The sequence below is a fragment of the Gossypium hirsutum genome, chromosome A02 (genome assembly GCF_007990345.1).
Source record: "Gossypium hirsutum isolate 1008001.06 chromosome A02, Gossypium_hirsutum_v2.1, whole genome shotgun sequence".
NCBI classification, from domain to species: domain Eukaryota; kingdom Viridiplantae; phylum Streptophyta; class Magnoliopsida; order Malvales; family Malvaceae; genus Gossypium; species Gossypium hirsutum.
The window spans coordinates 9,751,568-9,823,479 of record NC_053425.1 but is presented as its reverse complement, the minus strand read 5'-3'; the positions used below and the strand labels follow the sequence as shown (position 1 = coordinate 9,823,479).

Sequence of the window (71,912 nt, the reverse complement as noted above, 5' to 3'; positions counted from 1 at the left end):
TTCTGAAGGTCTTACCATAGAAGAAAGTTTTGAGGTTCGGTCGCAAGGGCAAGTTGAGCTCTAGGTTTATTGGGTCGTAACGGATTCTGAAACGAATGGGACCTATTACTTATCAGTTAGAGCTACCTCCAGAGTTAGACGGTATTCACGATGTGTTTCACGTCTCGATGGTGATGTGCTACCACTCTAATCCCATGCATATTGTCCCTGTCGAGGAGATTGAGGTGCGGCTAGATCTGACCTTCGAGGAGGAGCTGGTTTAGATTTTGGATTACGACATTAAGGTTTTGAGAAGGAATCTATTCCTCTTGTGAAAGTGTTATGGCAAAATCATAGCACTGAGGAGGCTACGTGGGAGCCTAAGGATGCGATGCATCAGTAGTATCCTCATCTATCCTGATCAGGTAAAGTTCGAGGCCGAAAATTTCTTTTAAGGGGTAGAGTTGTAACTCCCTAATATTTTTCTTTTTGTTTCATTGGAGATGTGACACAAATGTGTATCTCCTTCAGTGGTTAAGTATTCTAGGTGTGTCTGAAAGGTCCCAAGTTCAAGCATTATCTTGGGAAAATTTTTTGTATTTTTCTAAATAAAGCATTAACCTTACTCAGTAGGCTTAAGTTTAATTATTGGTAAATAATTAACAGAATGGGCCTGCTGGTCTAGTGGTTAAGGGGAGTGCTAGTAAGCTGAGGGTTAGGAGTTCGAATCCCTGCGTGGGCAATATTTTTGTTCGGCTCCAGGATTAAGAGTTGTGTTGAGGTTGGTTTCTAGGTAGTGGAGTTTGATAGAGAGAATTAAGGGGGGAAGTTATCAGATTATTTTTCTTCTGTTTCCTTTTTGAAAAATTTTGGTTTTCCCTATTCTTCTCAAATTCCTGGTGCCATTTCACCTTTCTCCTTCATCTGATTCTGTTCTCTCTTTTCTTTTATTTTCTCTACGTGGAGGTTTTGTCAAAATCTTGCTCCCAATGCTGGCTTTCTAGTTCTGCAAAAAGTATTAATTAAGAGGTTTATTTTGTTTGTTAACTTTCCTCTGAAGTGTTTTGTTTATGCTAATTAGGGGAGGATTCAAGGGCTCGTACTCACTCCTCAAAGCGTTAGTTGTGTGGGAACTACTGTTCATCGTATAAATTTAAGGATCAGTTGCTTTTTGGGTAAAAACCCCGATTCGAGATATTCTAGATTGCATTATAATCGATTAAATTAGTGTTATTTGTTCAACTATAAGTTTTGGAGTGCTTGGGGATTGTTTAAGCATTAACCGAAACCAGGTGTGTACCTAGAAATACAAAAAACGAGGTTTCAAAGAAAGCCAAAAACCTTTCTGTCGAAGCCACATGGCCGTGTGATAAGCCGTGTGGTAAGCCGTGTGCCATAACATGGGTGTGTGATCAACAAGGCTAGGCCGTGCACATTAGACATGGCCGTGTGATGGCCAGGTAGACAGTATGCGATACACGAGATTGACTGAACTGGACTATGTGGGCCATACGGGCGTGTGGGATTCTGGGCCAGGCCATCTGATCCATATGACCAAAGCTAATTTGGGCCTTGTGGGCTACATAGGTGTGTGGGCCCACACGGGTAGGCCACGTGGACGTGTGAGCCCATTTTTCTAAAAAGTTCTTTAAGGTTGCACGGGTCGCCCAAGTCGACTGTGGATCTACTGTAGGGTCGGTACACATTACTTAGACCTCTCTATGTGTAATCTATCTGACTGATTTCTGTTTTGAGCATGTATGCTGATCTGAATGTATGGACTGTTAACTACATAATAGCATGTTATTTATTGTATGTTACATTGCATCAGGGTGGTTATTGTTATTTAGAGGAAGTATCTAAAAGGCTATCAAGCCTGTTATCTGGCAGCTCGGCTGAAAATTTCTGATTATGTGTTGTATTTCGGTACAGCATGGTGTGTAGGGGTGGGTGGGTTGATTTAATCCCCGCATAGTGTATAGGGCTGGACAGAGATGGTGTGTAGAGGCTAGTAGGTAGGATTCTGATTTGCTATATCTGTATTCTGTATCTGATATTGGCCAAGGCACTAACATAATTCTAAAATCGTACCCGAATAGGCTAAGGCCCAAATTGATTCTGTAATGGGCTCTGGCCCAGGCTGTAAATGCTTGTTTTCTAATGTACAACTATATGCTTGATATCTGTGGGGATTACATATTGATTTTGCGAAAACTCACCCTTTTTGTTTAATCTGTACAGGTAATCCCTAGACCTGACAGATCGGTACGACGGAGGACTCGGCGGTGGCCACACATAAATTTTAGACTATTTTTCGTAAATTTTTAGATTTTATTACTTATTTGGGGGTTGATGTAAATTTTGGACTTGGACTGTTTGGTTTTAAATTTGGGACTTTATACTATTTTTATGGATCTTCAAACTGCAACTCAACAAAACACGGGTTTTCTCTAAAAACTAAGGTTTTCGTAAATAAAAATGGCTTTTCCTAAATTAGATGGTTACAAAAGCTTTCGCTTAAAAGACAAGTTTTGAGGCAAATCACCTAGAGCACGTTCTTTCAAATTAAACAAAAGCTACATAACTGGAACTATTTTTAACTTGACAAGTTCGATTTCAAAATCCATTCTATGTGACTTTGCTAGATTCAGCTATAACGTCTAGGCCGGGTTTGGGGTGTTGCTTTTAGTGGTATTAGAGTCAAGTTGCAAAACTCAACTGTGAATTTTAGGTTTTAAAAAGTTTGGTTTCAAAGAAATAATTTAAAAATGGTTTAAAATAATTTGACTGAGTATGTGGTACACCAAGTCTCCGACGCCGATCTTATAAGTTGTTCTAAAACTGATAAATGCTATGATATTTTGAAACTACTATAGGTAGTATACTGTATTGAAAGCACTTTAGTTAGTGTATACTCAGACTGTAGCAAAACTGATAGGGACTGCGAGTTGCGAAAATCACTCTGAATTACTGAAACTGTTTACATAAAACATCTGCTAATAATGATTGAATTGTAAATTATTCATAAAACTGTTAATATAGATAAACTACGAATCCTACGATGAGAGCATGAGGTATTCGTAGACCGGGTACTAGAGGCCGAGGTAGAGGTCGTAGTGCGGCTCGAGCTGAGCTCTCGTCATTAGGCAACATGCCTGGATTTTTCTTGATCTATACACGATCGTGTCCCATGGGCACACGGGTGTGTGTGTTTAGGAATTGGAGATTTAGTGTTTTAGCATCACACTGCCTGGTCACATAGCTTTGTGACTAATTTGGGATTTAGGGATCCCACACAGGCGTATGTTTTGGACGCACGGTCGTGCCTGGTGGGCACACTAGCATGTGAGACCCTCACACGGTCGTGTCTGTCATGTTTTCTATTTTAGCACAGTTGGATAGTAAGTTACGTGGCTTGTTCACATGATCGTGTCCCTGTTTCACACGAGCATGTGTCTTACCACACAGCCGTGTGCCTCCCTCCACATGGGCATTTTGACCCCCACATGGCCTAGCTTTTCCCACACGGCCGTGTGATTCTAAGTCACTTATTGGGTTCTGTATATGTTTTTAATCTAAGAACGTGCATGTGTGTTTCGGCCATGGCTGAACTTTAGCGAGGATGGTTAACCTTTCTGATCTGGGTTTCGGCTTATGTGTTATTTGCCACTAAGGTGTGAGATGTTTGACTCTAAGTCCGGTCTGCTGGATGTGTGCATATCTTCTTTTGTCTGATTGTCTGTGGACTTGTTCATTATTTTTGTAGGTTTAAATGCATACATGCACATACATTAGGTATTTTGGGTTTGGTTGTGAAAAGAAAGAAGATTGTTTTTGTTCTGATCTAGTAGTTTAATCGATGTAAAATCATGATTGTAACTTATGTACTTTGATATAAGTGGAGGCTTATGCTCTAAGGATGATTGAACTCATAGTTGTTATGTTGGGTAAATGACTTGTGTATGGCATGGCCTTACTAGAAACAATGGAATTTATAGTTTGATTAAAGAGTTAATGATATCCTCTCATTAGCATTATGTCGATTGATAAATATGAAACGTGGCCACAAGTTGCTTATTCTCGGGCGAGCAATTTATCATAGTCATTTGTTGACGATGATCATATTAATCATTCAGAAGACACAATTGTGACAAAAAAATAAAATAAGTTTGTATTGAGTGAACAAATTTAATTAAAATGAATCAAGGATATCATATGAGGGTAACACACACATGACGAGGTCATTGGACAAAACTTTTGGATGTATTGCTTTCATAAAGAGTATATAATAAGAAGTTTTTAATCATGGTACTTGTTGTGGGCTGACTCCATGATTAAGTAATTGCGAATTTTCTAAACGATACTTCTGGACATAATTGCAATCACTAGAGCCTAATTATATATGTCTGATTCGTCAACAAAAGCTCAATCGAACTAGATTTGAATCAGAAGACAATTCTACTACTTTGAGAATAATTTAATTGAATTGATTTAGTCGATGTGGAATTAAATTAGACAATCATGAGAATTATTCAACTAGAGAATTTGATTAAAGAATTTTCTTTAAAAAATTAATTTGGAAAATCTAAGTGATTTTTGGGAAAATTAATTTTGATTAAGTAAAAATAAATTAATCAAATTAACTAAAATTAATATTATATTTTTGGAACTCAATTTTCAAGTTAGACAACTGGCTCAATGGGTAATTGAACTTAAAATTAAACCTAAGATCGAAAATTGAGCCCGAGAACCCAAAACCGAGACCTAAAAACTATTCGAACTAGGCTTAGCATGTGAAACTATGTTGACAGTCCAACGGATGGCAAGATTGGATCAGTCGAGTCGTCATTGTCTTGGATCGATCGGCAACAGCCGAACCGGCTCGGGGTGTCATAAGGGTGTCACACTTGTGATTGTACCATTGAACACGACGATGCTGACGACAACGACGATGACATTCTGGTAGCTGGCGGGTGCTCCTTCTACGATTGAGCAGTGGAGGAATCACAGTCTTACAGTGACTCTATCGGATAATTTGATTTTAAATTAATTATTCCAAAAATAATATTATTTTAATAAATTTTATAGTAAATTAAATTTAATACTTATCTTGATAGTATTTTATTAATTTAATATTAAAGAGATTATCTTAATATTAAATTTAATCTAATATTTATCTTGATAAGTATTAAATTAATTTAATATTAAAGTGATTAAGTTTAATTATAGTTGAACTCTCTAAACTCTCCCTATATAAAGAGAGCCATGAGTTATTACTTTTCACACACTTGAATTCAATAGAAACTTATAGAGAGAAAATTTTCTGAAGAAATTATTGAAAAAAATTTCTAAAGATATTTTTCTTATTTGAATCTTGACGCCAAAGTTCAGAGAAAGTGCAAAATTGCCTTGATGGTAATATTTGTGAAAAAACTTCTAATTCGAAGCGAGCCCACACTCAGCAGGCATGAGCTTGAGGATAGCGGAGATGACTACTTGGTCGAAGCATTCATCCTAGATGAATCGAAAATGTACAATTTTGATTAAGTGTTTATTACTTTAGATATTACAACAAAGTTATAGTTTTGAAAAAAAATTAAAATTCTGTTTTTTTCTTAAACTTATTTTCTGTTGCATTTTCCAAACTCGATTTTCCAACACTTTTACCATTGTAGCTTACCATTCAATCACTTTTCTAGAGTCATTTTACTCATTCCCAATCATTTTAGCTTAATCGACTCTTATAGGGTGTGATCGGGGGACGGAGAGGTGTGTTGGCTGGATAGGTGGGTCTTTTTACTTGATTGAATTTCATACGCATCTGTTTGAGTGATTTGGGTGCAAGATTATATGACTGTATTTTGTTTGACTGTGTGTGACTTGGTGTGTTTGAGTTGTTATGTTTTGTTGGGACGTTGGTTCCAAGTATGCTTTCTGATTCTGTGAGTGTCTGTAAGTCGGTTGTGCTCTAGAATTGAGTTCTATAGTTCTATTTTAAGTCTCGTTTTAAACTCACACTGAGCTCGTTTAGCTCATCCCCTTGTGTTTTCCCTTACAAGTATGCTCGATTTCATTAGCTAGAGTCAGTATGCAGAAGTCCCGGACAGTCTCTGTTGAAAATAATTTATCGGTTATCTTTTCAGCTTTCGTTTGGTTTACCATTTTGATCTGTAGGATTTTATAAAAACTATGGTACAAGTTCTGTTTGAAAATTACTGTTCATACATTTTATTTCGTTTATACATTAAGCTTAATTGTAATTCTTTTGTTTGAAAGCCAAAGTTAAATTGTTTTCGGTTTGTCAAACTTAAAATGTGATAGTGGGAATTGAGACAATATGTTTTATAAAATTTTTCTACGATCACTTCGGTGATCAATGTAACCCCGGGATTCAATCTAAACTTCTAGGCCAGTTTAGGGTGTTACAAATTTTGTGGGTACAAACGTGAATTTCAAAGTGGATATGTCTGAAACTTTATCCAATTTTTTTACGGCCATGAAAATGGATTATTCTAGTTCTAACTGGCTAGCTCAGGAGGAACTAAGGGTTAAACAAGATTTGGAGAATATATTTCATCACGAAGAACTTCTTTGGAAACAGAAGGCAAGATGTGACTGGTTAAAATTAAGAGATCGAAACATTAAGTTTTTCCATACCCATACTCTGCAAAGAAGGAAGAATAATTGTATTACAACTATTCGTAACACGGAAAGGAGAATGGATTTATGATCAGGGATTCATTGAAGCTAAGGCTAATAAATTTTTTCAGAACTTATATAGGGAGGATCCTGGGCCTATGAAGGGTTTACCTCCAAGTAATTTTCCTTGGTTTGATCCTGTTGACATTAACTTTTTGGGTAAGTCAATCACTAACGATGAAATTAAAGCTGCCATTTTTGACATGGTACCTCTTAAAGCTCCAGGTAGTGATGATTTTCATGCTCTGTTCTTCCAAAATCAGTGGGATACTATTGGGGAAACTGTCTGTGAATGGGTCAAAATGGTTTATTAATGGAGGTATTATTGATCCTGATTTGAACAATACCTTGATAGTTATCATACCTAAGGTTTCGAACTCAGAAAGTTTCGCCCAGTGTCATCCTATAAGTTTGTGTTCCGTTCTCTACAAACTGGTAATGAAGGTAATTGCTAATTGTTTCAAATATATTTTTCTAAAATTATTGCGCAGGAACAAGTCGATTTTATTGTAGGTAATAAGCTCATAGTCGGTATGTTGTGTACATGACTTATATATGGCATGGCTTTACTAGAAATAATGGAATTTATAGCTTGATTAAAGAGTTAACGATATTCTCTCATTAGCATTATGTGGATTGATAAATATGAAACGTGGCCACGAGTTGTTTGTTCTCGAGCGAGCAATTTATCACAGTCATTTGTTGCGATGATCATATTAATAATTAAGAAGACACAATGGTGACAATGAGATACAATAAGATTGTATTTAGTGAACAGATTTAACTAAAATGAATCATGGATATCATATGAGAGTAACACACACATGACGAAGTCATTGAACAAAGCAGTCGGATGAATTGCTTTCGTAAAGAGTAAATAATAAGAAGTTTTCAATCATGGTACTTCTTATGGGCTAACTCCATGATTAAGTACTTGCGAATTATCGGAACGATGCTTCTAGACATAATTGCAAACACTAGAGCCTAATTGTATATGTCTGATTGGTCCTTTCACTAGCTCAACAAAATCTCGATCAGATTAGATTTGAATTAAAAGAAAATTTTACGACTTTGGGAATAATTTAATTGAGTTGATTTAGTCGATTTGGAATTAAATTAGGTGGTCATGAGAATTGTTGGACTAGAGAATTTGATTAAAGAATTTTCTTGAAAAAATAATTTGGAAAATCTAAGTGATTTTTTTGGAAAAATTAATTTTGATAAAGTAAAATTAAATTAATCAAATCAATTAAAATTAATATAATATTTTTGGAAGTTAATTTTCAAGTCAGACAATTGGCCTAATGGGTAATTGAACTTGAAAATTGGACTTGAGGTCGTAAATTGGGCCCGAGAGCCCAAAACCGAGACCAAGACCCAAAAACTGGTTGAACCAGGCCCGGTATGTGAAACCGGGTTGACGGTCCAATCGATGACTAGACTAGACTGGTTGGGTCGTCATTGACCCGGATCGAACTAGCAGCAGCCGAACCGGCTCAAGGTGCCGTAAGGGTGTCAAACTCTAATAGAGAATTTGATTTTAGATTAATTATTCCAAAAATAATATTATTTTTAATAGTTTAATATTAAATTAAATTTAATACTTATCTTAATAGTATTTTATTAATTTAATATTAAAATGATTATCTTAATATTAAATTTAATTTAATGTTTATCTACATGATAAACATTCTATTATTTTAATAAGATTTAATATTAAATTTAATCTAATATTTATCTAGATAAATATTATATTAATTTAATATTAAAGTTATTAAGTTTAATTATAGTTGAACTTTCTAAACTCTCTCTATATAAGAAGAGTTTTGGGTCATTATTTATACACACTTGAATTCAAGATAAAGTTGTAGATATAAAATTTTCTGAAGAGATTATTTCAGAAAATTTCTAGAGATATTTTTCTAATTTACAACTTTACCTAAAATTTTAGAGAAATTGCAAAATTACCCCAGACTATTCAGTCGAAGAGCTCATCCTAGACGAATTGAAAAGGTACAATTTTGATTAAGTGTTTATCAAGATCTTATTTTGAAAAAAAATTAAAACTCTAGTTTTTCCCTAAATTTATTTTTCGCTGCACTTTCCAAACCCGTTTTTCCAAACTCGTTTCACTTCCATGTGTTGTAAAATTCTTTATTATATAATTCGCATAAGGTAAGTAATCCTCCTTTGTAATGTATGAACGGTTTATGTATGGTTAATGGTCATTCAATGTCATCAATCTGAGTTCAATTTGTCTGTGATATGAAGTGAGCGTCATCATTCATGCCTAAGCCACTACCATCTACTTTTGATATGAGAAATATGATATGATCTGCGGTGATGAAGAAGAGGAGATATGTTTACGTAACCTCTGATAGGGTAGCCATTTTGCAAACCAAACTGGCAGATCACGATTAAACATGTTAATATGAATGAAAACGATATGAGGAACTAAGGGGGAGTATGTATGTGAATGAGACTGTACGATATGTTTCTGATTCTGAATTTTGGGTACATGGCTAGCATGAAGATGGGTTGTCTGAGTTGTGTTAAGTTAGCATACAATATACGCCCATGTGTTAAGTAAGTTGGCATACTAAGTCTGTCTGTGTTCTGTATACGCCATTGGGCATACTATGACTATCGTGTGTAAGTCCCTCTGAAAGGTTCAGTTGTATTTTAAGTAAGGATATGTATAATGTCTCTTTGGAACTCACTAACTTTGTATGAACTTACTATGTTATCTTTTTCTTCTCAGGCTTGCTAATTGAAAAGACTGTTTATTAGAAGGACTACGCCAGAGTGCTGCTGCTATTACTGTTTGCTAGAAGGACTACGCCAGAGTGATGCTGCTATTAAGAATTGCTATTTTTAAAATACTTTATTTTTACGAGATTTTATTTAAATATCAATGCTTGAAATTGAATTATTATATTTTGTTCAATGAAATTTACTTGCTAAAAACTTAAACACCAAATTGTTTGTACATTATTTTAAACTACTAATGATGACATTCAAACTTTAGTAAGCAACAACCATTCTATGTTTTATATCTATAAATTTGTAAAATTTTATAAATCTTCCACCAAATATTTTAAAGTTAGTCTGATTTTAAGTGTGACACATCATACTCGGATCCAATTACCAGGTCGGATTTGACGTGTTACAAATCCTTTAAAGTATTTGAATCAAATGTTCACTTTGATTTTTTATGGGATTACAAACCCATTTAGATTATCTATGGAAGTAAGTCGTCTTTCTCGCAATGTAAACATTCTTACAGTGTCACTTACCATCAATTTGAACTTAAACAATCAATGAGCTAATATTTACTTGTCACAATTTCGCTATGCATGCAAAACATGAAATACAAAAACACAAAAGATATAATAGTGAAATGTGAGATTAACTTTATTTATTTATTCATAGTTCAGATACATAGAAAACAATTACATGTTTACTACAATATGGCCATACTTCTCAAAAAAAAGATGTTAAGTGAATATGATATTGAATGACATGTAGTTTTTGTATTTAGTTGTAAGCTTGGTTTGAATTGATTAAAGAATTGGCTTATCAATGGTATATGTATGTTATATGTGTGAAGATATGATGGAAATGGATTGTAAATGTGGTCATGAATTGGTTAAACATGAAATTAATAAGTATATACAATTGTATTAGATCATGGTATTAATGTTTGTGTTATACTATATTGGATTATAAAAGTACCACTGAGCTTTATCGCTCAACATACAATTTGTTTTCTCTATGCACAGGTATAGGTGATCCTCGAAAAATGAGAAGTAGTTTCAACATCTAAGAAACAATCCCCGAATTAGAAAAGTTTGTAAAGTTCTTTTTTTATTAGTATATGGCATGTACTTAGGGATTAAGTCGGCTTTGTATCATAAATGGTCGGTTTTGGAAATTGGTTGATTAGTTTTATCTTGAAGTACCACTTTGGCATATTTTAGCCTGAATGCAATTAGTAAGTTATTGAATTGGTAGTATTTGGAATGTTTAGGTGTTATTTCAGGTACCCCAAACTTGTACCAAGTTGATCCTTTTAGAAATAGTGAGACATGTCGTGACGAGATCAAATAGAGAGTTACATCATGATGGCATATACTCAATGTTACGACAAGCCTAGTCAATGTGTTGTGTCGCGACAAGGAACCTCGAAGTCGCGATGTCGACTTGATACTTTGAAATCTTTGCAATTTGGTTCTAATTCAACCTTGGGTTAGCATTAAAGCATTCATAAGCTCATATAAGATCCGAAAATGATTGTGTATCACATCATGTTCTTATAATACTCGTAAATGAATGTTTAATGGTATAAACTAAAAGTAATTGATTATAGTTGCTCTAGAAATGAATGTGGCATCCTGTAACTCACACCTGACGATTGGGTCGAGTATTGGGGTGTTACACGTTCTCCCAATATTATCCTATTTTATCTCATGGTAACTATTACATCTTTTTTATGAAAATTCACTATCAAATAATAATTCAGTCATTTATCATAAAGAAAAATAACCTGTGGCTACGTTTACTTTTCATCTATAATGTAATGCTAATGAGAGGATTATCATTTACCCATTAATTAGGCTATGAATTCCACTATTGTGAATGATACTACATACTGCGGAAGTCATATTGTAACATCCTCAAAACCCTCTTTGTAGTAAATAATATGAGATAAAATCTTAGCGGAAAGAAAGTTATAAGATCAATGAAAACGAAAGTTGCAAGATATCAAAAGAAAGTTAAGTTAGGAAGCAAGACATAATGTATTAAATTAAGGAATGGACTAAATTGTAAATATGTGAAAAGTTTTATGGCATAAGTATAAATATTGAAAATTTGAAGTGAAAGGCTAATAGTGCAAACATCTTAAAGGTATAAGGATCTATAAATTAAGGAAAATGGATTAATAAGGACCAAATTGAATAAGCAAAAAAATATAAGGGATTAAATTGTAATTTTACCAAATTAAGTGATGATTTAAGGATGAAATTTTAAAAGATCATAAAGGGAAAAATGGTCAATTAGAAAGAGGAGGAACTCTAGAAGGCAATGATGATTTTGGAGATATTTTATAATTATTTAATTAGATAAATATTACTTTATTAATATTTTAATGATATATTCTACTAATATTTTATTATAAATAGCTAGTATAAAAGGAGAGGAAGATGAAGAAAATAAAAAGAGGATCCTCCCATTTTTCCAACATGAGTGAGGGGGAGAGAAGAAGAAAACTTTGTTGTCTTTACAATTTGATTTTTCCTCAAAAAATCCACTATTTTCACCTAGAATTTTAAGGAATTTTCATAATCACCAAGTGAGAAAAGTGATAAGGAGATTATGGAGAACAAGAATTCAAGAAAATTGAAGTTGGAGGAGAGAGAAAATAAAGTTAACGTTTAAAATCAATAGGACAAGGTAAGAACATCAAGATTTCAATATATTTTTAAGTTTGATATTATTGAAAAAAGCATGAAAATGATGTTAAAATATAGTTTTCTTATATAAGGTTTTATATTCTTGGTATGTTAGTGAAAGAAAATAAAAGAAAGTGATGAGAAATATTGTAGAGAAATGAAAGGAGGGTGTTATATTGGTTATCAACATTTTGCACTAAAACAGTTTTTGACAGCAGCAGTAGTCTAATTTTGAAAATTCACCAAAAATTGTAGAAATTAAATTAGAGGTTAATTAAAGTATGAAATTAAATCCTATTGAGTCTAGTTTTACATAGAAGAAACAGTGTAAGCAAAATAATTTCATATTATGAGATATATGAACTTTTGTGAGACAAGGTCAGATTGATTTTAGATTCTCTTGTTCTGACTTTGGAAAATCATAAAAAAATGTAAAAAAATAATTAGGGGTTTAAATTTATCTATTTAAATTCTTAATGAGTATATTTTTAAGAGAAATAAACGGAAACATCATCCAAACCCCGTACTAAGAGATAATTAATTTTTAGCAAAGAAAGGTCGAAGTTGTCAAACAATAGAACAGGGATAAATTTGAAGATTTTACTATACTTATTGGTTAAATTATAAATTCTGAATTTTTATGGTAAAAATATATTTGAGTCTAGTTTTAAAAACATCAAGCAGATCTTAATTTTGAATTCTGTAGCTCAAGATATAAATAATTTAGGGATTATGACTCAAGTGGACAACTTTGATATAAACACATAAGTAAATAATGGAATTATAGATAATGTTACATTTAAGCATGTTATATACTAAAAGCTAGTTATCCTAACAAATATATACATAAAGAATGTGGAATGGAGAGGAGGAGGAGGAAAAATATATGAATATATATATATTAGATGAATTTGAAATGTTTCAAAATGGTTGTAGGTGATGGTATGATTAATACATATGAGTATATTTAAACAATTTGAAAAAATAATAAGTAAATAATTGTTAATTTATGTGAATTCTTTGTTAAAATTTTATGAAGAATTAAATTGATTGACACAATTTAAAAATAAATATGAAATATTCATAAAGTGGGTAAACTAATTTTGCAAGTGCAAGTCCTCCAATTGTCTTATTTGTAAAATTTTAATATTTGTGTTAATTTTATAAACTTTGTTATCTTTAATTGAATATCATGTTTTTTATGAAGACTTGAGATTAGAAACAGATGTAAATGTATGATATGTAAAATAAAGTGGTGGTTATGACATCTGAATACGGTTTAGGTAATGATATAAAATAAATAAAAATAAATCGTGGAACTTGTAGGAAAATAGAGACAACATCACGATGACAAGTTCGCCATGTCATGACATGGAAACCCCCAACGTCGTGACGACAATTCAAAAATTTTTATGAACTTTACAATTTGGCCTTTAATCAATTGTGGATGTTTTAATGAGCTCATTTAACTCATAATTAGTTCTATCGTAAATTTAATTATTTCTAAAATTAGTTAAAGATCTACATTAATTAAATAATATGATAAATTGATCTGAAATTTTTAGTAGTTGCTTCGGCAACGAATGTGACATCTTGATGCCTTGACTCAGTGATCAAGTAGGGTATGGGGGTGTTACACATATACCTAATGCACCAGCTTTCAGTTTCTTATCTATTTGCATTACATCAAAGTATACGATTCACACACATATATAGTCCATCATCTATTTAGGATTAAGGTATGCCACACTATAAACGTCACAAGTGAATAAATCCATAAACGGGTCTAGGATCTATCCTACTTGGGTCTTTTCCAATATACTATCAGTCCAATCAGTCACATCTATGTCTCTATCTTTTGGGAGTCCTCCGCTCCGATGCCCAAGATAAAATATCTCCTCAATTGAACTTGATAGACGACATATTAGTCTCTCAATCGTTTTGCTCATTTCCAATTGGACTAATGACATGTTTAGGTTCATCTACTAATACAAGTTGTTCTTTCGTATTACGATCCAACCATGTAATACCGCTTAATATTAGTTAAACCTTAGATAATCAGTGAGTCAATATTTGCTTTTATTTTGCTTTGCGTGCAAAAACTTAAGAACAATATACAAAAAGGTATTTAATGTAATTAATGGATATTATTATTAAACCAATTTGTTCAAAAAATACAAGTTTACAAAACAAATATACTACACTTAGGGCACCAAATCCAATAGTTACAATATTTTATATGAATCACTATATAATAAAAGTTTATATTAAAATCTTTGAAGGATTTAGAATAACAGAAGCATATAGAATTTTTTGGGAAATCGTTCAATATGTTTGCGTAAACATTTATATGAATTGAAATAATTTGAAGATATACAATATATTTAACTCAGAAAATATTAGTTGAAGGAAAATTATAAAATGATCCAAAATACATATTTGTATTTTTATAGAAGGATCATGATTAAAGTTTGTTATGATTATTATTGAAACTCCTGAAGAGATCAAAATATATTTCCCCAAAATTTTTCCTTACTCGTGACTTTCGAAAGAATGGTGATATAAATATTTAGTAAATTCGTTTAAGTAATTATTTGAAAAGCTAGTATTCAAGACCAAATACATAAAATATGAGATATCATGTGATGTAGTCATGAGAAGGAGTAAATAAGTGTTATACTATTTTTTCTTTAACCAAGGTTTTGTCTCATTAGATTTTTCTGATAAAGTTGTTAATGAGAAAACATATTATGCGTATTATAGATAAGTGTATTCTTTTTCCCTCACTAAGAGTTTTTTTTTTCAAAGAGTTTTTATATTAATAAGATTTTAACGATGGATATTATGTACCAATGGATATCAAATGGAGAGTGTTATAAATATTTTATTATTAAATGGATGTCCTTCAAAATTAAGATAAATTTGATTTACTAAAGTAATTGATGTAATAAACATCGGATTTTTCTTGTTGCAAAGGTTTTCAAATTAAATTTACTAAAACAAGTCCTCCAAATTTAATTTCCAAAAAATTCTTGCCTCTCAAATCAATATTTATATTTATATTAATGATGTAATACAAAATTTAAATAAATAAACTTAAATTTAAAATTGAATCAAATAAATTAATTATATATTAAAAAATCGACACAACTACTAATACAAGAAAACAATGAAATCACGTTGTGGCATGAAAATTAATATAAACGAACATAATAAAATTTATATGGAATAATGTAATAATTTTATATAAATTTAGTAAATATTCTTTCGCATTTTATAGGCCCATTAAGGAGGTAGGTGCTGCTTATAAGTTTTGAAGCTACTCCATACTTAGGATGAAGATCGAATATTTGACCATTAGTTAAGATAAAAAAAAACTATTATCATCTCACCTAACTCTTATAATTTAAATTTTAATATTTTAAAAATAAAAAATAAATAAAAGATACAGATTATCAAAAATGTTATATCTAACCTATCTTAAAATAGGAAGAAAATAACTCGCACCAAAATTCAATTAATGTAATAATGGTGGAAGTAAAAATTTCATTCATGAAGCAAGATGTTATTAATGTTTCCAATTCATATAAATGATTCTTCAATTTTATCCAAAATTGTAATTTAAGGATATTGCATAGTTTACAAGTACTTTTAAAATTCAAATTCTGTGTTTACATTCAATTAAGGTTTTTTCTTTTTTATATTTTTAATGTCTGTTTTAAGGTTCGTGATTGTAACTTCTAATAATATTGTATCTAAAATTTAAATTGAAAATGTAATGTTTCTTATTATTATACCCAACTATTTATTGGTAGGATAACTTTAATAATATAATAATTTACCTTTTGATATTAAAATTATAATTTAACAACTCAAATAAATAAAATTTAAAAAGTATAATATTTCTATAATTTTAAGTTTAACTTTTTAAAAAATGATACTATGCAATGACAGAGTAAAGGGGTTGGTATTATTCATCTTCTAAAATATTTTTTTTCATTTAAATTATTTATAACTTATTAAAATTTTAAATTAGTAATAATAAAATTATCCTTTCACTCAAAAATAATAAAAAATTAATTAAATTTTTAAAAATTATAAAAATATAAACTATGAAAATAATAAAATTATATTTTTAATATTAGAAAAATACACAATTTAATCTCAACCTAAAATTTTTTGGGCTTCACCACTTATTCTATAGGCTTTTAATCTATAAATTACTATATTTTTTAATATTTCAATTCCCACTTAAATAATAAGAAAACTCTTGTTGTAAATATATTTGGCATTTGAAGACATATTTCTCCATTTTCTTAATTAAAACAAAGAAGAAAAAGAAACAACTTTGTCTTCCAAATTTCTCTTCTATTGTTTCTCTGGTTTTATTTTTAAGAAAAACCGCATTGCTTTAAAACTCGCTGGCACCAACCAATTCAATTTCTTCAAATTAGGGTTCAAAAAAACACCCACTTCCATTTCCATATAAATGTCATAGCAATGATTTTTTAATTCAGTAATATTATTTCGTTTCAATTTATTATTCTTATTTATATATTCTTTTGGGATCCCAAGTTCCCAACACTTTTGTTTTTTGTGCTCTTTATCTTGTCGATGTTTTGAAATGGCTGCGCCGAGGAATGTGTTGAGGGACGAGGAAAGTGCCGCGGCGGCGTTGTTGAACAACAGCAGCAAGGAAGATGACGATTCCCCAACTGGGAAGAGGTTAAAATCGGAAAGGTTTCCTGTTTCGAGGTGGGAATTGGCTGCCTTTTTTGGGGTTTTCTTGATTTTTTCTACCGGTTTGTTCTGCATCTACCTTACTATGCCCGCCACCGAGTACGGGAAACTCAAGATCCCGCGTTCCATCTCCGATCTGCGCTTGCTGAAGTAGGTCCTCTCTTGTTTTTTAATCATCAAAACTGACGTCTTCTCTCTTTGGTGAATGTTTGATGCTTTAGTTCGGAAATAAGCTTAATTTTGTGTTGAATCAATTGGATTTGATAAATATTGTAGATTTTCGAAATGCCCATTTTAGGTTTCTTGTGGTTTTTTGTGATTTTGAGCTAGAAAGAAGTAATAGGATTATTTTAGCTTATAATTCCATCTTTAATCGGGTTGTTTGAAAGTGAAATGTGCCTCTTTTTGTGTTAGATTGGAGGAGTTAAGCTGCTAAAACAATGAAAATTGTTATGGACGAGAATTCTATCATTTCTATTTTGTCCTGAATGAATCTTTTCAATTTGTTTTGTCCTTACTCTAACCCATATACCTTAATTTGAATTAAGGGCTTAAAATGCAATCTATGATTATTAATAATGATTGTAGTTCATCTGTGGATCATGTGAGGGAATACAATTATGCAAATTGTAGGGACCATGTTGCAGGCATGCTTAGTAGAGCCAGCAATGTATTAGATATTTCTCGTATAGAGATCGTGTAATACTGAGTGGTCATATTTTGAGAGGATCAGATAACAATTGGAGTATAATTCCCTCTTTAAATGTAAAATCACGGCATTGATATTTGATTTAGCTGTTTTGGTTGCTGAGTTCTGCTTTGACTTTTTCTTTTGCGAAATGTCATCATTGGGTTTCATTAATTTCTCCCTTCATATATTTGCAATACATTGTTGCCCTAATTGCCATTCTTAATTTATTGTTGTCATTTCCTTTAGTTTACTTATGTATTCACTACTTTGTTGTTGCTCGGCATTGCTGCTTTGTTGTCAACAATTTCTTTCTTTGTGTTCATATTTTAGCTGCAACACTCATTTTACTGAAGTCTGTGTTTTTTTTTTCTTTTTTCAGAGATAATATTGCAACATATGCAAGTGATTATCCAACACAATTCATTTTGGGTTACTGCTCGACTTATATCTTCATGCAAACCTTTATGATTCCTGGAACAATTTTCATGTCTTTGCTAGCTGGAGCTCTCTTTGGTGTAAAAGGCGTTTTCTTGGTTGTCTTTAATGCCACAGCTGGAGCATGCTCTTGCTTTTTTCTGTCAAAGCTGATAGGCAGGCCTTTGGTTAGTTGGTTGTGGCCTGATAAATTAAGATTTTTTCAAGCTGAGGTATTTCTTTGTTACCATCTTTGCAAATTTCCTTTCTGTTTTCTCTTAATTTAGCATCTTTCATTTGTTGTCCTATTATCTTCTTCGTACTTGAATTCATCTGCATTTTTTTTGTGGAGTCAGATTGCTAAGCGAAGGGACAAGTTGCTGAATTACATGCTCTTTCTGAGAATTACTCCAACTCTACCCAACCTATTTATTAATTTGGCTTCACCTATAGTTGACATACCGTTTCATGTGTTCTTCTTAGCTACTTTTGTTGGCCTAATACCAGCCTCTTATATAACTGTCAAAGTAAGTATCCTGCCATGTACCTCAATTAATTCCTTGCATTCTTTTTATGATTCGATTTTCATTTTTCTATTCCTTTTTTATTACTATTAGTATTGTCATCTGAAAATATTTGTTGAAAGAAAAGAGATACTTGTGTGTTATCCAATTTATTGCTACACCCTGTTATTCATAGGCATAAATGATGTCAGATAGTCCACATCTTTATTTAAAACAAACTTTGATAACGGAGATAGAACAATATATTTGTGTCTCACATGTCTCATCAAACAGTTTTTGATAATGGTAATAGAACAATATATTTGTGATCGGTCACATGTCTTTTCACATTGCCAAAAAGAAGAAAGTTACATGTTTCTAACCATTTGACTTTGTTCTGAAGCTCAGATCAATGACGATATTGTTTTAAACATTTTTGCATTACCCTAGCTAGCTATATATTGGAGGACTTCATGAAAGTTTTAATTTAATGTTTTAAAATAATTGATTTGCATTTGCATTCTTAACAATTTGGAACGAGAAAAGCTTCTACAAGATCGCTGAACGTATATTCTCGCCATATTCTGTCTAAATCGGATTCTTACCTTAGCCAAATACATGGAGTTACTGAACTATAGAGACTGTTAACAGTTTGAAATAGGTACTTGTTGATGAAGCCCCACGATTACTATTGTTAATAGGTTTCTTCACTAAAGATATGGCGGATAGGGTTCAATGGATTTTATTTGGATATATTTATTGGTGTCCACTTAATTGATCATTTGCTGTAATTGAATTAAGTCTCTTTGTACTGGAGATAATTAAAAAATAATAGAGTTTATGTTGAGATTCAATTTGATGCAATTCATTGGTGTCACGTAATAGTGAAATGATAGGAAAAGATGGAACTCGTGTATTCAGATCCTTACCTCTGAACAATTTGATATTTAAAAATGTGCAAGTAGCTGGTAAGTTTTTAATATAGAAAGGTCAAAGAACATTATGTTCATTTGACAGCCCTTTTTTTGGTTTATTTTGTACCTGGCTTATTTATATCAATGATATGGTATTTCTTGATGGTATTGCATACAAGTAAGCTTCAATTCAAGTATCTGATTTAGGACCATCATCGTATCTTCTTTCAGGCTGGTCTTGCACTTGGGGATCTTAGGTCTGTCAAGGACCTCTACGATTTCAAGACTGTGTCTGTGCTTTTCCTTATCGGGTTGGTCTCTATATTTCCTACCCTTCTTAAGAAAAAGAAGATATATGAATAAGGTTATGTTGGTGAAGTCTGTAGCATCGTCCTGACTGTCAATGGGGGATTAAGAATACAAATTTTTACAAATTTCAAAATTTAGGATCCAAGAAAGGATAGAGCATAGTAGAAGATCCTCATTTCTGCAGCTGATTATTGAAGATCTACCATTGACACAAAATATGAAAAGCAGACGGCAGGAAATTCCTTTTTTCTTATATTTCATGAATGTTTACTTAAAGTCATCTCCCATTTAGATTATTTAAAACATTTGGGAGTAAACTTTTTCTTTTTCTTCCTAGAAATGCTTTGTACGCCATTGACAGTTTTACTTTTACAGACAGCGCTACATGATAATGTTGCTGTAGAATTATGTAAAAACTGTACTGATATATATAGTGTACCCAGTGATAAAAGTGTCTTTTTAGATATTGCTTCCTTCTGCTGCTGATGTTTTATTTTACATAAAAAAAAAATCAGATTGGAAGTTAAATATGTGATGCTTTTCATTTTCTGGGTTAATTCAATTATTGAAATCTCTTTCTTTGCAAAAATAAATAAATAAAATAGATAATCGATAAGGGATAAAGGAAAAGGAAAGGGTTGCTTAGAGGTCAAATTTAGTTCTTGTCCTTGTTTACAACATTTAATTATTTTTTATGTTAATCCTAGTACTAACTAGGAAGTTGTAGGTCCACTGGCATCTGATCTGGTATGAAAATGTAACTTAAGGTGGAAGAAAGTTCACCTTTTACCTTTAAAAAAGCTTTCTCAGAAACTCAGTTGTTGCTCCTTTTTCTTTCTTTTTTACTTTAAATATTTCAAAAAAGTGATGCTAGTATTATAATGGTTTTTTTCTTAAACAAGTCTTTAGATAGTTAAAGCATACTGATGAATATAGTATTGGGTAAGAAAACAAAACTGCACACCATCAACTTCAATTCTACCAAAAATACCATGACATCAGCTGCTGTGTCATTTTAAGGATAAGAGAAAAGGAAAATTTTAAGGTTAAGCAATCACCATTGCTAAATAAAGTACATTAGCTTGATAATATGTGTACATAAATATAAATATAAAGATCCAATTATCATTGTGTCTATACAAACTCAACTCAAGCAAAGAAGGGTTAAATTTGGATAGACAAATTTAAATGTAAGAAATGATGCTAACTAGAAGAAGGACAAGAGTTAGAGTCAGAGGAGATTGATGTTAAGTCTTTCACTCCTAGTCCAAAGGCGTCTGCTATATTCTTGTTGAGGTTGCTTCTCATGCTTCTGCTTCTTCCTAACCCATCACCTTTTCTCATCATTGCTGCAAACTCCCCATAATCTATTCTTCCATCCTACAATTTATATATACATGTATCATAACAACAGTTATTAATAATATTTTAAATGTTCCAAATTATAATGTCAAAGCCATGCTTACATTATCTTGGTCTATTTCTTTGATCATGTCCTCCAGATGAACATCACCTAAACCAAACTCTTTGCAAGCTTGTTGAAGTTCATCTACCGTGATATAACCACTACCATCTTTGTCAAAAAAGGTGAAAGCAGCTACTATATTTTCCTCTCTCTCCAGCTTATTCATGTGCAGTGTTGCTGCAATGAATTCACCATAGTCGATTGTTCCATTGTTGTCGATATCGGCCTGTCAAGGGTAACAACAGTTGTGGTTGTCATCAATCACTCAATCATGTTGTAACATAAAGCATATCAGTAACAAGTCAAGAAAGGAAGTGGTATTTACTGCTTCCATTAAAGATTTGATTTCAGATTCCATTAATTCAGACCCCACTTTCTTCAAACCGTCTTTGAGTTCTTGATACGTTATTGTCCCGCTGCTGTCCGTGTCGATCATTTTGAACAACTCTTTCAGACCACCTATTTCTTCCTCGGAGAGTCGTTCTGCTATGACCTGCAAAAGAATGTTTTTTTTTTTTTGTGTGTCTCCCCCCATTGTAAAAGAACGTGAAACATAGGTAAAAAGGGGCAGCGTTTTCAAGCATGCCTATGTAAACACATCAAAAACAGGAGAATGACATACACGCAACGCCATCTTTTTAAGTTTGTTCATCGCCGAGAACTGCTTCAAGCGTGATAGCACGGCGGAATCTAGAGGTTTGTCTGGGGCAACTCTATCATCAACAATCCATGGGTGACCTGATGCATAAATCAACCCACTGTTATGACTTCCACACATAAAAAAAGAAAGAAAGAAAGGTAGGCATTGTCATTCCCTTGCTATTGCAAAGAAATCATGATTTGGATTGACATTAATATTTAAAATGACTTACATAAGACTTGATAAGCAGAAATTCTTGACTTAGGGTGCCTTTCAAGCATCTTTCGTATTAGATCTTTTGCACTTTCGGAGATGCTAGGCCATGGTTCGGATGTGAAGTCGAGTTTCCCATGTAAAATCTGTCTGAATATTCCTGATTCAGTTTCTACGAATCAAGAAGAAAAGTAAAAAAAAACAACTTAGGATATGAGAATATAAGAATTAGGACCAAGTGTTGAAGGATGTATGATATGATAAAATACCTGCCCAAAATGGTGGAACACCACTCAACAAAATGTAAAGGATAACACCTGCACTCCATATATCTATTTCTGGTCCATAATGCTTGCACAAAACCTCTGGTGCAACATAAAAGGGACTCCCAACAACATCAGCATAACGTTGTCCTATACGATAGAAAACGTAAACCGGCATTAACTCTGAGAGGAAACGCCGTGAAAAACAGAGGGAAAATCACAGTAAGTGCCACAGGTGTGAAGTTTCCCATCATTTGAAGAAGCCTAATGATTCTTCCTAGCACAAGAAATTTGAAAATGCCATCATACAAGCAAGAAAAATTTGGTACCGAGGCACAACCTGATGTTCCAGCGATGCTGATCTTGACATCAGTATGGAGTTTTACAGAATATAATTGGTATAATCATATGTGTCCTCCTCCGCTCATTTTACGGTCGAAGCCTAAACCTATTCGGGTCGGGGTATTCAGGTAAAGCCTCTCCATTCGTTTTTAGGCTCTGAGTCTAAACCTATTCAGATTAAGATATTCAGGTAAACCACTCCAACAATCTTAAAAATTGAGATCATAAGGGAAACTTATCCCATAATATCTTAAAAACATTCAACATGATCAAACATAAATTTCTGAAGAACTTTGAGAGAATCAACCCAAACTTTTTTTTTTCTTTTTAAAGAAAACCCAATTAAAAGGAAAGCACCAATCGAGGAAACAACCAAAATCATAAGGTCAAAATCAATGGCCATTGTTTCCAAAATCAAGAGTAGCATATAAAGAAAAGAAACCCCAGGACCCAACCTGGTTTATAGAAGATAGACAAGCCAAAATCTGTAGCCTTGAGGACGGCATCGTCACCAGGAGAATCAAACAAGAAATTCTCAGGTTTGAGATCTCTATGCATAACCCCAAGAGAATGACAAGCCTCCACAACACCCACGATTGTTTTAATAAGCTTAGCAGCCTCTCTTTCACTGTAATGACCTTTAGCCACAATCCTATCAAAAAGTTCTCCGCCTAAACAAATCTCCATAACCAAGTGAACAAACACGGAATCTTCGTAAGTCCCCTCGATCCGCACCACGCTCGGGTGCTCCGACAAATGGTGCATGATCTTGATCTCCCTCCAAACATCGTCGTAATCTTCACGGCATAAAAGTTTACGCTTTGGGATCGACTTACAAGCGAAAACGGTGCCAGTAGCTTTGTGAATACATTCATAGGTGGTGCCAAATTGGCCTTGCCCCAGCTTCTTCCCCACCACGTAATGGTCCCTTAGTCTTGGGGTTTCGTATGGCAAAACCCATCCTTTGGTTGCTGCTGTCGTCGGTATTGATGATGATTGATTATTCATTGTCACAAATATATCTCAAATAATGGGATCTGTTCTATTTTCTCTTTGGAATACAACAAATGTAATAGTTTATTCTATATATTCATTGGGTGGTGACTCAACGTCATCAAGAATGCATGAAAAGGAAAACGAAGCTCTAAACTTGATGCTTTTGGACTTTTTCTGTTTGTATAATTAGTAACTATTTGATGGCGAGTTTTTTTGGGTTATTATCTTATTTTTAGTAGCTGATTTGATAGAAAAAAAAAATCAAAAAAAGATATTTATTAGCTCATTCGTTCATTCATATATGCACTGGGAATGTGATAAGTTTTTTGCTGGTTTAATGTGCATGCTCCATTTCAATTCTATTTCTTCCATTTTTAACCACTTATTCATCCATTCTGTTTCACATGCAATACGTAAAAATAGCATAAATCATATTATATATCATTATTACGGCTTCAGATTTTTTCATATATGTATGTATAATATTATGCAAATATAATTGCTCTATCCCTCTGCAAAAATGTGCCACCTAAATTTTTGTCTTTATAATAAAAATGTAGGAAAATGTTCGTCTCTCAAAGGATTTGGGATAGGGGGAAACCAAAAAAAAATTAAATTGTATATTTTTATTATAATAAAAATATAATTTTATTATTTAAATTGTTTATTTCTTATAATTTTTAAAGAATTAAATTAATTTTTTTATATTTTTAAAGGGATAAAGTGTAATTTTATCATTACTATTTAAAATTTTATAAATTATAAAAGAGTTAAAAATTTTTTCTATTTTAGAACACTACAAGAAAATAAGGCTTTAGCGGCGCTTTTAGAGGCGTTTTATCAAAAAACGCCGCAAAAATTGTAAAACGCAGAGCAATAGCGGCGTTTTACCAAAAACGCCGCTAAAAACAGAGCAATAGCGGCGTTTTTAGTTAAAACGACGCTAAAAATTATAGAAATAGCGGCGTTTTACAGAAAACGCCGCCAAAAAACATAGCAATAGTGGCGTTTTACCAAAAACGCCGCTAAAAGCCAGAGCATTAGTGGCGCTTTTGGTAAAACGCCACTAAAAACCAAAGAATTAGCGGCGCTTTTGGTAAAACGCCGCTAAAAGTCATTTAACCCCTAAAACCCTAAACCCCAAAAAACATAAACACTAATCTATAACCCCTAAAACACTAAACCCCCTAAACACTAAACACTAAACACTAAACTATAACCTTTAAAACCCTAATTAAACCCCAAAAAACATCATATGGATGTTGATGTGTATATATACATAGGATATTAATGTAAAGGTTATGTTCATAATAAATTATGGAAGCAATATTACTTAATATTGATTAAATTTATTTTTGGGTTGAGGGTTTAATATTTAAGGTTTAAGATCTATGGTTTAGGGTTTTATGGTTTAAGTTTAATGGCCATGGGTATATAGTATATTAATCTCAAGTGAATCACATTCAATAATTAAATTAATCCTAAACCCTATAATTAATTATTGTTATCGATAATAGATATCTTGATTTTGATAAAAAAAATATTTTTTATATATTAATAATGTGTTATATTATTTAATGGATTGAAGGGATATTTTGTGGAAAACGTTTTAAATTATAAGTTTACCTTTAAATTTTATTAATAGTTTTAAATGATAGTTTAGGGTTTATGGTACTGTATGGTTTAAGGGTTGGAGATTATAAGGTTTAGAGGATAGGGGTTAGGTGTTAGGGGTTTAGGGTTTAGAGATCGATTATATTTTATGATTCATGGTTTAGGGGATAGGGTTAGGGGTTTAAGGTTTAGAGTAATTAGTGTTTTGTAATTTATATATTAAATAATTTCTTATATAATTGTAAAAGAGATAATCTTAATTTTAATATATTAAAATTATGATTATAGTTTAAATTATGTAAGAGATAATAGATAAATTTTATACAATCAATTAATGCTTTTATATTTAAAAATATTTAATCTAAACCATTTAAAATATTTAAATATTAGATTTTAAAAAAATTGGATTTAGCGGCGCTAGGGAATAAACGCCGCTAAAGGGTTTTCTATTATACAAGACGACACCGTTTTCTTTAGATTTTTAGTGGCGTTTTAGGTTAAAACGCCACAATAGGGTTGATTTAGCAGCGCAAGGTTATAAACGCCACTAAGGGTTATTTTGTTTAGATCAAAACGGTGTAGTTTTTATGGATTTTTAGTGGCGTTTTTGGTTCAAACGCCACAATAGGTTTGATTTAGTGGCGCTAAGGTATAAACGCCACTAATGGTTAATTTGTTTATATCAAAACGATGTAGTTTTATTCGATCATTAGTGGCGTTTTAGGGTAAAACGCCGGAATAGTTTCGCCTTTAGCGACGCTTGGTGATAAAACGCCACTAAATGTTATTCTGTTCATATGAAAACGTCGTCGTTTTTTTGGATTTTTAGTGGCGTTTTAGGGTGAAACGCCGCAATTGATTTGCCTTTAGCGGTGCTACGGAAAAACGCCACTAAAGTTTATTCTGTCTATATCAAAACGGTGTCGTTTTGTTTGTTTTTTTAGTGGCGTTTATGTTAAAATGCCGCAATTGGTTTGCCTTTAGCGGCGCTAGGTGAAAACGCCGCAAATGTTAATTTATTTTGTGCTAAACGATGTCGTTTTGCTCTCTTCTTTTTTACCCACACCGAGTTCCCCCTTCTCCCTGGTTTATTTCCTCCATTTTCCCTTCTTCAAATCCCTAAAATAATCACCCCCTTCTCCCTAGTTTATTCCCCCCATTTTCCCTAATTCAAAACCCTAAAATAATTACCCTTTTCTCCCCAATTTGAAATCTAAAATCCCCAGTAAATGTTCAGTTAAAGGAAGCGGTAGTAAGAAAGGGGAAGGAGCACATTTGAAGCTAGGAACGGCTTGAAAGAAATTTGGTAAGTTCTCTTTTGGACTGTTTTTGTTATTTTCATGGCTTGAAATTAGACTGGTTGGATTCTGGTAAGTTGTAGGGGAGGAAGGGAATGGGGTTTTGGGGTTTAAGCTTTGGGGAAGGGAGGTGGCATTTGATGGTGGTGGAGCGCGGGGAAGGGGGCAAATGTCGGCGGGTAGAGGAGGGGAGTAGGTGGGAAGGGGCAGCCAAAGACTGCATATTTTGTTCTTCACAGGTTGGTTGCCTTAATGATGGATTTTGGGAGGGGATAAGGGAACACTGCAATTCTAATTTCTATTTGTGAAATTGGGCTTTTATGAGCCATGCTTTGCCCGTTATTTTTTGTCTTGATCATTATGTTGTTAACATGGTCATTAACGATGTTCACATACTCAAGCTATTGCTCGTCTTTATATGAGTTAGTTGTTCCTTCTCATTTTCATTTTTGATCAGCAGGCCAAAAAGTGCATCAATCTCTAATAACGTCCATGCATCAGAACTAAACTCTCTAAGGTAAGTTTCTTTACATACATATATATATTGTCTGAATGGTTTATTAGTTCTGCTCTGTATGTTGCAATTGGTTAACTCAATGAAATGTTTGCTAGGTTTTATATTGATCAGTTGATATCTCTAATCATGTTATTAGATTGATACTATTCCGGCTCGACAATTGTTGTGTTGAATGTGGTAACAATGTCAACTCATTAATCCAAGGAACATTTTTGTTATTTCCTCAAACGTTTTTAGCTGTTTCGATGGATAGATTGAATAGCATGTAATGAATTTGTTACTCATTGTATAAAGGCTTATTCCTTTTTAATAATAGCATTGGCACAGGAGGAGTTGTAGTTAGGTGGTTAGAATAAGGAGTAATCATAAAATGGTAACACAAAATGATTCTCCTGCAATACGGAAGGGAGCTATGTGCATTTTGTTAGTTGCTTGTTTAGAATGATCTGCAATTTGATGTTGTTGAGTGTACCAATGCAATTTGATGTTGTTGAGTGTACAATCGAAACAAGTACATTTTAAAATAAGGGGTCAGTTTTTATTTTTTTCCAAAATAAACTACTAATATTTTTAGTCTATTATTTCATTAAAAAATAATTTGCTAAATTTTATAAGGTTGTGCTAAATTTCATTCCGTGTTATGGGTTATTATTGCTGAATTTTGAGTGTTGAATGCCATATGCTTTGATCTTTAGGTGCATTATCTATTGACAAAAGTTGCAATAAAGCTGATTGTTGAAACACAGGTAGACAGTTCTTGTTGAAGTCTTATTTTTTTAATGTCTATTATAGCCGTTGAGTTATAAAATCTAGTTTTTTCTTGTTACAGGATTGAATTTATCTTGGGCTCGAGCCAAATTGATCTCGGACTCTGATCTGTTACTATCTTCGGCCTTCTCGTGCTCACGTTTTGTCGGATTCATATTTTCTGAAGTTTGGATTTTTTCTAACTCCCTTTGTTACAGGTTCGGGTTTTCTCGAACTCTAGTTAGAAGTTTTGACTATTTAATTCAATTTTTATTATTTATTTTAGTTTTGATTCTAAAATTTTATTCTTATTAATAAAAATAATTATTATTCAAAGATATACAATTAGTTATTTTTATTTATTTAATAACATATTACTAGTTCATGTAATATAAAACAATTAAGGTATTTTATAATATGATATTTGTTTACTTATAAATTTTAATAGTTTCAATTATTAAAAAAGTGTAATTAAATATTATCAGATTTAAAATGTTTTATTTTTTTATTTTTTTGCTTTAATGTATTTCAATATTTATCAATTTTAAAATGATTTGCTTATATTTCATTTATCAACGTTTTAAATATATTTCAATATTTCAATATTTATCAATTAATATAATTTCATTTATCATTTAATTTTTAAATAAATTTAAAATTTTCTATTATATTGATCCAAAATTTGAAATATTTTATTTTATTCCGCTTTAATTTAATTGCAGTGCGATAGCAGCTTGAATTAAATTAAATTGTATTTAAAGTTCTATTTTAAATATTTTATTTTATTTCACTTTAATTTAATCACGACATATATATTTTGGATAAATTTATTTAAATTTTAAATTACATATTTTTGGATTAATTTATTTTGGATTAATCAGGACACAATTTTTTTAAATTACGACACATATTTTGCAATTTAATCACGACACAATTTTTTAAATTACATATTTTGGATTAATTAAAATAATTTTTTAAAGGGATATAATATTTATCTTAATATTTATTATATATCATATAATAACTTACATAACTTACAAAACTTACATAATACATAAATATATATCATAAATATATATCATATCATAACTTACACAACTAACATAATACATAAATATATTTCATAAATATGTATCATATCATAACTTACACAACTTACATAATACTCCAAATATATATCATAAATATATATCTTATCATAACTTACACAACTTACATAATACATAAATATATATCATATCATAACTTACATGTCTTACATAAATGTATATCATAACATAACTTACATAACTTACAAAGCTTACTTAACTTACGTAATATATAAATATACACTTGAAAATCCCCCTGCCTGAATTAGTTTGCACCTATTAGATAATTTATACTTGATATATATTATCTATTTTAGTAAACGCAATTTATTGTTAACTTTAGATTTCAAGAACTACGAAATGGATAGGAGTTGGATGAAATTTTCAAGGGTAAGCAATGCCTATCGAAATGGAGTACAAACTTTTCTAAATTTTGCATTTCAAAATGCAAGCCAAGAGAATATGATTCTTTGCCCGTGTAAGAAGTGTGGCAACATTAATTGGCATTTTCGTGAAGTTGTCTACGAACATCTAATTGTTGACGGCTTTATTCGGGGGTATAAAAAATGGATTTTCCATGGAGAGTGTACATCTAGTGGAACTTCTTCAACTATTAATCCGACTTATTCTAATAATACTTACCATCAGTATGTTAGACAAGATGACATGGAAGGTATGTTGCGGGATGCATTTAATATGCACAATCATGGTGAACAATCGTTTCCACCTAACTTTATTGCATCCGACGATTGTAATATTGGTGGAAATGTTTTTTGCGAAACGGGAACAAGTGCACCTGATGAGGAGCCAAATGAAGAAGCGGCGAAGTTCTACAATTTACTTAACGAAATGAACAAAGAACTTTACGAGGGATCAAAATATTCAAAATTGTCCTTCTGTATTCGTGTCTTTCACTTAAAATGTTTGGGAGGGTGGACCAAAAACTCTTTTACAATGTTGCTAGAGTTTCTGAGAGAAATGTTTCCGTTTGCAAAAATCCCCCAGTCTTGTCAAGATATGAAGAGACTAATAAAAGATTTGGGCCTTGGGTACGATAAAATTCATAGTTGCCCAAATGACTGCATGTTGTATTGGGGTGATCAGAAGAACCAACAGTCTTGTCATGTTTGCGGTAAGTCTCGTTGGATGAACGGGAATACAGAAGATGTGAATGGGGATGGAGGTACGGCACATTTAAGAAAGAAGCCAGTCAAGGTTATGCGATATTTTCCCATAATACCAAGACTTCAAAGGCTTTTCATGTCGCCAAAGACGGCAGATTCTATGAGGTGGCATAATGATCAACGAACCGATGATGGATTATTAAGGCATCCTGCTGATTCTTTAGCTTGGAAATCGTTTGACAGTAAATTTCCAAGCTTTTCAAGTGATCCTCGGAATGTGAGGCTTGGGCTAGCAGCTGATGGCTTTAATCCTTTTAAAATTATGAGTACTTTGTACAGTACTTGGCCTGTAGTGCTTGTTCCTTACAATTTGCCTCCATGGATTTGCATGAAGCACTTTTCATTTATTTTATCAATGATTATCCCTGGAGAGAAAGGTCCCGGAAATGATATTGACATCTATTTGCAGCCACTTATTGAAGAGTTAAAACAGTTATGGTCGGGTGTTGAGACATATGATGTATTAAGAAAGGAGAACTTTAATTTACGTGCAACTTTATTGTGGACAATTAATGATTTCCCAGCTTATGCTAATTTATCAGGTTGGAGTACTAAAGGACGTTATGCCTGTCCTTGTTGTGCTACGCAAACTTGTTCGAAGTGGTTGTATAATGGGAAGAAGTTCTCTTACATGGGCCATCGTCGGTGGTTAGATGGAAATCATAAATTTAGATTTCAGAGGACTTTATTTGACGGTACTGAAGAGTACAGAGGAGCTCCTGAGCAGACCGGTGGATCTGAAATCTTGTTTATGTTAAAAGATATCAACTTTAGTTACGGGAAGATGAATCAACCACCTATCACGCAAACAAGGAGAAGATCGATGGATGAATCTGATGATGAATCTGACGAAGAGGATGATCCTAATGAGGCGGACTTGTGGAAAAAAAGGAGTATTTTTTTTGAGTTGCCTTATTGGGAGCACAACATTTTACGCCACAATCTTGATGTCATGCATATTGAGAAGAATGTCTGCGAGAATATAATTGGGACAATTTTAAATGTCGATGGAAAATCAAAAGACAATCTTCAGATTCGACTTGATTTAGTTGACATGAGAATTCGGCGTGATCTTCATCCTCAAGTACTTCCGAATGGGAAGTATCGGTTGCCGCCTTCTATTTTTTCAATGTCAAAGAAAGAGAAAGAGGTGTTTTGCATGGTGTTGAAGGATATAAAGGTCCCAGATGCGTATGCGTCAAATATATATCGATGTGTGAGTCTTAAAGATCGAAGATTATATTCATTAAAATCACATGATTACCACATCTTGATGCAAGATTTACTCCCAGTTACTTTACGGTCCTGCATGTCAAAAAATGTGACGTCTTGTATAATTGAACTATCCAATATAATGAAAGCTATTTGTGGCAAAGTTTTGGATGTTGAAGAACTTAAGAAAGTACAGGATCGAGCTGCTTTGACTTTATGCAATTTGGAGAAGATTTTTCCACCTTCCTTCTTCACTATTATGGTGCACTTGGTAATCCATCTCCCTCACGAAGCAATACTTGGTGGACCGGTTTTTTATCGATGGATGTATCCTATAGAAAGGTGCTAATTTATTTCTCAAGTATTTATTCATTCGACTCCATACATTTAGTTACAACTTTTAATAAATATTGTATATCGTGTTTAGGTTCCTAAGCAAATTGAAATCTTATTGTCGCAATAAGCGTTATCCAGAAGGATCAATTGCTGAAGGCTACTTGGCAGAGGAGTGCTTGACCTTCTGTTCTAGATATTTAGAAAATGTTGAAACACGATTGAATAGACCAACCAGAAATGCTAGGGTCAATGATCATAACTTGGCCAAAACTTATTTATTCCAAAGTTACGGAGAATCAATCGGCAAAGTTGAAATTGCAGAATTAGATGATATATCGTGGATACAAGCACATCGATACATACTTTTTCACCATGATTTAGTTGAACCGTTACGCAAGTAAGTTCTAAAATTTCATCACATATTCGTCGTTTTGATTTGTTTATCTTCTAACAAATTAAACTTGTTTTTAACATAGTGAGTACAAACAAATTTTGAGATCTCGTGCATGCTCTCGAAGATTACAACATCGAGAGATTAATAAGTTATTCACAGAATCTTTTCATGAATGGTTAAGCCAAACAGTATGTAACTAAAGTTAATAAGTTACATATATTCACAAAATTTAGTTAATCAAATAAGAATGTTTTTACATAATACATTTATAATTATTCAATTTACTTTCGATCCAATAGGTTTGGGGTGGGAAGGACGTCAATGACGAAGTTAAATGGCTTTTCCAAGGTCCGAACAGAGTAATAAAAAGATATAGTGCCTTCCTTATCAATGGATACAGATTTCATACAAAGTATCACGAGAGAATGAGGAGAACTCAAAATTGTGGAGTTGTTGTTAATTCTTCAATTACAAGTTATGCTAATGCTAGGGACAGTAATCCGGTTGAGGGTAATGTGGAGTATTATGGACTTCTTACCGACATTATTGAGTTGGATTACTATGGCAGATGGAAAGTTGTCTTATTTCGGTGTGATTGGGCTGATGTTAATACTGCTCGAGGAATTAAAAAAGATCAATTTAGTTTTACAATGGTGAATTTCTCTCGCTTGATTCACACTGGACAACAATTAATGGACGAGCCATATGTATTTTCCTCTCAAGTGAAACAAGTTTTTTTTTCGAAAGATCCAACTGATGAGGGTTGGTATGTTGTACTCCGGAACACCCCTAGAGACTTGTTTGACATGGGTAATGGAAATAGAGATGACATTGTCGAAAGATCAGAAACATTACCTTTTCCAGAACAAAACTTAGATGAAAATATCCCTAGTACTAGTACACAACATCAATGGGTTCGACATGATGTGGATGAAGATATTTACGAATAATGATGTAGTAAGATTTTATGATTTTTTAATTATATGTAATATTATAATTTTAATCTTGGTCAAGTTATATAATTTAACTATTTTATATGTACTATTATTGTTGTAATTTGTTACTAAAACTTTAACTATTTTATGTGTATTGCAGGAAAAATGCGTAGAAGAAGATTACGAGATTTAAGTATTGTCCAGAATATTCCAAATTCAGAAGAAGGAAATAGTGAACAGCAGACAGTTGTTGGATCTTCGAATGTGCCGGAGACACTTGACGAGCCTGAAGAATTTCAAAGTAATGTTAAGTTCATTTTACATGTATTGACTTTTATTATTGATTTATTTGTCAATTTTAATACAATAATAGTATATCATTTTTCAGCTGAAAGTGGTGGGACACGCAGAGTTCGAGGACGTACGCTGCTTAGAGATCTATACGACTTAGATCCTGTCGAGCATGTCAAAGTAAGTAGAAATACTCATGGTCAGCCTGTTGGATCTGAAGCTCGACTTTTAGCAGGCTATTTGGGCATTTTAGCACGAAATGTCAATATGTGGCCCATCAACTATGAATCATGGCATCACATGCCTGATAGCAACAAAAATCAGGCTCTCACTAATATTAAGGTAAATAAATGTTAATGTAATTTATAATACTTTGGTTTAAGTTTTATTTATTTTTACATTATAAACTTGTGCTTTTTTAGGAGAGATTTGCTTTTGAGGTCTCCGATGATTATATCAAGAAGGCATTGGGTAAAAAATGGAGAGACAATAAAAGCACTTTAAAAAAACAATATTTTAAGAAAGACATAAGCCTCGAGGAAAAATTAAGAAATGTCCCGCCGGGAATGCTGAGGTACCTGTGGGAAGATGCGATTCGATTCTGGAATTCAAAGAAAGGAGAGGTATTGCGTATTTCCAAACTCTTATATATAGTGTTTACTATATACGTAATAATAATTTCATTATGTAGGACTGTGAGTGTGTTGGAACAAGCAGCAGGCAAAAACAAAAATGCACGCACACGGCAGGGTCGAGAAGTTTTGCTTCTGTAGCTGAGGCCGAGGTATTATGAATTTATTAGTTCTTTCAAATATTAATAACTTTCTACTATTAAATAATATTTTTACTACTATATTGTAGGAAGTCAAATCTGGACAAAAAGTTGGACGCCTTCAGCTTTTTGAGATTACGCATAGGAAGAAAGATAGATCTCCTATGACATCCGAAGTTGGAGAAATTATGGTATATTTACTTAATATTTGATTTATTCTAAATATTTATAATCTTTAATTATAATTATTTAATTCAATTCATCGTTAGTAGTTTTAAATAATGTTAAGTTATGTTGCATTCATTTTTATTATATATTTCGTTTCTAACTGTTTACTTGCTTTTTTAGGAGAAACTAAAGGAGAAGAAGGTGGAATATGAAGCAATTGCTTCGACTGATAGTTCTGTTAATCTTGAGAACATTGATAACAGAATTATCACTGAAGTTTTGGGTCCTGAAAGGTACGGTCGGGTTCGATTTCAAGGATCTGGTGTTACCCCGACCCAATATTTTGGATCCGGCTCCCAGCAATACATGCCTTCCGGAAGTCAAGCTCAAGCTGAAGTTCAGAGGTTAAGAGACCAGATAGCTCAAATGCAAGCGAACACGGTTGAACAAATTTCCGAGGTTCAACGAAAATATGAAGAACTCCAGCAACAACTTAGAGCGGAGGCAGCAGAGAGGGAGGCAGCAGCAGCAGCGAGGGAGGCAGCGGCAGCAACAAGGGAGGCAGAGGCACGAGCGAGGGAGGCAGAGGCAGCAGTGATGGCAGCAGAGCAGAGCAAAAAGTACGATGACCTCCAGCTACAGCTTCAGCAGATGATGTAGATGTTTCAGCAATCGCAAAAGCCGCCATCTTAGACATTAGTTTTCTCATTGTAAGAATGTTTTTAACTTTGTCACGTTTAACATTATTGTAAGAATATTTTAAATTATACTTTATTTATTAATTATATCATATATCTTTCGTTAAATTTGAAGTATCATTTAGAATTAATATTTTTGGTTGTATTTTTATGCTAAATTTGCTATTTTTGGCTGCATTTTATATTATATTTGTTGTATTTGGTTGGATTTTAATGCAGGAAGGGCTGGATATTGGTGAAAAAAATATATAGCAAATCTGTCAAAACTAACGGCGTTTTCTAACAAACGCAGCTAAAAGCCATGACTTTTAGCGGCGCTTTTCCAACAAACGCTGCTAAAAGTCATGGCTTTTAGCGGCGCTTTTCAAACAAACGCCGCTAAAAGCCATGACTTTTAGCGGCATTTTTTTAAATAAACGCCACGAAATTTTGTGGCGGTACCTATAGCGGCGTTTTAAAAAGCGCCGCAAAAAGTTTTAGCGGCGCTCTATTTTGCTGTAGTGGAAAGATGGAGCCCCTGTTAGCCTCTGACTTCTCCCTTAATAAGAGAGGAGATGATAGTAGTACAAATGAGGTCGATTCACCTAATCAGGTGAAGAATCAGAAGGTGTAAGTAAGTGAGGAGGGAGAGGAGGAGGCTATGAGCCGAAGACAAGGTGCAAAAGACTTAGGGCGTTAAGGTTGCTGAAGGAGCGAGGGATTTTATCCCTTGTTCATCTTTCTTTGGGATATTTATAGAAAAGTCTTCTATCTAGTAGCGCCACATTAATGATAATTCTCGGAAATGGTCAATGTGTGGTTGGTTAGGTGATAAGTTGGTCATTTGTGGATTGTCGCCAAACGTAATATTGTTTTGATATTCTCTTTACTATGGTAATAATACTATGGTAATAAAAGGTTGTTATACTTTAATAGTTCTCGATGACCCCTCGTAAAAATAAGAGGATTCCCACTAAAAACATGGTGAGGAAACGGGTGGTCTATCTTTTCAAGTAGCTACTAATGATACCACGTATCTCGGGCTCTCAGTTGGATAGGAGTATACCAGGTGTGATTCTCGTTTGGTAACTAATCGTTTTGGAAATTTGAGGATACAGCTGATGGTGCAACCCTAACATGGCAGCACCAGCAGCAGTACTGTTGTTGATGAATCTTCTCCCATCATCTCCATAACCATTATTGCAGTTGAACAAACAGTGGTAAAGAGAAAGGTGCAGATATTGATGAAGGAGCTGAAATGGTAGAGTCACTGCTAGAGAACTTGGCTGGGAAGTTGCCATTTTCCTGCGGCAGCTACGATGAAGCAGCCAGCCACTGGATAATTTCACCATCACATTCATGGTTTCATCATATATGAGGTAATAAATGTTTTGCAAATTTTATAAAATGAAGTGGATGGGAGCATTAGTGGCTAGCTAGTACAATAATAAAGTTGAAATTTCTTTGTCCATATGATTTTAATTTTTTTTTTAATTTGTATGTGTTGTTGGGTGAAAGGGATGCATGTGGCTGTGATTTGACTTTTGGGGTGAGATGTTAAAAGCTTGAGGAAAATGAACAACAGTGACTGTCCTTTTCTTTTAAATTCCATTGTTCTTATCTTTTCCATCACTTGCTGAGCTACGGTTGATGGCTGATGACGACCACTATAAAGACATATATATAAATCACTAATGTTTGTTATTATTTAAAGGAGAACATTTGGTTAGTAAATAAGACATGATATATTATTATTGATTAAAATAAAAGATAATAGATGAATTATAAATAAATGGACAAACTACACTATTAGTTATTAAATTATGGGTAAGTTTTCGTTTTAGTTATTTAACAAAAAAAGTTATAATTTGGTCACAAAATTATTCGAAAGTTTTCATTTAAGTCACTAAACTATTCAAAAGTTTTTATTAAGTCATTGAGCTATTAAATTTTTCTTTTAAAAAAAAGTACTACCATTGAACTCCAAGCAACAATTTGACAATTGGTACGGGGATTAGAACCTATCAATAAGTAGTACAACATGCATTAGATCTAAATCGATTTGACAGTTAGTCTCGGAGATCAGAGAAAAAAATTATTTAACTTTTGGTTCGCAAATTTGTGACATCCAAATCCAAACTTGTTTCTTAAAAAAAATTGAATTGTAGAAAAAAAGAAAAGAGAGCTTTCGACTAGTGCAGGCAATACAGACAGAGAAACCAAATATAGGATTGACTTTAACAGCCCAGTGACTTAAATGAAAACTTTTGAATACTTTAGTGACCAAATTATAACTTTTTTTGGTTAAGTGACCAAATAAAAAATCTACCAATAATTTAATGACTAATGGTATAGTTTATCCTAAATAAATCTATACTATTATTTAACTATGTGACTAAGCTGGTGTGAGGAGTTAACTCGACACCAACCAACTTAATCAAAGAAATTACTAAAATAACTTTATATATTTTAAATAATTTATATTATTATAAGAGTATTGTTTTATCTTTTTCTTATTTAAAAAAGTAATAAAAAATTACAAATATTAAAATTTGAACTTATACCTATAATATTTATTATATTTACTACTTTTTCCAAATCAGTTCAATTAATTTCTATTAGATCATGGCACGCAAATAAAAAATAAAATAAAAATTATCTTTTAAGATATTTTGATATTTTGATATTCGAATATTTTAGATCTTAACTAGTTTGTATTTCTTGCAAGAGTAAAATAAGTATATTATTAAATTGTTATTTTTAAAAATAAATTGATTTTAAAAAGTTGCAAGGTATATTGTACACTACAGGAGAACAGACTTTTAGCGACGTTGTTTTTGGCCTTTAGCGGCGTTTTCACAAGAGCCTCAAAAAACGCCTCTATAGCAAGCGCCACAAGAATTTGTGGCGTTTATTTAAAAAAACGCCGCTAAAGACCATGACTTTTAGCGGCACTTTTTTTACAAACGCCGCTAAAAACCATGACCTTTAGTGGCACTTTTCTAAAAACGCCGCTAAAGACCAGGACCTTTAGTGGCGCTTTTCTCACAAACGCCACTAGAAATCATGAACTTTAAAAAAAATATTTTATTTTAATTAAATAATATTTATTTTTATGTTAAATATTATATTATGTTTAATTTTTGAAATTTGAACTTTAAACTATATATTTTTAAGGATAAATAAAAAATATTAATTAAATTAAATTTTCCATTAAAATTTAAACTTCAAAACTAAATATAAAAATTAATGAATTTAAATTTAATACATAAACATTGATTCAATATGTAATTTAATACATAAAAAAACACACACAGTACGCAGAGACACACAAAGTATTACAATTTCTAAAACAAAATTCATCCTGGTGAGAATATAATGTCAAATCATCATCACCTCTCATTGCAATGCCTGCATATATAACTTAGTGAAGTACTTTGATCTTGATCTTGATCTTGGTGTAAGATTAAAGTAAAAATGTAAATGAATAAAATAAGTGAACTACTTATTTGGGCCTCAACCTAGAAAATGATCGTTCAACAATATTTTGAGAAATAAAACAAGAAAAACAGGTAAAATATTTTATCCCTCGTTGAAAACAGGTAGCAGTTCAGGCTAGATCTGTTCCCTGACATCAAACGAGCATCCTTATACAACAATTGGATATGTAGTATCAATTTTAAGCCAAAAAACTATGAACTGACCCTCCAGTAGTTGCAGTAGCAGGTTGACCAATCGCATCATTCTTCTTGATATCCGCCAAGACAGTATCAATTTCATCATTCTCAAAAGCGAAATAAACAGGATACTGCAGCACGAGATCCTCACAATAAAGTTACAACTATAGCATAAAAAGGATATTAAAAAAAAAATCAAGAGTTGAGAAGTAGCAAAGTTTTCTCTTTTCTTGTAATTTTCCTACCTTAAATGAGAAGTAACAAAGGTTTCATTTGGAGTCACAAGAACAACATTAACTTGGATTTAATTCTAAAATTCATTTTCACATAGAGCACAAAAAGTGAACACAGAGAACTAAAGGACAGATGTTAGCCCTAGCTGATAACACTACTGGAACATAAGATGATAATGTCCTTCAGGAAACCAACGAGTATGAGACTTAAGCATATATCACAGTATGATTAATTTTTAGAAAAAGCTTACCAATGATGCTAAAATAGCAATAGAAAAAAGTTCGCTCATATGAAAAAGCATTGATGTTGGAGTTACATATATCAAGCATGTTTTATGAAGAAATTTCAAAGTTTATGTCATTTTCCAATTAAACAATTAGTTGATATGAAAACTAGTCAACAACAGGTATCTGCTTAAGATGGAAGCATGGAGCAAGAAACAGGAATCCAAGTCTTTTAGACTGGCAGGATTTTGGAATGATGTTAAAGTAATTGGATAGTGTTAAAAACAATAAGCAAACAAGGTCAAAATCAACTTCAATTATGATGAAAATGCTGGTATAGGTTAATAACAATGCATTAAAATTGTTAAGCTAAGGAAAAACATTACACTTGATTCAGTCTCAATCAACGGGGACAAAATAACACTCGAACCGACAAAATCTAATCCTTGTAAACAGTCATTAAATCCTACCCCCTGCTGAGCTATGACACAATGATGTACTTTCACACTGGATTTTGGGGCACACAGCACAGTGCTTGTGCATAATCCAATAGGTATTAATATTTATTTCTCTTATGAAATAATAATCCTGCCTCAAGCACTACCAAAAAGAAAAGAGAAGGAAAGGATAAGCTGAAGGCTCTCTTATATCAGCCAATAATCAAGTAAACATAAAATGTAACCTGTTGCTTGTTAAAAAACCAAAAATGCTCGACTCAAGGCCATGACCAAGTCTTCCAGATGCAACTGCTCCCCAACTTAAAGCCTCACCTCCATCTGGTGAAGTACATAGAAAAGGAAATACAAACATTACATCCAAGCATACATATCAAAAGCATATCCAAAATAGTACTGTAAGAAAATAGAATCTATATCTTGTGAAGCATTTTTAGTTTCATACCAGTAACAGCAACTGTGTGCTCTGAACCCAAAGCAGCCAATTTAATTGTAAGCCCGCTCAAGCATTCCACTTTGGTTGGCTTATGAACTGCTTTCGCAGCCTCTGTATGCACAATATGCCGTTCATCCCAAACAAGTGAGAATATGCTGATTACACAATAAAGCTAATAATAAGAAAACAAAGCATTGACAAATAGGCAACTTAATAATTTAACTTAAATATTATAAGCATTCAAATAAAAAGGAGCTCATTTAGCTATTACTTTTTCCAAGGCCAAGTTGTCCGCTTGAGTTCTTGAGTTCATTGGGGAGGGGGGGTTCGCAGAAGAGGGAACAAATGAAACAGTAATATTATGTTCGTGTCTATTCCTGGAAGAAAAATGTGAATCCATCTCATCGTATTATTTCAGAAATTCTAATAAAAAGAGACTTGTCACTTTTATAAAAATATAGCCTTTATTTTAAATACCAACGGTTTGAAATTATTTTCCAATTTATAAAAATGAGCATATTTGAGAATAAATTCCAAAGAATAGGTATTTAAAAGAAAGGCTACATTTTTCTGAAAAGACCATGAGACATTTCCTAGAAGAGTGATAAGGCACAAAAGCCCTATCTTCAAGGAAACAGTAGGTACAATAGTGTAAATGCAAAAATAGAACCTTCACATACTGTTTTAATTGCACATAAAGAGAGTGGTGCCACCCCGCCATAAGCAACTGATGCATCTGAAATAACCCATTCTTCACTTTTCTCCTGCAGACAGACACACATTCCAGCATTCACAATGGCAATATCATCATCCCTTCTATGTGCCTGGTTAAATTCTTTGACATATTCAAAGGGCCTAGTCCAAGGTAAGAATATTGACAATAATATTGACATAAGAACAACAATCGGTCTGTAACCAGTACAACGACATAAGTTTCCAGCAAGAGATTCTTCAATTTGCTCTTCAGTAGGAGGTGTTTCACTAGACCGCAATAATGCATACAATGACATGATAAATCCAGGGGTGCAAAATCCACATTGGGAGCCGTGAGAACGTGCCAATGATTCCTGCAGAAATCCATGAAAGTCACAATGAAATAGCTGAACATTCTTTCTTTTAAGGATTCTAGTTGGTTTTTAAAGCACATCTCTTAAGTTCCAATAATTTGAACCAGACATACTTTAATTCCTCTTATCTTTCCCATGACATTAACAATATTTTCATCGAGCTAAGTTTTAGGAAAAAACGGAATTTAGAAGCATCATTGCCATATATTACATCTAATTAGACACTAGATGAATTAGGAACATGGAAGTTTTACATACGCTCATGTTATGCAATCAGCAATCTTGATTACAAAAGAAAAGTTAAACTTGATGAAGAATTGTATAGTGTACCCAAAACAACAGAAGAATACAAGATATTCTCTCACATATACCACAAGCAATCAAAATACCCCTTGACTCTTCAACCATGATCTACATGCCATACAAATAAAATAGAGTTCCACGCAAGATTTAAGCCAATTTCTATAAATAGAATTAAAAAGGAAGCACCATTAAGAGCAGGCCAACAGAAGAAAGAACATATATTACTTGTATGGGGTGCAAGCCACATTTGTGGTTCCCAACTCCCTCCACTGTAATAACATGCATTCCTTCTACAGAATAAAGAGGAGCCAAGCAGGCATTGACAGCATAATGCCTGAAATAAGTTTTCAAAGCATTTGTCTTATATAGATTCTGTGAAATGGAGGAAATCATTTAGTTACATCATCATAAAAATTTGGAAGAAAGAAGGCAGATAGAAAGACTCACATGCATTTCTTTGTCTTTCTATCGTAATGAGAAATCATCACAGTACAAGCCCCACAACCACCTTCATCGCAGCCAAGCTTCGTTCCTGTCAATCCAATGTCTTTACCGACCAAAAGAACCTGATTAGGTATTTGCTACTCTACTTTCTGGTTATAACATTAAAAAGTAAAAACACATAAAAGAGGAAGAGAGAATGAAGAGAATAAAATGAATAAGAGAAACCAGAACAGAAACTAATAACTTATGTTGAGAAAGAATATCTGGAACATCCTACTCCAGAATCTAGTCCTTACAAGTATTAAAATGTTTAATTAAACAGAATATATATACAAGAGAGAAGGGTTCAAAATAGAGAGTTCAAAATCACAAAAACCAGAAACGCCAGAGAAAACTTAGGGTTTCTCTCTCACGAAAACTCTCTCCCTTCTATAGCGTGTGTTTTTTTGGCCGGTGGATAACCAAAGCTAAAAAAGAATGACAGGAAAACAATGAGTCTTCATCGTGTCTGCTGATTCTTTTGGGGGAAATTTAGGGATTAGGAGAAATTAGAGAATTGGGGAAATCTGTTTTGGGTTGGGGTTGAATGGCTAAGTATACAATTATGTTTTTTTGCGGCGTTTTTTTTTTAAAACGCCACTAATCCCCTAAATTTTCAATTAAAATGACGTTAAATTATTTTGTTTTTTTGCGGCGTTTTTTTAACAAACGCCACTAACCTGTTAAACCTCTAATTAAATTTTACTTAAAACACATCATATTTACAAATACTTAACGTAAATTTACTTAAAGTAAATTTACTTAAACCTAATGATATTGTTTTAATTTTTTTTATAAATATATACATTTTATTTTCATTTGATATTTATTAATTTTTTAAATATAAACAAGTTAAATATTTTTAATTATTATTATTTTTCTATTAGTCATTGAATTATATGTAAGTTGTGGATTTAGTCATTTTACTTTAATTTTGTTTTTTTTAGTCATTGTAATTTTGAAATTTTGAAATTGTAGTATTATCTATTAAATAATTTAAACTATAATAATAAGGTTAATATATTCAAATTAATATTATCTCTTTTACAATTATATAAGAAATCGTTTAATATATAAATTAAAAAATACTAATTAATCTAAACCCTAAACCTCTTAACCCTTATCCCATAAACACTAACCCCTAGACCCTTAACCCCAAACCCTTACACCTTAAACTCCAACACTAACCCCTAAATTCATAATTCATCATAAACCTTCAAATACTAGTTAACTCTTAAACCTTAAACCCTAAACTATATATCTTAAACCATAGTTAACTCATAAACCTTAAACCCTAAACCATATATCTTAAACCATAAACCTTAAACTATAATGATAATTAATTCGATATTTTAAATTCAAAATTAATTTGATATTTTAAATTTGATACTATCTCTTTTACGATTATATAAGAAAATATTTAATATATTGTATAACCATAAATTTTAATAATTATTGTTTTAGGGGTTATAGATTAGTGTTTATGATTTTAAGAGTTATATGACTTTTAGCGGCGTTTTTCTAAAAGCGACGCTAATGCTCTGGTTTTTAGCGGCGTTTTTCCAAAAACACCGCTAATGCTCTGGTTTTTAGCGGCGTTTTGCCAAAAGCGCCGCTATTGCTCTGTGTTTTTCAATTTTTGCGGCGTTTTTTGATAAAACGCCGCTAAAGCCCTTTTTTCCTGTAGTAAATTGTAAAAAAAATTAAAAATGTGATCATAATTTAATAGTAATAAATGTTTTTATTAACAATTTTATTATATGTTTTGATTATATTCGCTTTTTTTGACACAATACTTAAAATGATTCCTAACCCCTCTCTAACCTATAAATAGGAGGATAATACGCTTCAGCGCACTCAAACCCACGTCTTCCTGCATTTGCAACTGTAAAAATAGAATGTCGATAATGGAAATGTATCACAAAGAAAATAAATAAAAATAGAATACCTAGATTTTACATGGAAACCTTTCGGGGGAAAAAATACGGGCAGAGGAGAAGAAAATTTACTATGTTGAATTCGAATAATTACAAAGAGTAAAGAGTACGTCTATTTATAGGTTTAGAAAACATTATTCTAATCAATATCTAATATAAGTAATGTAGTAAGTTTGAAACATCTTATTCAAATTAATATCAAACAGAGGAAGTAAACTTCTATACAAATTCTTCTTGTGCAGCCTGTATTTTATTTTAATAAGAATTTAGGTCACAATTCTAACAATCTCTATCTTGACACGAATTTTTAACTAACAAATTCTCCACCTCTTCCATGAAACCCCTTAAGGGTTTATCTTCAACAATGAACACCAACCAAGTCTAAGCAATGCTCAAACTTGGTTATAGGAAGTGACTTAGTCAATATATCTGCAGGATTACCGTGAGTACTAATTTTGCTCACAACAATATCACCACGAGCAATAATATCACCAACAAAATGATACCGAACATCAATGTACTTTGTTCTCTCATGAAACATTTAATCTTTCGTAAGGAAGATGGCACTTTGACTGTCACAAAATACTGTACTGATTTAAAGGTCTTCATTGAGTTCACTAAAGAGCCCGTTTAACTAAATAGTTTCTTTACAAGCCTCAGTGATCGCCAAGTACTCAGCTTCAGTGGTAGACAAAGTGACAGTAGTTTGCAAGGTGGCTTTCCAACTAATTGCACAACCTCCAATTATAAAGATATAACTTGTGAGAGATCTTCTTTTATCAAGGTTTCCAGCAAAATTAGCATCAACATACCAATTACTCTATCTCTATTTCTTCCAAACTATAAGCAAACATCAGTAGGGCTTCGTAAGTATCTCAAAATCTAGTGAATTTCTTTCCAGTGTACTTTATCGAGATTCACCGTGTATCTACTAACAACACTAACTACATATGATAAATCTGGACGTGAACAAACCATATCATAAATAAAAGATTCCACTACACTAGAATATGGAACATTTTACATGTAGTCAATCTCATTATTTGATTGTGGAGACAAAGCTGATGAAAGTATGAAATTGGCCACCAAAGGAGTACTAATAGGCTTAGCACTCTATATAGTGAACCTGCAAAGAACATTCTCAATGTACCATTTCTGACTTAGGTACAATTACTTGATTTTCTATCTTTGAGAATCTCCATACCAAGTATCTTCCTTGCTGCTCCCAAATCCTTCATTTTAAATCCTTCACCGAGCTTAGTTTGACCTTTCTTATCTCTCATTTATCTTTCGCTGCTATCAACATGTCATCAACATAGAGGAGTAAATACATAAAAGAACCATCGCTATTCTTCTTCAAATAAACACAACTGTCAAAGCTACTTCTTTTGAAATCATGAGAAGTTATAAATGAATCAAACCTCTTGTACCACAACCTTGGTCATTGTTTCAAGCCATAAAGGGAATTTTTCAACAAGTAAACATAGTCCTCTTTTTATGATATTGTAAAGCCCTATGTGTAATATCCCGAATTAGGGCCTAATCGGAATAGTGGTTTCGTGACCACAAATCCGAGATAGAAATAATTATTTTATAATTATTTTGAGGTTTATGATATGATTTCATGATTGTGTGAAAATTTCGTGATGAAATTCTATGCCTAAAGTGCTTAAATTGAAAGTAGGGACTAAATCGAATAAGTTGCAAAACTTGCATTCTAGAAGTTTTTAGTATGAAATTGTTTTGGAATATTAATGAGGAGGTCTTAAATAGCAATTTGACCAATTTTAAGTTCATGGACAAAATTAGGACATGGAAGGAATTTTTGGAAAGTTTAGTAGTAAGGGTATTTTGGTCATTTAGTTATTAAAATGAATTAAAAACAAAATTAAAAGCCATTTTTTGTCCATCTTCTTCATTAGGCCGAAATTTCAAGGGTTCTCCATAGCTAGGGTTTGTTTCAAGCTTCCAAGCTCCATAGTAAGTGATTCCAAGCCCCGTTTTTAATGATTTTTACGTTTTTGAGATCCCGGTAGCTCGATTAAGCTTATGCTAACAATAATTCAACTTAGGGTTCATATTTGGAAAAATACCCATAGGTGAAATTTGTGTATTTTGATGTTTTATGATAGAATATGGTGTTTTAAATTATGTTAGACAACTTGTACTACTCGGTTTTGAGTGAAAACGAGTAAAAGGGCTTAATCGGTAAAAATACCTAATAGTCATAAGTACATGTTAGAGTGAGAATTTGATGTTGCCATAGAAGAGAAAAGTGATCAGCATGCTGTAAAACATAAGAATAAGGAATAAAGTTTAATCCCGAGCCTAGGGGCAAAAATGTAAATATGCAAAAGTTTAGGGGTAAAATTGTAATTTTGCCAAAATTTGAGTTAAGGATTAATTTGATAATGTGAGTATTAAATAAGCTAAATGTGTTATTTTAGATCAAGAAAGACGTGGAATCGACCTCAATCGAGGAAAAGAAAAGATTGTGGACTAAATTGCAAAATCTTTGTATTTTGGTACCAAGGTAAGTTCATGTGTAAATAATGTAGCATAATGGTTATTTTTAAATTATTGATGTTAATTATATGTTATGCTAAATTTTGTTATGAAATGTATGCTTTGTGGTTAATTTCAAATAATATGTAAATTATGTGAACTACTTGTTAAATATAATTGTTACCGAGTATTGATTTCGGCATTCTACGGAAGACGGCAAGGATAAGTGTTCGAGGAAAAAGCCCGTTTGAACCTTAGGAATATATTAGGATACAAGTGACATGTCACTAGGATGGTTGAGCATCCGGACTCGTTGAGTTGAGTCCGAGTTCACTTATGGATGCGAATGTCCGAACTCGTTGAGTTGAGTCCGAGTTCGTGAGATGTAACTAGGCATCCGAACTCGTTGAGTTGAGTCCGAGTTCACTTATGGATGCGAACGCCCGAGCTCGTTGAGTTGAGTCCGAGTTCGCTTATGGGCGGGTTACATGATTGCTTGATTGAATATGTGGCACTTATATGCAAATTATTCATGTATCCGAATTATATTCCGATGTGTTCAACGGGTAAAATTCTACTCAATGGAGGAATATTCGAGATGTAAAGAGAAGTATTGGTGAGTGATGTGAAATGGATATTTTGGACAGGTATGTATTTAACCCTCGGGTTGAGTATTGATACAACCACTATAAGGTAATAAGATGATGAAAAATGATCAGAAATGTGATATGTGTTTTAGTGATGTATGCTAATGTTGATTGGTATAACTGTTTGTTATGTTACTTATTATTTGCATATGAACTTACTAAGCATTTATGCTTACTCCCTCCTTCTTACTCATTGTAGTTTTGGACAAGCCAGCTCAAGAGTCGGGATAGGTCGAAGGCTCAGTCACACTATCCGGAAGACTTTTGGTAAATGGCTTGTAAATTTAAGTATGGCATGTATAGCAATATACCTATTTTGTGTAAATGATCTTATGGTATGGTTGTGGAATGGTTGAGGAAATGCTTGATAATGATAAATTATGAAAATGGTTAGTGTAGATTATGTTTGATGTTAAGGAAAACTATTAAGATACTTAGTGCATAAAAACTCATAAAAAGGATGAAATTTGCCATAAACAGAATACTACAGCAACACTGATGCGAGTTTGAAAATTTATTAAAAATCATAGCAATTGAATTTGGTGATGGAATAAATATCAAATTGAAGCTTATTATGTCTAGTTTCACATGAAACAAATGAAACAGGTAAAGGAATTATATGTTAGAAGATCTTTGAATTTTAGTGAAACAGGGTCATAGCAGTTTTTGAATCCCCTGTTCCAACTTTAGAAATTCATTATAAATTATAAAGATATAATTAGGTGGTATATTTTATATCCTCAAAATCCTTATTGAGTCTAGTTTTAGTAGAAACAAATCTCATAGTCATATAAATTTTGTACAGAGAGAAATGTGGTTCGTAGTAAACAGAGGTCAGACCAGTCGAGTCCTAAAACAGGGGTAACTTTAACTAATAAACTGTACTAATTGGCCCAACCAAAAATTCTAGAAAAATTTAGTAGATAGGTATATGAGTCTAGATTCAGGGAAAATTTACGGATCTTGATTTCGAGTTTCGTAACTCAAGATATGATTTTTCTTGTGACTGTGACGCAAGTAGCTTAAAAGCTGTGAATGTAGAAACAATAATCCAAAGTTCTAAAAATGTTAAACTAAGCTTAGTAACACCTCATACTCGACTCCGGCGATGGTCTCGGGCGTGGGGGCGTTACACTATGGTTGTTGCATGTAAATGTCCTCTTCAAGTTTTCCATGCAAGAATGTTGTTTTTTCATCTAACTATTCAAACTCCAAATCATACATCGCCACAATACCAAGCAAGGCTCGAATTGAACTGTGCTTCACAACTGGGGAAAACACATCTATGAAGTCTACACTTGGAATCTGACTGTAACCCTCTGCAACAAGCCTTACTTTATATATGGGTTCTTCAACTCCTAGAGTCCCTTCTTTCTTCTTGAATACCCATTTACAACGAACAACCTTCTTACCTTTAGGAAGCTTCACAAGATCTCACGTTCTGTTCTTGTGGAGTGACTCAATCTCTTCTTGCATAATAAACATCCACTTTTTCGAGTCTTCACAGCTAACTACCTCGGAATAAGTATATGGATCTTGATTTTCATCTATATCTTCAACCACATTTAAAGTATAAGTAACTAGATCAGCCACGACATATCTCTTTGGAAGTTTAATTTATCTTCTAGTTCTGCTTTTGCCAATAGAATATTATGGTGAAGAATTGACTCTGTTCTGATTTTCTGTACTAACTTGAAGAGTCGACTTTGTTCTAGATACTAGATCAATCTGAAGCTCCACCTATTTTTGCTGTTATTTATTTGAAGAGTCTTTAAGAGATAAGTTAGGTAGCATAGTAGTTTCATAAAAAATAACATCTCTACTAATTATAACTTTTCTATTTTCAGGACACCACAACTTATGCCCTTTTACACTAGCCTTATATTAAAAAAAACACATTTAATAGATCTTGGTCACAATTTTCCATTATCAACATGAGCATACACAGGACACCCAAAAAATCTTTAAATCAGAATAATCAACAGGCTTTCAGACCGTATCTCTTGTAGAGTCTTTTTCTCAATGACAACGGATAGATATCAGTTGATCAAAAAATATGCAGTAAATGTTGCTTCAGCTGAAAACAACTTCTGTAAATTAGCCTTTGACAATATACATTGGACCTTCTCCATGATCGTTCTGTTCATTCGTTCTACAATGCCTTTTTTCGTGGAGTATGAAGAACAATCAAGTGCCTCATCATCCCTTCTGATTTGCACAATTCATTAAACTCATCAAAACAGAGCTCCAAGCCATTATCTATACAGAGATATTTTATTTGTTTTTCTGTTTGTTTCTCAACTATAGTTTTTCAAGACTTAAATGTTAAAAACATATAGCTTTTCTGCTTCAGGAAGAACGCCCAAATTTTTCTGGAAAAATTATCAATAAAAGTTAGTATATAATTAGCTCCACCTTTCGAATGCACTCTGGATGGTTCCCTAATATCAGAATGAATATAATCCAACGTTCCCTTCGTGTTATAGATTCCTATAGTGAATCGAACTCTCTTTTGCTTCCCAAAAACGCAGTGCTTACAAAACTTTAGTTTGCTAATGCCTTGCCTATGAAGAAATCCTTTTTTTCTCAATTTTGTCATGCCGTTTTCACTCATATGCCCCAGGTGCATATGCATAGTCTAGTAATATCATCATCTGAAAAGGAAGAGGAAGCAACTCCTGCATCACCAGTAACAGTAGAGCCCTGAAAAATATATAACTTTGCAGTTTTTTTCTACCCTTTCATCACAACGAGGAAACCTTTAGAAATCTTCAGAACCTCACTTTTAGCTGTGTATTTGTACCCTTTTGAATTAAGAGTACTCAACGAGATCAAATTTCTCTTCAATTCTAGAACATGTCGTACGTCACTAAGTGTTTTGACAACACCATCAAACATCTTAACTTTAATTATTCCAACACATGCGATTTTACATGAAGCATTATTTCCCATCAAAATAACACCTTCAGATACTATTTCATAAGTTGTAAACCAATCTCAGTTGGGACTTATATGGAAGGTGCAGTCAGAATCAAGGATATACTAATCGCTCACATTAGAATTGTTGGCAGAAACAACTAGGAGTTCACCATCACTATAGTATTCTACAATATCAGCTTCACCAGATTTTTCTAGTTGTTTTTCTTTTTTATCTTGTTTTACAACTTATAGCATTCAGATTTAATGTGCTATTTCTTTTTGCAAAAATTTCAGGTTTTACCTCTAATTGAAGATCTCGATCTACCCTTAGATTTACTACGAGGATTACGTTTCTATGTCCTTTCACAATCATCATTAGTATTTCATTCTTGTCTTCCATGAACAATAAGATCCTCTCCCTAAAAGTTGGATTTAATCACAAGATGCTCTATCTTGTCATATGAGGTTAAAGAATCATAGACCTCATCAATTGTGAGAGATTTGCGACTATACAAAATCGTGTATCTAAAGGTTGTATAGGACGGGGGCAACGAACAAAGTAGAATCAACCCTAAATCTTATTTATCAAACTGAACCTTCATGGCTTCTAGGTTCGAGATAATTTTCTTAAACACAGTTAAGTGTTCGTGCACAGACGATGTTTTTCTAAATGATGAGCATAAAGACGCTACTTCATATGTAACTCGTCAGGGTCTTTGACATGCATAGCTGCTTTAGTTTTGCCCATAATGCAGCAGCGGTCTTTAAAATTTCGTTAGACAAATGAAAATGTAATTGCTTCAAGGCCTTTCGATCTTTATGTTTTTTCTCTTCATCTGTCAATGTCGAAGGCATCTTATCTATCTCCAACAGGGCACATTCCAAATCTATCTACGCAAGAACTGTTTGCATCTTTATCTGCAACAACGCGAATTTGGTGTTGCGATCCAACAGTGAAATTTCATACTTTAGTGACGCCATTACCGTGATAGAGATAAGCAACCCAGAAAGCTCTAATACCAATTTGTGAAAATATAATGTCGATAATAACAATGTATCACAAAGAAAATAAAGAAAAATATAACACACAGATTTTACGTAAAAACCCTTTTGGGAAAAAAATCACGGGCAAAGGAGAAGAAAATTTACTATGTCGAATTCGAATAATTATAAGGAGTAAAGACTGCATCTATTTATAGGTTTAGAAAATCTTATTCTAATCAACATCTAATAGAAGTAATCTAGTTAGGTTGAAACACCTTATTCAAATTAATATCAAACAGATGAAGTAAGCTTCTATAAGGATTCTTTTTGTGCAGCCTGTATTTTATTTTAATAAGAATTTGCGTCACAACTCTAACAACAACAATGCTCATACGATTGAGTTAAGACTCAACCGACATGTTAATTAAAGTTTTAGAATTTAATAATTTGTCTATGCGATGAAATAATTTATTATATTTAGTAATAATTATATTGAATTATTTCTTTATCTATATTTTAAAAATAAATAATAAAATTATTATGAAATTCAAACATAACAATATAAAGTTAAATCAATTTTTTAAAAAAGTAGTTAAATCAAATAATTATCAATCATCATTGTTCAATAATTTCTTTCTTAATTTTATTGTATTTTAAAATATAAATACATGGTATAAATTACTTTTCTCGTTTAGAATATTAAAACATAATTGTTTCATAATTAATAAAGAAAATTTACAAGAAGAATTTACAATTTTTTAAAACTAAAAATTAGTTTCATTGAAAATATATATTTGTAATTATTGTAATTATTTATTATTAATTTTTTCAAATTTAAATGAGATTAGATAATTTGTAAGTAATTTATTTGTTACTTTTCATAATTTTTTTTGGTGATAGTGAAAAAATAAAATAAGTACAGATGATATAAGCTAGCTCAATCCCTCAAACGGGAATACTTCAAAAATTCGCAATCCATGGCTTCCCCAATGTGCCAGCTTGACCAGATTATCAGTATCCTGATTGTCCCCTCTAGAAATATGAGAAATACTCCAACGTTTAAACTGTGACAACTAAAGAATCCTCCTTATCAAGGATGAATTAGATCCTCTCGTAAGTCTCTTTTGAATAACCTTAGCTACCTCAAGGCTATTGGTCTGGATTAACACGTGGTCATAGCCCTGATCAACAAATATGCTTAAACCATCCAAGATGCCTCAAAGTCCAACCTCCGACATTGAATAGCTCCCCAATAATATATTAAAACCAATAATCCACTTTCCATTTCAGTTTCTCATGATTCCCTCTGCAACTGCAAAATCATTCCCATATCTTACAGAACCATTAGTATTCAAACAGGCCCAACTCTCAACCAAATGTGTGCAATGAGTCGAAATCTGAGTCGAACATGTTAAGGCCCTACCAAATAAAGCAAAATGTTTGGCCCAGCTATAAGAAACCTTAACATAATAATCATTACTCCAAAAAAGACCCTGGAATATGAAGAGATTACGATTATTCCAAATATGCCAAATAATAACCCCAAATAAGCATTGCCAATTAACCTTACCAAAACGAAAATTTTGACAGTTTTGTAAGTTTAAGGTGAGCCAATATTATAGATTGTCAGAGTAAAATATGTTATGCCAATCATAAGGGATTAAAAGATTCCAAATGTTTGGCGCTGTAGTATTGTCCTTAATAGCATGCAACACATCTTCCGAGATATGCCCACAAACCCCACACATTGAATTGTGCCCGAGACCTCGATGAACTCTCTCTACGTTAGTTAGTAACCTCTGCTTGAACGTAAGCCAAATGAAAAATCTAACCCCTTGAGGTCCTTGAAACTTTTAAGGAATCCGCCACACCTCTTCCTTTGGTTTCTAAGACATTTTTCGAAGTTTCCCATAGATGTTTTTAACAAAAAATGAGCTTGTCGAAGTGCCTTCACAGATAATTCTATCAATTCCTACTACCGGATATGGTGGGGAGACCCTTGTAATCTTACGAACTATCACCTTAGACAATCAGAGTCAAAATAGATCCATATTCCAACTTGCCATTACATAGAACCATATCATTCAAAACCCATTCCAAATCAAGGTTTGTATGATCAAGAATTATATTGACAAAAGGCCTCACACATGGTACCCATGGATCATGCCAACATATGATACTTTTCCCATCTCCCATTGACCAAAGCAGATTCTCTCGAATAAGTGGCTAAACTTTACTGAGGGCTCTCCACAAGAACGAACTCCTTCTGTGCGTTAGGGATTTGGGCAAACCTTTTGCAACTCCATATTTAGCTTAGAGAACCTGGGCCCAAAGAGTTTTAGAATCTGCTATAAGTTTGTAACCTAGCTTTAACATAAAAGACGTGTAATGGTCCTGAAGCTTTCAAAAACTGTGACCTCCATGATCTTTAGGCTGACATACGTCTTTTCAACTAACTAAAGCCACTTTTCTACCACTACTCGAAGATCCCCAAAACAAATTAACGCACCATACATTCAATTTCCTCACAAAGACTTTTGGGTATCATCATTGATTGCATGAAATAACTAGTAATCACCAATAAAACCAATTGAGCTAGAGTGACCCTAACGCTAAAGACAACGACCTTGTATCCCAACTCTGTAATTTGCTTTGAACCTTGTCCACAACAAACCACAAAGTGTTATTTGTTACTATTTCATAAAACAAAGGTACGCCCAAATAGTTCCCAAGATTTTGAACTTCTAAAAACCAATAAAACTACCTACTCTACCTCCTAGAGCCTCACTTACACCATCAAAAAAGTAGATATTAGTTTTAGTAGCATTAATTTTGTGCCCAAGATAATCACAAAGACTATTTAATATTCTCTTCATGATTGTGGCTTGACTTTTTTTTTTTACTTGGCCAAACAAAATCAAATCATTTGTAAAAAAGGTGAGAGAGGAGAGGAGCTGATCGAGATAAACGAATAGGTCTCCAACACCCAGAATTGACACTTCAGTGGATACAATGACTGAGCCATTCTATGCACAAAAGAAAGATGTACCCCTCTAGTCAGTCGAAACTTCCAGGATGGTGTTTCGTTCCACAGAATCTACATAATGGAAGTTTTGATAGCAGACATAAAAACATTATTTAAAAAATTTGGAATACCTACAACTTGAAAGGATGCTTCAATAAACTTCTATCACACACGATCATATGCCTTCTTGAAATCAATCTTGATTGCAAACCAATTACTAGACTTTTGCTTAATTCTCATGGAGTGAAACAATTCCTGAGCAATAATAATATTGTCGATAGTGCTTCTTCCTGCAATAAAACCACTCTGCTCTTGGCCAATAATTCTTGGGAAGACCAACTTAAACTAGTTGGCAATAATCTTCATCACCAACTTATAAAGAACCGAACACTAACTGATAGGTTGAAACTGAAAAAAACATTATGATTCGGAACATTGGGAATAAGAACAATTAAAGTGTTGTTTAGCTCTGGGTCATTTTTCCCCTGCAAAAATACTTTTGACCAATCCACAAACTGAGCCCCCAAGATGATCCCATTGGCTCTGAAAGAAAAGATCATGGAATCCATCACTTCCCGGATCCTTTAGAGGCCCCAAATCAAACAAAGCAGACTTTATCTCCTCATTAGAGATAGGCTTACTTAAAAATTAGACCTCGCTATCCTCAAGCTGTAGGAATGAACTAGTAGAAAGTCCCCTTATCGGTCACAGATTTTCACTATATAGATTCTTGAAGAAGCAAATTGCCTCATGTTGCAAGCCTTCCTTATCAAAGATCCATACCTCTACCTCAGTTTTCGAAGTCGTAATTCAATTCTGCTTTCTTCTTCCAAGAGTGCGCCTGTGAAAAAATTAGTATTTCAGTCACCCAAAGAGAGCCAATCACATATCGCCTTCTATTTCCAAAGAAGTTCTTTATGGCACAAAACCTGTTCCAGCTCCTCCTTAACTTCTAAATCCAACTGAAGTAGAGAATTTGACTAGGAACAATCTATTTCCCATTGAATACAGTTAAGCTTTTGAAGCAGCCTTTTTTTTTCGAAACCCAATGTGACCATATACCTGTTTGTTCCACTCTTTTAGTTGATTCGTAAAGTTTGCCACTGTATTGAACATCGAGCCATTAAAGTTCCCATTCTTCTTAACAAAGTAAAAAAATTTCCAGTGTTCAATCCATCTTGCCAGAAAACGAAAAGGTGATCCCATAACAGAATGAAGCATAGGTTGAAGAGTCAAGACCAAAGGCCTGTGATCAGCTATGAGTCTGGAGAGGTGAGTCACAAAATAATTTGGGAAAGACACAAGCCACACATAATTTTCGATAGCTCTGTCAAGTCGTTCATAGACTCCACTTCTACAACACGTGAATGGAGCACATTTGAATCCAAAATCATGAACCCCTGTCGAATCTACAAAGTTCCCAAAATAAGAATATCTTTTTCCACTAACTCGCCCACCCTTCTTTTCACTGGAGGCTAAAAGTGCGTTAAAATCTCCAACTACCATCCAATGATAGCCATTACCCAAAAAATTCGCCTTTAAAGCATCCCAAAGACACCTCCGTTTACGACAATTAGGGCTACTGTAAACAAAAAAGAACAAAAATAGGTCGTTGAGGAACTATCAAAAACACAAGTCAACTTTTCCACTATTAACTATTATTTCTAAAAGACCAATAATATCCGATTTATACTCCTGATTATACTCATGAAAAATCCACGGAAACTTGTTACTAACACACCCTTAAAAGTTCCAAGAAAAAATAGATAAACTCATATATTAATAAAAATAAAGAAAGTTAGAAAACTAACCGCAAATACTGGTAAATAGCCTTCTTCACGGCTTTTCCCATCACGGTTCAAATTTCCCTTCTCAATCTCAATGTCAATCTGCGAGCAAATGAGTTTGGCCATGGAGTTCATAGAATCTGATAATGGAACCCTCGCATTACTAGAGTTTTTAAAACATCCCCCATGGTTCAAAATGATTTTGTTGATAACGCCGCCACTACAGACAGATCCACCCTTAGCCCTTGATCCTTCCCTTTTGAAATCAAAATTCCTTTATACCTCCCAATCAAATCAGCATCTTCATTGGAACTGATAATTTTGGGTACCTTATTCTCCTTGAAAATAACAGCTGAATATCTCCTAGGGTCGAGGACCTCACTGTTAAGTTTCACCACTGCCTCCACTGGATCATTGGAAGTTGGATTAAAATGAGAATTAACACCCAACATGGTGAAATCATCATTAATATTCGAAACCCCCAAATTCTGCATTTGCTTCGTACCAACTCCCTTCACCAAAGCCAAGGAATTATCCAAGTTACCCTTATTCTCCAAGCCCCCATCTCCTCAGCCTTGTTGTCCAAGCCTAAATAAATTTGAACTTTCGATTTTTGCAATTTCCAAAACCCACGAATTTGGATCTTCCATTGGTGGTCCATTTAGTATGTCCATATTATTTGATCTAGGCCCAAAGTCCACCACATTAACATCCCCATTTGATGTCCCTGGCTTAGCCGAATTAAGCTTCCCCAAAACACTAAAAATGTTTATCATTTTCGTCACTAACTCAAAATTTTTATTAGCCCTAAGTGGTGCTCCTTGTCCCTTCTCCTTTAAGAAAACTCCTTTTTGAAAATTTACTCCCAACAAATTAACCGCCGCTGCGCCATTTTCTGATGTTTCAATTTCCAGTGAATTCAAGGCACATTCCCCAGTTACCTTATCAATGATTTGACGATTCCTTAAATTGCACCTGGATTTTTGTTCGACCAGCATCCATGGCCCAAAGGCATCAACCGGCTCCACCGCCTTGTCATTTTCCGATGGGGTTCCCGCTGTCAAAACTAAACCCACTACCGTGTTGTTCGCTAAGCCAGAGCCAAGGCAAAGGTTTTGCAAGTGTCAGAACCTGCCACACAAAAAACACACTAACAGAAGTGATTCGAATTCAATCCTCTGAACCATGCCATTAACTTGGATCTGAGAGTTAGAGGTTTTCCAGCAAATTTCCCCCTTGAGCCCTTGTTCGTCTGAAAATCAAGTTTAATGACCTTACCTATTAATCCCTCTATTTCCTCAAGAACACGCTATTTGTAAAGATAGTCGGGTAGATCAGGTAACCGAACCCAAACCATAGTACTGCTGGGAAAAGCCTGAAAGGGATTAAATTCCGAAGTCCACGATTGGACTGTGAGATACTGCCCGAGCACGATCATGGCCCCTAGGTAAGAACTTTCTCGTAATCATCTCGGCTTTGAAATTTAACCAGGAAGTATCCATTCTCCACATCCATGAGATGGAATTGTTCACATCCATGAGATGGAATTGTTGCGAGGGTTTCCAAAAGGTGTGGATCCTATTTTGCAATAGAGTATATGATAGGTTCCGACCCAATAACTTAACCACCACTGTGGTCGCCATATCTCTAACGAGATTTTGTTGAACCCTTTCAGATAAGTTGATTGTCCAAATTCCATTAACATTAGACTTCGTGACATCTCCTTCTATAAACTCAAAGTCTTCATCACAACTAGATCTGAAAGTCCCTTGGCCCAAAACTTTGTCTCTCCAAGACATTCCTGGTGTTAGAGTTGAATCTAGACTTTTTTTAGTGTTTCTATTGGTTATCACCTCTAGTGTTCTCAATCATCTCCAATCAGTCATAAGCTTTAATACTTTTTACTTTCATAAAATTTTGATTGTAAGGTTGATGACGAAAAATATATTTAATATGAATAGTATACAATTATATGAAAAGTGATAAATATGTCAAATTGCATATTTTTTGTGCTTAATTTGGTTTATTGATGAACTGAACCCTGCTAATTAAGTATTTTTATGATTTAATTAGTGGAATGGGCCAAAGCGAAAAGATGGAGCAAGCCAAGGATTAGTTATAAATTTGACTTTGTAAAAAGCCAAAAATAGGAAATTCTATTTTAAGTTTATTTTAATTTTATTTATTTTTAATTATTATTATTTTAAATTCTATATTAATTTTCTTAAGTTATTTTTAGTAAACCCTATCTATATAAATAGGGTGTTTTAGTTCTTAGGAAATCATCCATTAATCAATTGTCTTTACATTCCTATTTCATTTTAGAATTCCATCATCCACCTTGTTTTCTTTTTCTTAATTCAATTGAGCATTAGATTATTTTGTCTTCTTTTTATAAAATTTGTCTAATTCTCTTTGCAAATATTTTTCCTATCCATTTCCATTACCTTTTTCATATAATTTTTATTATTTCCATACTCTTCAAGCATAATTAAATTCATGCCGCACTAAACCTCTTTCAGTTTTAAGTCGGTGTTAATCCCATCAAAAAACCCGTGAGTTACGAACCCGAGCTGTTTAACTCCCAAATTTCGATATTTATTATTTCTCCGGATTAAGAGTATGACTTCGTTAACTCACAAAGTCTAGACAACATTAAGTCAAAAAAGACGTCGTTTGAGTTAGTGTGGCTAGACGTACAGTTGGAATTCCGAAAGGATCGATTGTCTAATTGGTCTTCCGTAAACACATCGGCGTGCCAAGTGGGGATTGCTGTTTGGTTCCGTCAAGGGAAGTAGTAACCGGATTTAAATGTCCCAAACGTTTGAAGGCATTGGTTCGAGCTAGACTCTTCTAGAACGCAAAACTGCCGGAGTTTTAAATCACAAACGTTTCGTAGGCTGTTCGATCAGTAAGGGTTAGTTATAACTAGCTATAACTAATTTTGAGGAACGGGTCAAAGACGGGAAAACCCGTGCTTAAGGCTGAGCTAAGTTTTATTGATTTTCCTTTAAATTATTTCGTTATTTATTTTTATTTCATCTTTTACTTTTTACTTTTTACGTTTTCTTGTGTTTATTTCAGGTTTCATATTTTATTCAAACGTCGCGGGCACGACAATTGCCCAGACACTAATCTAGTCAAGAAACAAACAATTTTCAGTAATTTCAGTCTCTGTGGGATCGATCCTACTCCCTATACTGCTTTAATTTGCAGACTAGGTGTAGGTTTATATTGGTGGAATCGACAGCCATAAAAAAGTTTATCTTTTAAATTTCCAGGAGGACAATAAAATATATTTAATATGTGAAATTAATTTATTTTTTTAATACGTTTTAAAATATAATTTCCATAATTTTTTTAGATAGTTAATGCATAATGGAGATTTTGTACTTTTAAATTAATTGATTCTAAATCCTCAATTAAATTTTTTTATTAATTGATAATTACATATGCCAATTTTGTAGAATGACAAATGACAAATTGTTAGAAATGTTTTATTATATCACAACATCATATATATATATATAAAAGATTGGATAATCATTCTTAAATTTTATCTAAATAATTATCTTTTAAAAGAAATAATATTATTAGTGTATTTTTATATTCTTGTATTTTTATATAAAATTTATAAAAACAATTCAACTAATAATAAATCTAGAAAAAAAAAGATAATGAGACTTAAGACATTAATATTTCCAAAATTTCAATTCTGTCCATTCAATCAAAATATTGTTGACTTTTCATAATTTTTATATAATTCTTTTTACCATCTTGCGGACATGACGTATAATTTAGTACAGTTATAAAATTTCTAATTAAGTTCGTCTCATAAGTTAATTGTATATCAATTTAAGTAAAAAAATTATAAATTATTTTTTAAATAAAGCAACAAATCACATATATATTTATATTATATTACAAACTTTTTTAAATAAACAAGTGTGTTTACTTTAAAATTTTTTGACACACACTCCTCAATAGAGGTGTTCATGGGTCGGGTCGGGCCGGGTTCGGGTCTGACTCAATTAAAAAATCATGCCCATTTATTAGGCTCGGGTTGGGCCGGGCCCAATAAATGGGCCTAAAATTTTGCTCAAGCCAGATCTGGATAAAAATACTAAAACCTAGGCCGGCCCGGCCCGTCCGTATTGATTTTTTATATTATTTTTTTAAATATATATAATACATCAAAAATATCAAAATAAATATTACCCAACAAATTGAAAATAAATTTTGAAAAATATGTAGACTTAAATAACACTAAGATAAATGCAACTTAAGAAGCAAATGCTTCTAAAATAATAAAAAAATTAACAAATGCCTTTAAAATAATAAGAAAATTAACAATAAAATAAATTTTATACAATATCCAAACAATAACAACAAAATAATAGCAACATAATAGTAAAATGGTAGCAAAATATGGAGAAAACAACAAGAAAATAACATTCAAAAATAAAAAAAAATATGCAAATTTTTTTGTCCTTCAGTGAATTCGGGCTGGGCCGGGCCGAGCTAAAAATACCTTACTTGAGGCCCGACCCATTTTTTAAAAGGGCCTTATTTTTTTGTCCAAACCCATTTTTCGAGCCTATATTTTTGTCCAAATCCTCCCACATTTTGGGCGGGCCTTCGAGCCGGACCGGGTAGCCCGGCCCATGCACACCTCTACTCCTCAATTTAAGTATTTATTTTCACATGGATAAGTTACTTTTTTACTCTTACCTTTTTAAATTCTATTAGATAATTTACTTTAAACATAACTTAATTATCACATGTATGTTATAATTTATAATATTTTTTTAAAAAATTAATTTTATTTTTATTATTTTTAAATAAAATTCCTTTTGTTATTGTTAATTATAATTGTTTTTCATAATACTTTGAGATATCTATTTATTATCATTTTTAATATAATATTTCAAATCCAAATTTCTTCAATTTATTTTAATTATTGACACTTTTAATATAATATTTTCAAACTTCATAACAAAACATATATTTTATATACTACTATTATATATTATTAATTTTTTATGTTATGATTAAATTTATATTACGTTTTATTTCATTTTAAGAAACAATTATGTTGATAAATACTATTAGCTTATGCATTCTATGCATTATTATATTTTTTGAAATTTTTATATAAAATAATTAAATAAAATAACTTTCCGCTACTTAAGAAAACACCTTTACAAATGATAAATATATAGTTCTTTAAAAATAAATCTTTTAAAAATTACTTCAACTTAAAAAAACTACTATTTTCCATATAAAAATCTATCATTCATTCAAAAAATAAATATATAATTTTTAGATAAATCTTCATAGTAGATAAATCTTTTACAAAGATGGTACTTTTTTTCATCCCACATAATAAATAGCCATAAAACTAATTATTAAATTTAAATATAAATATTATAAATAATTATAAAATATAATAATAAAATATATTATATTTAAAAAAATTAAGTTCAAATATTGGATATAATATTATTCGAAATAAAAAAATAAATATGATTTCAAAAATATAAATATAGATTTATTTTCGAAAGAAAAGAATACTATACTTTTGCACTCGTTTCAATATAACACAATTCCTTAATTTATTTTAAATTATGACACTAAAGTGTAAGTTTCCCTTCCTTTGGCAGTCAGCGGTTTAGTTGATGGCGAGTGGACTCTACGTGTTTTAGTTGATAGCTTCATTTACGCCCAAAAGCCTCATCTAAATCTAAAATATATATTATTTATCTTTCAATATATATATTGATTATTTATATTTTCCTTTTTTCTCATCACCGACCTTCCTTTTTTTTTTTTGGAAAAAAAGTATAATTTTCCTACTGAAGAATTAAGCAGTTAAGCTTGCCGCCAGATCTTTACTCAATTTTAGGGTTTCTTTTTCTTCATTAAAATTCTTTAAAAACCCGATCTCAAATGCACGGCCTAAGCCGCCTCGGCACCGGCAGTAACCGTTCGGTTTCACCATCCCCACCTTCCTCGCCGCGGTTCCGCCATGGACGTTACAAGAATTTCGCTGGGGGTGGCGGGGGAGTCGGACGTGGCGGGAAGCAGAGTGCGGCCAATAAGATAGTGTTCGTGTTGATATCGACTGTTTTTCGAAGGAAAGGGGTGCTGTTGTTTGCGCCGTTATTGTATATATCAGGAATGTTATTGTACATGGGATTGTTAGGTTTCGATGTTGTAAGCTTGAAAAATGCGGTTGTTGTTGTTCACAGGCGTTCGCCCCCCGGCTCGGTTTACCGCAGTCCTCAGCTTTTTCAGAAGCTTTGGCCGCATATGGAGGCTGAGAGCAATGCCACTCACAATGCGGTATATATATATATATTTGCTTCTACTTGTATCTTCGTTGTATTCTATTTTGAGAACTCTAAGTTGGTAAAATTAATTTTTGTAGAAATACCTATATAAATTGGCTCTTCGAGCTAATGGATATTCTACATACATTTTTTATTAAGCTTCGAGGGGAGATTGTAGAATTTTTAGAAGAAATTGTAACTTTTATGATTTCTAATATTAAATACGGGAGTGGTTAAATGACATAGGGTCGGTGGATGCCAAAATTAAATTTATAAATTGGCTTTAGCTGCCATGTCAAGGGCATCTTTACTTGCACAGAGAATTTCTGTGTTGATTGAGAAGCTATGATCAAAGCCTTTGGCTTAGAAAGAGGATTAAACTCTGAGCAACCTATTGAGTCACTCTAAATTCTCACGCAAGGGTCAATTGGAGAGTGGAATAGCCTTAAGAAAATGGCACTTGCAAGAGGACAAAGATCTTTTACCCTGTCTTCATTTGGAGGTCTTTTTAATGTTCATATTAATGAGAAAGTTTGGCTAATGGAATACTAAATTGAAAATCATGCAGTTGATGACAGCATGGAATCTGAAAATGCATCAAGGTTGGAAGCCGTGTGTCAACTCCATTATTTCTAAAACAGGTCTTAGTTCTTATATGATTTTAACAATTATATTAATCAGTTAAGGATCTTTCTTGATGATCTTTATTTGCTTTCTTTTCAAATTTTAGTAAGCTAGTTCTATGCAAATAATTCATGTTGTTCTTGTAAATATGGTCTATATTAATTTCAACTGTCTGAACATATTTTGATTTGATTATGGGGCTATGATCCTCTAAATGTATCAAAAAAATGTAGAAAAAATTGAGCATACCTTGTTTGATGCATACTTAACATTCACCATTGAGTTTGAGTAACAGAATATGGTAATTTAGAATTCCTATCAGAGGGCTCATATTTCATGTTTATGTACAATTTTTGGGGCATCTTAAACGCTTTGCTTGCACCGAACCAAAGAGAAAAGAAAGGAATGCTTTGCTTGCAGTCTCTAGGAGACAGACATCTATATTATCTTTTGGAAAATTTAAATGGTACTAAAGTTTTTGGTGGTCGCACCTTTATTCAAATCTAACAAATAATAAAAACACCACCTATGTTATCCCAAGGTATTAACTGTCATAGGTTGATAATATCACTGATTCTGTTTAGCCGTCTCCTGGGCCTCTTGTATATATTAGGAGTTAACTGCTGCTTTTTGTGATTTCAAGGTTTCTCAGAATTGCCGAAGTCTAATGGTTTCCTTATAATTGAAGCAAATGGTGGCTTGAATCAACAACGCCTATCGGTATGTCTTAATTCTTGATGATTTTAGTGCATATTAAATCTCAAACAAACAAAAGCTACAGCAGAATGCTTGCTTGCTCATGTGAACATTGGTCTTTAGTTCCCCTGTTTTCCTTCATGCTCCCTTTTTGATGTTAGAGGTGTCATAATGTGCACCCTGTTATATGGTTTTCTTCTGACTAAAACCTTTTACTCTATTGCTTGCAAATATGTTGAATGTTGATGGCATAGGATGGACCATTTGTTCCCAAAAAATGCTGTTAAAATGTGTATGGAGATTTCCTTGAAATATCATGCAGATTCTGGAGTATTGTTGTCTTCATGCTTGCATGAAAATATTTAGCTGTTTTTTCCTTTGTTATATATCACTGTAGTAATAGCTTGTTAATTATAGAAGATAATGGCACTTTTATTTGATCGCTGCTTCATTCTTTTAATACAGATATGTGATGCAGTGGTGGTGGCGTGGCTTCTGAATGCAACTCTTGTCATTCCAATCTTTCATTTGAACAGTGTTTGGCGAGATTCCAGGTAATATAATCACCATTTTCTTTTTATAATTCACATTCTCACTGAATTTAGGTTTGAAATGAATTTTGGCTACCATTCTCTTTGCATAGAAGGAACGATTTTTCAATCATGTTATTTCATTATAGTCACTAATATGTCATAGATTTCTTTTAGCATCTTTGTATTCTGGTTTTTATGGAATTCAAGTTACTTTTTTGTGTTTACTAGCTAATTTTCTATTTAGCAATCTAGCCTATTGCCTTGGAGTTGTCATCCTTTGTCTCTCAGGCTACTTGGGTTGTGCTCCTGCAATTGACTGCTCAATTGGCAGAACATGGATTACTCTAGGTGTAGCAACCATTAGGCATCCTCTTTAATGCATGGGTCTTTGTCATTTGTGGCTTCAGGTGGATGTAGAATGGTATGATTGCTACCGTATAATATTCACAATTCTTGGGGCTATTATACTTGCAAAGTAGCAAGATAAAAGAATAAAATTGAGGATAATTTTGTCACCATGTTCCTCTTATTTTTCCCCTTTTTTTTTTCTGCCTTCTAAGTATACAAATCGCTTTACAGTTCTAGGGTCTTTGGGTTTCCATAATGCTTTTGCTGATCAGCCATAAGCAATTTCACTGGCTTTAGATCTTTAGTCTTCTTGGTCCTGTTGATTCCTGTTAGAAGAAGATACTTGAATAGGGATTTTATTGATGGCATTGCTCTCGCCTTCTCTGCCCACCCATCCCAAAATTGCTCTTTCTGTTATGTTATGATAGTATACCATTCAAATCAAAATGAAAGACGAAGGATTTGGCAGCAGAGTTGTAGACATTAGTCATGGAATGAATTTTAGAAGGTCAGCCTCTAAGGTATAGTCATAGTGTTTTTACTTTTGATAGTACATTTGTAAGCCTAAATGCAAAGTTATACTTATTTCATTACTTATTTTAAATTTGAAAATAAAATATTATAAATAAACTATACAAATGAATATTTTGATCTCAGTTGAGATAAAATTGTTAATGATAATAATGCAAATCCATAAGATGATATTTAATCCTTGTAAAAGATGGCTTTTAATGGCAAGAACTGCTAATTGTCTAGAAACCGCAACAGACTTGCCGATTGCATTGGAAACAACAGTTATTATTTTAAGCACTTTTAATTGATCAACTGCCTTTAGAGAAGTATAAGTGTATATGGATTTGGCTTAATAGAGGGCATCATTTTTAATTTGCCCTTTTTTAGACCTCAAGGAGAAACGAGGTCACCTTGCATGAAACTTGAGACCACCTTTTAAAACAGAAATGATTGTTTTATATTTGAATTACTGCTTCCATCACAATTAGGTTTTTTTCAGTTTTCACCTTTTTCGTTAAGATGCTACAAATCATTAATTCCCTTCTTGTTTTTCAATTCATGGCAGCAAGTTTGGAGATATATTTGATGAAGAATTTTTTATACATGCACTTAGAAATCATGTGAATGTGGTCAGAGAGCTTCCTGAAGATGTACTTCAGAGATTTGACAATAATATTAGTAACATTGTTAATTTGAGAGTAAAAGGTTGGTCAAGCGCAGCCCATTATATCCAGAAGGTTCTTCCAAAGCTAGAGGCAATGGGGTATGCATTTTACTTTTATTTATTGTGTACCATATTTGCCTTTCCCTGTAGAAAAAAAAATTGTGAGAAAATCAAACTAACATTAATGTTCTTCGGGATGGACAGAAACTTGAATGGTCTTATGGAAGTGAAGTACAATCACATTTAGAAGAAACACTAATATTGAAAGAATGATGATGAGTGAGAACAATGTAAAGACTGTAAAAACTAAGGTTTATGTGTAAATTCGTTTGGAGCAGTTATGAGAGTTCTTTCCCTCTTTCCTTTTGGGGGAGCTAACTGCATTTCAGCAAAATTTCAAATGTATCCAAGTAAAGAAAGATTTAGTAAAGTTGAATGTCTAAATAATAGTTGGGGAGTGCTAAAACAAATCACATGTTGAAATTACAGCAGAATACTCTTACTGTAACCAAAAAACCTTGAACGACAGTTTGCCTTGCTATTATCTGTTCAGCACATGACACTAATTTCATCTGTAGAATGTACATGGTGTTCTTTCATCGATCATATTGTCAAAGCAAAAGCAGTTATTGATCATAGTTCTTCCATTTAGTTTAATTCATTAAACATGCCTTGTGATAGTTGGAACATAATCTTATTTAATTCATGCTGTATATTTCTGATTTATCTTTGGAAGTTGGAAGCATTTTATTCTTTTGGATTGTTTGAAGTCTTACATTTACTAGTAGTAGGCACCTCTACATTTTACGATTCTTGAGTTATGTCCAGTGAGAGCTGTGAATATTTTATATATATGTATATATATTGTTCTCTTTACTTCTATTTCATCTACGCTTCCACGTGTTCCATTTCCAATAACAGGGAAAAGGCTTTGTTGACATGTTTGCAACAAATCATATGCAATAAGCTTACTGCTATATGATTTCATCTTTCAGGGCTGTTCGTATTGCACCCTTCTCTAACAGGTTGGCATATTCTGTTCCTTCTAATGTACAAGGGGTTAGGTGCTTATCCAATTTTCAAGCACTGAGGTTTGCAGAACCTATAAGGACACTTGCTGATAAAATGGTTGAGAGGATGGTCATGAATAGCTCCCATTCTGGAGGGAAATATGTTTCAGTGCATCTTCGGTTTGAAACGGTGTTCTTCTTGTTTCTTGTGCTTTGGTGGATGATTTTTTGATTCATGAATTTAACTTTTAGCCAAATTGTGCTCTAGTTCTGAAAGATAAATGTTTTCTTTGGGAAGGATATGGTTGCATTTTCCTGCTGTGAATATGATGGTGGGGAAGAGGAGAAACGTGAAATGGATATTGCTAGAGAAAGAAGTTGGAGAGGAAAATTTAGGCGAAGGGGCAGAGTTATAAGGCCAGGTGCAAATCGTATGGATGGAAAATGCCCTTTAACTCCTTTGGAGGTATCCAACTATAACTTTTTTTCTCGTTTGTGTGGTTAACTTTAGCACATGTTACCCAGTGTTTTCAGTCAAGTCATTCTTGAATGTTTCTTTTTTTTTTTTTACTGTACAACATATTAATTCTGGAAAGCTAATGTTGCATACTGGAGTGTATATTTGATGGTACTGCAATCTTATTTGGTGATTCTCCTTGTTCAGTATTTAAATGTTAAGATATTGGTGTTTCAGGGTACGCAACTGTCATTTCTGTTAACTGATTTATTAATCTATTTACTTGCTTCTTTAGGTGGGACTGATGCTTAGAGGCATGGGTTTCAATAACAATACATCAGTGTTTGTCGCAGCAGGAAATATTTACAAAGCAGAAAAATACATGGCTCCCCTTAAACAGATGTTTCCGCTTTTAGAAACAAAGAATACATTGACTACTCCAGAAGAGCTTGCTCCATTCAAGGTATTAAGCTTTTGACCTGTTGGGCTGCTTTGTTAAGTCAGACAGAGCAATATCTAATTATAATTGCTTCAAAGGAGGAAGAAGAAAACTAGAAATGATTCAATTCTTTAACATTCTAGTTCATAATGTAGGGCCACTCATCTAGGTTGGCAGCACTTGACTACACCGTTTGCCTTCATAGTGAAGTATTTGTCACAACACAAGGTGGAAATTTCCCCCACTTCTTAATGGGTCATCGTCGCTATTTATTTGGAGGACATGCAAAAACAATTAAGCCTGATAAAAGGAAATTAGCGCTGCTATTTGATAGCCCTCATATCAGGTAAATTGCGCTTCAAATCCATTTCATTCCTGTTTGTACTTTTTGGTCAGATTAGTTATTTTAAAAAGTTGATTTTGCTTTCATTAAATTCCATTTTGTCTTGTTGGGAGGTTTGGCTTGTTCTGTTGTCAAACTGATTGTTATTAAGCTTCCACATGCTCTAGGTCAGTTGAGTTTGAAGTAACACTACTCTAGTGTTATTAAGTCAGTTGGGGCTGGAAGCAAGCATTTGGCTAATGCAAAGCTTCCATATGCAACAAATCAAAAGCAGTCCCACTTGCAACTTTTATACAAGTTATCATTGTTTCCTAATGGTTCCCAATCGTTGGTCTTTAATGCCTGTTTCTCCATTGCTCTTAACTTCAAACACTCCATCTACTTGCAACCAATCAAGAGATTGTTAAATTCTGTTTGATCAGATGAGGCCATTTATTTACATAATAGATTCCAGTAATTACAAGTTGACCTTGCCAGACCATATTCCTTGAAAGTTTGGATGGGGTATAAAGGAAATCACTTCAACTAGGATCTTTAAAAGTATTGTTGGGGGGATTTTAGGAGAAATTTCTAGATGGAAATTGAGCACGTAAAATTGCCACTTGAAACTCCACAGAAAGGTGGTTTTCTGTCATGAACGACCCAGATTGGATTGGTTGGTTGGAGCAAAAACCAGAGACTTGCCCTGTTTGGTGCTATGAATAAAATATGGCGTCTCTTGAACCTGCAAAAAGTTGGTTCTGCCTGTATAACATGATGGTTTTTGCTCTTTCTAATTTTTTTCCCTAAAATTTGTAAGCTATGAGATTTAAACCTTTAACTTATTAATTCTATATTCAATACCATACCATTCTGTTAATTGCATATTTTCATTAAGAATATGATATTTAATATTAAATTTAATTATTTAATATCATTTTAAAAAAACTTATTGATCAGTTCAACTGGTCAAATTGGTTGAACAATCGAGGTCCTATGGTTTGACTTCTAGTTGAATTCTTTTAACGCTAGTGGGTTTTCAGAACTCCATTAAATCTCCGTAAAAAGACATTTTTTAGTTATTATGCGTGTATATATATTTCTTAATAATATTTATACATTTTTTTACAATTGTGCTAATATTGCAATTTTTTGGATTTCTTTTTCTTTTTCTTATCTCAAATGTCATTTTCTTTTTTTTTTCTTAATTATTTTGGATCCCATCAAATTTTAGTAGTCAAATTTCTTTCAAAGAAATATTTATCCACACAATACAATTACATTGGATTTTTGAATTAGTGCATTTGAATATGCTTTCTTTTAAAGAATCTTCAAATTCCTCTTCCAAATGCACTTTAAGTTAACATTAGTTCCTCTTAAACTCTTAATAGGAAGCCAAGACAAATGGTCTTTGATTGCTGGCATTTTGTTTTTTGATCAGGACTGATTTCCTTATTTTCATTCAAGCATTAGTAAAGTTACTTCAGTTTGGCTTTGCTGCCAATATTTGTCTACATCTTTCCATCCATTCAATGTGCTGCTTTAACTGAAAAGTGCCTGATAAAGAGCATGCCTAGTGGTATGTGCATGACAAGTTCACTGACAGCAATAGTCAAGACATTGCAGCTTCTAGTGGTGAGAAAAATAAACCTTATTAGGATTCTTTTTCACTCACTACCTCTATGCTGGTTGGCAGTAATTGAAGACCTTTGCATATGTAGCAAAATGTGTGTGACCAATCTTACAAAAGAGCAGTAGGACTTGGGAGAAGGGGTTGGGGATAACGAACGACTTTGAAATTTTGTTACATTTAGGATTCTTGTAGCTACAAAAGTCATTCATGATGGCATTCTTCTTAGCTAGGCAGTCAATACCACTTGATTCAAATCTCTATAACCATGACTCCACTACCAAAGTCATCTGATAATGCAATTACGGTCTTCGCATGTTATAGCTGATTTGAAAATTGAGTGATCTAGGACTCCTGCTGTAACTGACCCATCTCGAATAGTGTCCTTTTAACTTTTTATTTTGTATCTTGCTTTTCATCAAATTGGAAATAGCTTGCCTTGTGCAGCCACTGAACATTGGGAGGATCAATTATCTAATAAGAACAAACAACTTTGAAATTTTGTTACTTTTAGGATTCAAATAGTAGCTGGAGAAGTCTCATCCTTACCACCACCCTTCTTAGCTTGGCAGTCGATATGAGATGATTCAAATATTTTTTTTTTATTATTCATCACCCCACTGCCAAAACCGTATTATAGCCAACTTAAAAGTTGAGTGATCTTGTACTGCCGCTATAACTGTTCATCTCAAATAATGTATATCCTAAAAGTGATTTGCCAGTGCATCACTGTTGATTGTTGGGACCTATGCAAAGAACAAACTATCACTGGCAGAAAAAAGAATGGGTCTTCTTGTTTTATCTTTTATCCAACTTAGTAAGGCTTTGAATTTTCAATATGCTCCTCTTTCTAAAATTGGAACCTCTTACTATTTATTTTCTCTATTATCTTTTGGGCATTACCCTATCTGCAATTTTTTATGTTCTAGATTTTCTAGTTGTGATGTTTGGTTGGGTTCTACTACTTGAATGATCAGTTTAATTATTGCTTTGGGTAAATTCTATTTACACTCCATGTGGTTCGACTCTTTCCATGTGACACCATGAGATTGCGTTTTTGTTTCTAGAGCATGGTTACTCCTTTAGTTTCATCCAATGAAATCATCTTATTCCTTCACAATTAAGGGTATTTTGTATTTTTATCATGTAAAGTATAGAACTCACAAGGTGCTATAGTTGAAACAAGTGGTATTGTTGGAGTTTATGTTATTATTTTTTGTTTCACACGAGTTGTTCATAGTTGATATTTGATTTTGCATTTTCGAGCATGGCCTCTTATCTCTTCTTTCCTTCTTTAACTTGTTGGATGTAAGCATCATATGCAAAATCCTAGTCTGTTTATCAAGTGTGTTGGTTGGAATGAGTACGACTTTTATGACTTCTTTCTTTGATTCAGTATATTCTCAAAATAGAAAATTAAATATTTTATTAATTTGTTACCAACCCTGTTCAAAGGGCATACTTCAAAATTATGATATATTGTAATAATATTTTCTGTGAAGTGCATTTGATACTAGAAATATTACTGTTATGTTGCTGGTGTGTGTTTGATAGGTGGGAAACCTTCAGACGGCAGATGAAAGACATGCTGCGGCACAGTGATGTGAAGGGAGGTGAACTGAAGAAACCCAGCGGTTCAGTCTATACATTTCCCATGCCAGATTGCATGTGTAAACAAACAGAGGCAGCAGCAAATGAAAGCAGTTTGAGTTTTTGAGTACAGACAGTCTCCCTGTAATTTTATGGTGTATTGTCATGCGGTTGAGATGTAGGGTTTAATTCTTTAGTTTTTGATTAGATTATAGATTCTTTCAGGTATTCTTTCAAGATTGAATTGTTCATAATGATTAATTTAGCACGCTGTAAACTTTATTGTTGTATATGATATAAATATATGATCCATCATAGTTTATTGGTGGTTTTGGTAACATGCTTTTACGAGCTGCTCTACTAATTTTGGGCAACTTCCAGCCAACTAGGGTCTTAGGGTTGGGGATTAGATCATATCAGAATCATGTGCTTTTGGCAACCACAGCTGTAGCATCCCTCCTTTGCTTTCTTGATCTCTATTAAAAAAAAGTAAGTTTATAAATAACTTTTAAAATAAAAATATTATAATAATTATATATTTTAAGACATTATTTGGTAAAAATTTTTAAATCCACAAGTCCCATTTATTTTCGTTTTAGTGTCTTAAATACAACCTAATTATATATTTTAAGACATTATTTGGTAAAAATTTTTAAATCCACAAGTCCCATTTATTTTCGTTTTAGTGTCTTAAATACAACCTAAGGAGATAAATTTGATGATTAATGGAATATTTTCATGTCAAATGTAGGAGGAGGAATTGTGCTGAGACATTATATCTTAAACAAGGGGATATAAGTGGATCGAGCAAAGATCAAAGTCAGAAAAGGTACCTCACCTGTTGGTAGAGTTAGAAGCGTTTTGGGCTACGTTGGATTTTATCTACGTTCTATTAAAGATTTTATTTTATTTTTTTACAAAAAACATTATAAGGAAAACATTTGAATATATATCTATATAAAGAAATGCTCTCGCCAGATGCTTCGCTAGCAATGAATGTCTAGGATCTACACTGTCGACGAATCTACTACGGGCAACTAAGAAGGTTAGGAATAAAGATGATGAATCAGTGGCTAATGTTGATCAGGTGATGAAGAAGCCCAAACCTTGCAAAGTTTCTTTCAAAGACATGTTGATGGGGAGTGGGAAGGAGGAAAAATATGAGGATGTGCACCTCTCACTTGAGGATGATGATGAGATTACATTCATTGAAAGTG

The 71,912-nt window shown here is 32.9% G+C and overlaps 5 protein-coding genes and 1 long non-coding RNA gene across 52 annotated transcripts; 3 read left to right on the top strand and 3 right to left on the bottom strand.

Annotated features, from left to right (window-relative positions):
- The first annotated feature begins 16,376 nt into the window (after window positions 1–16,376).
- LOC107951566 (uncharacterized membrane protein At4g09580) lies at window positions 16,377–20,166 on the top strand. Its single transcript, XM_016886659.2, has 4 exons — window positions 16,377–17,021; window positions 17,942–18,209; window positions 18,333–18,503; window positions 19,625–20,166. The coding sequence occupies exons 1-4, from the start codon at window positions 16,756–16,758 to the stop codon at window positions 19,754–19,756; spliced, it is 837 nt and encodes a 278-aa protein (XP_016742148.1). The 5' UTR covers window positions 16,377–16,755; the 3' UTR covers window positions 19,757–20,166.
- Window positions 20,167–20,742: 576 nt separating this feature from the next.
- LOC107951565 (calcium-dependent protein kinase 11) lies at window positions 20,743–23,819 on the bottom strand. The gene is made up of 7 exons (XM_016886658.2): window positions 23,081–23,819; window positions 22,290–22,433; window positions 22,040–22,192; window positions 21,790–21,905; window positions 21,493–21,660; window positions 21,169–21,393; window positions 20,743–21,082 (listed from the first exon to the last, which is right to left on the bottom strand). Exons 1-7 carry the CDS (start codon window positions 23,631–23,633, stop codon window positions 20,906–20,908), a joined length of 1,536 nt encoding a protein of 511 aa, XP_016742147.1. The 5' UTR covers window positions 23,634–23,819; the 3' UTR covers window positions 20,743–20,905.
- Window positions 23,820–35,311: 11,492 nt separating this feature from the next.
- On the top strand, window positions 35,312–36,481 carry LOC107952584 (uncharacterized). Its single transcript, XR_001698852.2, has 2 exons — window positions 35,312–35,923; window positions 36,061–36,481. It is a non-coding gene; the product is annotated as an uncharacterized lncRNA (long non-coding RNA).
- A 1,567-nt stretch (window positions 36,482–38,048) lies between these two features.
- On the bottom strand, window positions 38,049–42,323 carry LOC107951564 (xanthine dehydrogenase 1). 45 transcript variants are annotated; one of them, XR_005911566.1, is made up of 9 exons: window positions 41,698–42,281; window positions 41,476–41,584; window positions 40,803–40,947; window positions 40,561–40,644; window positions 40,152–40,257; window positions 39,890–39,991; window positions 39,672–39,765; window positions 38,559–38,662; window positions 38,339–38,482 (listed from the first exon to the last, which is right to left on the bottom strand). XR_005911566.1 is itself a non-coding variant. In XM_041090611.1 (8 exons), the coding sequence occupies exons 2-5, from the start codon at window positions 41,701–41,703 to the stop codon at window positions 40,252–40,254; spliced, it is 546 nt and encodes a 181-aa protein (XP_040946545.1). In that variant the 5' UTR covers window positions 41,704–41,797; window positions 41,991–42,271; the 3' UTR covers window positions 38,339–38,662; window positions 39,672–39,765; window positions 39,890–39,991; window positions 40,152–40,251. The 45 variants fall into 45 exon arrangements, 15 of the variants coding, with proteins under 15 accessions (XP_040946545.1, XP_040946562.1, XP_040946554.1 ...); XR_005911579.1 differs by having other exon boundaries at window positions 41,476–41,622; window positions 41,698–42,271; XR_005911615.1 differs by lacking the exon at window positions 38,339–38,482 and adding an exon at window positions 38,049–38,265 and having other exon boundaries at window positions 40,561–40,947; window positions 41,698–42,289.
- An 11,366-nt stretch (window positions 42,324–53,689) lies between these two features.
- Window positions 53,690–55,789, bottom strand: LOC107951562 (uncharacterized). The gene is made up of 2 exons (XM_016886647.2): window positions 55,562–55,789; window positions 53,690–55,332 (listed from the first exon to the last, which is right to left on the bottom strand). Exons 1-2 carry the CDS (start codon window positions 55,600–55,602, stop codon window positions 54,762–54,764), a joined length of 612 nt encoding a protein of 203 aa, XP_016742136.1. The 5' UTR covers window positions 55,603–55,789; the 3' UTR covers window positions 53,690–54,761.
- A 5,463-nt stretch (window positions 55,790–61,252) lies between these two features.
- Window positions 61,253–71,033, top strand: LOC107951561 (O-fucosyltransferase 9). Of its 3 annotated transcripts, XM_041090564.1 has the most exons (11): window positions 61,323–61,704; window positions 61,789–61,882; window positions 62,438–62,510; window positions 63,137–63,213; window positions 63,655–63,743; window positions 65,149–65,346; window positions 66,243–66,447; window positions 66,556–66,723; window positions 67,010–67,177; window positions 67,309–67,499; window positions 70,660–71,033. In XM_041090564.1, exons 1-11 carry the CDS (start codon window positions 61,487–61,489, stop codon window positions 70,820–70,822), a joined length of 1,644 nt encoding a protein of 547 aa, XP_040946498.1. In that variant the 5' UTR covers window positions 61,323–61,486; the 3' UTR covers window positions 70,823–71,033. The 3 variants fall into 3 exon arrangements, with proteins under 3 accessions (XP_016742135.2, XP_040946502.1, XP_040946498.1); XM_016886646.2 differs by having other exon boundaries at window positions 61,253–61,882; XM_041090568.1 differs by lacking the exon at window positions 65,149–65,346 and having other exon boundaries at window positions 61,320–61,882.
- Window positions 71,034–71,912: the final 879 nt, after the last annotated feature.

Coding starts and splice junctions, on each gene's coding strand:
- LOC107951566 (XM_016886659.2), top strand. CDS start 16,756: ATGGCTGCGCCGAGGAATGTGTTGAGGGACGAGGAAAGTGCCGCGGCG. Junction 18,210..18,332: donor TAAGATTTTTTCAAGCTGAG/GTATTTCTTTGT, acceptor TTGTGGAGTCAG/ATTGCTAAGCGAAGGGACAA. Junction 18,504..19,624: donor CCTCTTATATAACTGTCAAA/GTAAGTATCCTG, acceptor ATCTTCTTTCAG/GCTGGTCTTGCACTTGGGGA.
- LOC107951565 (XM_016886658.2), bottom strand. CDS start 23,633: ATGAATAATCAATCATCATCAATACCGACGACAGCAGCAACCAAAGGA. Junction 22,193..22,289: donor TGTTCCACCATTTTGGGCAG/GTATTTTATCAT, acceptor CTTGATTCGTAG/AAACTGAATCAGGAATATTC. Junction 21,083..21,168: donor AAGAAATAGACCAAGATAAT/GTAAGCATGGCT, acceptor TATAAATTGTAG/GATGGAAGAATAGATTATGG.
- LOC107951564 (XM_016886649.2), bottom strand. Junction 40,948..41,475: donor GTGGCTTGCACCCCATACAA/GTAATATATGTT, acceptor GGATTTCTGCAG/GAATCATTGGCACGTTCTCA. Junction 39,992..40,560: donor CTTTATGTGCAATTAAAACA/GTATGTGAAGGT, acceptor TTGTGCATACAG/AGGCTGCGAAAGCAGTTCAT.
- LOC107951562 (XM_016886647.2), bottom strand. CDS start 55,602: ATGGGAAAAGCCGTGAAGAAGGCTATTTACCAGTATTTGCG. Junction 55,333..55,561: donor GCTATTTACCAGTATTTGCG/GTTAGTTTTCTA, acceptor TTTTGTTTACAG/TAGCCCTAATTGTCGTAAAC.
- LOC107951561 (XM_016886646.2), top strand. CDS start 61,487: ATGCACGGCCTAAGCCGCCTCGGCACCGGCAGTAACCGTTCGGTTTCA. Junction 61,883..62,437: donor GCAATGCCACTCACAATGCG/GTATATATATAT, acceptor AAAATCATGCAG/TTGATGACAGCATGGAATCT. Junction 67,178..67,308: donor AAGAGCTTGCTCCATTCAAG/GTATTAAGCTTT, acceptor TTCATAATGTAG/GGCCACTCATCTAGGTTGGC.